At 40.0% G+C, this 72,089-nt stretch overlaps 1 pseudogene; it reads right to left on the minus strand.

The window, feature by feature from the left end:
• Positions 1-72,002: 72,002 nt before the first annotated feature.
• Positions 72,003-72,089, minus strand: part of LOC147418060 (monothiol glutaredoxin-S11-like) — a 596-nt pseudogene continuing 509 nt past the window's right edge.

Raw genomic sequence — 72,089 nt, forward strand, 5'->3', positions numbered from 1 at the left:
ATATATAACTTTATAGGTTGGACAAGTGGTGGACCTTAACACCCAATTATTATTAATATAATGACATAGAGTGGACAAGTGGTGAATCTTGCGACCAAACCTACTAGGAAAAGTGGGTTGGACAAGTGGTGGACCTTGAATGCAAACCCCCCATGTACAAAATATTACTCATGCTACTAGGAATAATTTGGTATTAAGGTCCATGTTTCAATGGAGCCTAGCTTGGAAAAGTGGTGGACCTTTGTTTCTCTCTATGTTTCAATAGAATTAGCTTGGACAAGTGGTGAACCTTGGAACAAAACCCCCATGTAAATCATGTCATGGGCATTACAAGTGGTGAGAAAAAATACCATTGAACGTATAACCTTATAGGCTGGACAAGTGGTGGACCTTAGCACCCAATTCCTCTTATTATAATGACATAGAGTGGAAAAGTGGTGAATTGTGAGACCAAACCTACTAGGGATAATAGGGTGGACAAATGGTTGACCTTGAATGTAAATCACCCATGTACAAAATATCATGGGTTTTGTGTATTTCAATGGAGCCTAGCATCTAGGAGACATGGTGGAACTTACTTATGTCCATGTTTTAATGGAGCCTATCTAGGAGAAATGGTGGAGGTTCCTTCTCTCCATGTTTCAATGGAGCCTAGCTTGGACAAGTCGTGGACCTTTGTTTCTCTCTATGTTTAAATATGGTTAGCTTGGACAAGTGGTGGATCTTGGAATGAAACTCCCATGTAAAACATATCATGGGCATTTCAAGTGGCGAGAAAGGATACCATTTAAGATATAACCTTATAGGTTGGACAAGTGGTGGACCTTAACACAATATAATGACATAGAGTGTACAAGTGGTGAATCTTGAAACCAAACCACTCATGCTACTAGGGATAATAGGTTAAACAAGTGGTGGGCCTTGAAATAAAACCCCCTAGAGTGTTTCAATGGAGCCTAGCTTGGAAACATGGTAAATCTTGCTTCTCTCCATGTTTCAATGCAGCCTATCTTGGATAAATGGTGGAGCATCATTCTTTCCATGTTTCAATGGAGCCTAGCTTGGACAAGTGGTGGACCTTTATTTCTCTCTATGTTTGAATAGAGTTATCTTGGAAAAGTGGTGGACCTTGGAACAAAACCCCCATGTAAAACATATCATGGGCATTACAAGTGGTGAGAAAAAATACCATTTAATATATAACCTTATAGGTTGGACAAGTGGTGGACCTTAACAGCCAATTATTCTTAATATAATGAAATAGAGTGGATAAGTGGTGAACTTGTGACCAAACCTACTAGGGAAATAGGTTCGACAAGTGGTGGACCTTGAATGTAAACCCCCCATGTACAAAATATCACTCATGCTACTAGAAATAATTTGGTATTAAGGTCCATGTTTCAATGCACCCTAGCTTGGAAAAGCGGTGGACCTTTGTTTCTCTCTATGTTTCAATAGATTTAGCTTGGACAAGTGGTGGACCTTTGAACAAAACCCCCATGTAAATCATGTCATGGGCATTACAAGTGGTGAGAAAAAATACCATTCAAGCTATAACATTATAGGTTGGACAAGTGGTGGACCTTAACACCCAATTCCTCTTAATATAATGACATAGAGTGGACAAGTGGTGAATCATGAGACCAAACCTACTAGGGATAATAGGTTGGACAAGTGGTGAACCTTGAATGTAAACCCCCCATGTACAAAATATTATGGGTATTGGGTATTTCAATGGAGCCTAGCAACTTGGAGACATGGTGGAGCTTATTTCTCTCCATGTTTCAATGGAGCCTATCTAGGAGAAACAGTGGAGGTTCCTTCTCTCCATGTTTCAATGAGCCTAGCTTGGACAAGTGGTGGACCTTTCTTTCTCTATATGTTTTAATAGAGTTAGCTTGGACAAGTGGTGGACCTTGGAATGAAACCCCCATGTAAAACATATCATGGGCATTTCAAGTGGTGAGAAAGGATACCATTTAAAATATAACCTTATAGGTTGGACAAGTGGTGGACCTTAACACATAGTTCTTCTTAATATAATGACATAGAGTGTACAAGTGGTGAATCTTGAGACCAAACCACTCGTGCTACTAGGGATAATAGGTTGGACAAGTGGTGGACCTTGAATGTAAACCCCTCATGTACAAAATTATGGGTTTAGGGTATTTCAATGGAGCCTAGCTTGGAGACATGGTGGAGATTGCTTCTCTCAATGTTTCAATGGAACCTATCTTGGAGAAATGGTGGATCATCCTTCTCTCCATGTTTCAATGGAGCCTACCTTGGACAAGTGGTGGACCTTTGCTTCTCTCTATGTTTCAATAGAGTTAGCTTGGACAAGTGGTGGGTCTTGGAACAAAACCCCTTTGTAAAACATAGCATGGACATTACAAGTGATAAGAAAAAATATCATTCAAGATATAACCTTACAGGTTAGAAAAGTGGTGATGGACCTTAACAAGTGGTGAAGGATACCATTTAAGATATACCCTTATAGGTTGGACAAGTGGTGGACCTTAACACCCAGTTATTCTTAATATAATGACATAGAGTTGATAAGTGGTGAATCTTAAGACCAAACCACTCATTCTACTAGGTATAATACGTTAGAAAAGTGGTAGACCTTGAATGTAAACACCCCATGTACAAAATATCATGGTTTTAGGGTGTTTCAATGGAGCCTAGAATCTTGGAGACATGGTAGATCTTGATTTTTTCCATGTTTGAATGGCACCTATCTTGGAAAAATGATGGAGGTTACTTCTCTCCATGCTTCAATGGAGCCTAGCTTTGACAAGTGGTGAACCTTTGCTTCTCTCTATGTTTGAATAGAGTTAGCTTGGACAAGTGGTGGACCTTTGCTTCTCTCTATGTTTGAATAGAGTTAGCTTGGACAAGTGGTGGACCTTGGAATGAAACCCCCATGTAAAACATATCATGGGCATTTCAAGTGGTGAGAAAGGATACCATTTAAGATATAACCTTATAGGTTGTACAAGTGGTGGACCTTAATACTTAGTTCTTCCTAATATAATGACATAGAGTGTACAAGTGGTGTATCTAGAGACCAAACCACTCGTGCTACTAGGGATAATAGGTTAGACAAGTGGTGGGCCTTGAAATAAAACCCCCCATGTACAAAATAAAATGGGTTTAGGGCATTTAAATGGATCTTAGCTTGGAGACATGGTGGATATTTCTTCTCTCCATGTTTCAATGAAGCCTATCTTGGAGAAATGGTGGAGCATCCTTCTCTCCATGTTTCAATATAGCTTAGCTTGGACAAGTGGTGGATCTTTGGTTCTCTCTATGTTTCAATAGAGTTAGCTTGGACAAGTGGTGGACATTGAAACAAAACTCCCATGTAAAACATATCATGGGTAGTTCAAGTTGTGAGAAAAAAAACCATTTAAAATATAACCTTATAGGTTGGACAAGTGGTGGACCTTAACACCCAATCCTTTTTAATACAATGACATAGAGTGGACAAGTGGTGAATCTTGAGACCAAAGCTATCAAGCTACTAGGGATACTAGGTTGGACAAGTGGTGGATCTTGAATGTACATCCCCTATGTACAAAATATCATGGGTTTAGGGTGTTTCAATGGAGTATAGCATATTGGAGACATGGTGGAGCTTGCTTCGCTCCATGTTTCAAGTGGTGGACCTTCAATTATTTTCCCATACCTAGTTTAGACAACCCATACACTTTGCAACTCTAAAGGTTGGACGAGTGGTGGAGCTTTGTTTATTTCCATGTTTTAATGGATCCTAGCTTGGACAAGTGGTGGACCTTGGAAAAAAGTTTCCCCTGTACAACATAGCTGAGTTTTTTCATGTTTTAATGGAAGAGAGATTTGACAAATGGTGGAGCTTGCTTATCTCCATGTGGATTTTAGAACTAGCTTGAACAAGTGGTGGAGCTTTGCTTTTCTACTCTTCATAATACAATGATGTATAGGTTGGTTACATGGTGAATCTTAAGGCCAAACCTCCCATCTTACTAGAGATGATAGGTTGGACAAGTGTTCAACCTTCTATCATTTCTCCATGCCTATAATTAGACAATTAGTAGAACTAGCATCTTTCTATGTTGTCTAGAGCTGAGCTTGGACAAGTAGTGGACCTTGCTACTCTCTTCCCTTGGTTTATTAGTTTGAAGACTCATTATATATACTTTCTTAGATCTATATAATTACTCATTAGTTAGGTTACAAGTAGGTATGTAATTTGTTAGCCTCAAGGGACTTTGAATATTGAATAGTAAGAAAGTCAAGTGCTGGTTTGAAGATCTTTTGCTTATCTAAACTAGACTCTAACTTAATAATAAGTCTCTTAAGTTCCATGAATTTTCCTATCTAGGCTCCAAAAGAGTCTTAATTGGTTTGTGCTAGATTCTAACTTCCTTGATGGGGTAGAATCCTAGAAAAATGAGGCACTATAAGTTTTACCTTAGCTCAAATGGATTTTCACTTAAACTAGACTGCAATTTGGCACTCTAGTATCTTTGTCTTGATGAAGTTTAACACTAGATACATAGTAGTGATATTTAAGCTTCATGTCTCTTCACTTGATCGAGATATGAGACCATACTTTCAAGGTCACCACTTGTCTTACCTAAAGACCAATGTGAGACATGGGAGCAAGAAAGCCATCCGATATTGTTTTAAGGACTATTACATAGACAATCAATAACTTAAGTAAAGCAAAAAGACTTGGATCTTTCACAATTAATAACTTAAGTAAAGCCAAAAAGACTTGGATCTTTGACAGGTTTTTTTAAACTAAAAAAGCACAATCTCATGCTAACAAAACTATAAATCACAATTGAAAGTTTTGAACGAGAAAAAGATCAGCAATCTTATAAGAAGGATGCTTTTCATTTCATTTGATGATTACAAACTAAAAGAAAGTCTCTCAAGAAATTGATAAACAAAAAATGTAGGTGACTGCTTCATTATTTTGAGCAAACATATCAAAATCTCTATTGATTGAGCTCCATCTAGTAGTATCCTTTGTAAGATCCTGCAGGAAGGAATAAAAAGAAAGATTTGTTAGATACCATGCACATGAGTGTTCAAGTATGTGTATCAAGAATATATGACATGTCACTAGTACCTTAGGGTTGCTTTCTATCCAGCCTTAGAAGATTGTTCTCATCTTTCACCTTATTTATATAAGCCTTTGTTGTGGTTGCCTTCAAAACTCCTTTTGTGTTACAACCCAATTGCCTAGCTAAAGTGGTCAATTGTGATGCCTTCATGCTTTCAATGGGTGTACGCTCCTTTGCTAAGATCTCTTGTATTTGGGCTCTTCTCATTTCATTGCGGTGGCTTGTGTCACTTGCATTTTCAATGATAGTTTCATCCATGTCACCTTTTGCATGTGGTATTCTTCTTGTAAAGAACACCTTAGCTGACCAAACATCATTTTTCTGCTTCCAATACTCCATGATTTATTTGTATTCACTATCATTTGTCACTATAGGTTGTCCATAATGATTAGAAGCAATTAAATCACGCACATCCCTTCTCTCATCAAGCTAAATCAAGTATGGCAGTAGCTCCTCCAAGAGCATATTGTCAACCATCTTCTCAGCATCAAATTGTGGTGGAAAAATGCAATTGTTTGCTGGTGAAATACATCCCTTGTAAGGAGAGTCATCAATAAGCATTGTTCTTTGTGGATCACATTCAAACCCCATGGCAATTTTGGCTAGAGGCTTGAACATTGCCTCAACGTTTGGATTGTCGGGTCTAAACAATTTTTGAGTTTGAGCGGTGTAGCAAACATCTTGCGACCAAATTGCAAAGAAAGGCAATGTATCCTCAGCTAAGTTGTTTAGTGCTGCAAGGATTTGATACACATTATTCCTAGTAGTTGTTGACCAAATTGCAACATTAAACCTCTGTAAAATAGTCTTCAAGAATTGGATGCAACCTGGCCTGAGTATAATATATCTTTTTGAATCCATTTGCACTGAGTTGTGGTGTGAGGATGGTTGAGGGGAACGTTTCAACAATAGACCATTTAAATCCAATATAATTGTAAGCATGGATTTCTCAACATCTACGCTACATGACGTAGTACCAATTGGCAATAGCTCGTGAGTGGACTTTTCAGTCTCTTTTGATGTATGTTGCATTTTTGAAGCATCGATTTCTTGGTTCTCATTATTGGAAGCTTGCTCAAGTTGCACAACACTAGACTCTAGTATAGAAATATCATCCATCTTGGGCACTTTAGAAACCATAGAATCTATGGATTCTATAGTTGTTGACTGAACCATAGGAGCATTATCCATCCCAGTTTGTGAATCTAAGAAAACACACACACAAATGGTATCTCAAAACCACTAGAATTTTATTCACCATATTTATATGTAGAACTCCTAGTAAGAAATTTATTTAAGGTAAAGTCGTTGTTAGAATCCTTGCAACCATTTTCAGCATTCGTACACCAAACACCACTTGTCTAAAATACAATCTACTAACTCAACATTTTCCATCCTACACTTTATTAAAGATGAGTACTTAAAGTGAAAACTAAAAGCCACCCTTGTTGAGGAAACATGGATACAAGGTCCACCAAATGTCCAACCTAGACTACAAGCAAACAATTAGAGATTTGGCTTAGATTTGGATTCAAAGGCCACCACTTATTCAAGTAAGATAACTCCACTTGTTTAAGACAGTAATGTTTGAAGCCCCACCACTTGTCCAACCTAGACATTGATTAAATTTTGGTAAGATTTATCACAAATCTAGAGTAGAATCAAGATTCTATGGCCAAGGTAGTCAAATAAGTTAGAACAACACACAAAGCATAAGAGCACTTTAGATTCTCGTTGAGCATAAACTAAACAATAATCAAATGTTATATTCACTTGATATTTCATCCATGAAAAATGAAAATGATGCATGTACTTGAGATTTCCATCCATGTACAATACTTTACAATGTCAAGTAAAGTTATAGTCAGCAAACAACTCTTCTCCTGCTTCAACTTGACAAATAGTCTCAATGCATACATGGCCATATTCTTCGGACTTGATGTGTGAAGAGGTGCATTTATGCCAAGGTGGCAAATTTGGATCAAATGTATAGCGTACGTTGGGACAGACATTTGTACTGTGAGAACTATTTATATAGCCCGACACGTTTCCTTCTTCTACACAACCAATAATGTATGATTGATCTTCCTCTTCTTCTATGTTTGGATCCTCTAGAAGAGAATATTTATAAGCTCTTGGAAAAATTTTGCATATCTTTTTCCAGTCTTGAAATCTATACTTATGCCCTCCATAGTTTAGAATAGTCAAACCACTTTCCAGGGTAGTATGCACAAATAGCCCATAACCAGCTCCTTCAATACATGAAAGTCGCACTTCAAAATCCACACCGTTAATATGAAAAATTACATCTTTGGGAATAGGAAACTTGGTGTCCCAAAAGGATCTTCATGCCAATCATAGTGTGAAATACATCTAGTTTTTATATCACTTAACTCCTTTGTGTCTGCAAAAAGAAGAAAATATTATGCATAAAATAATGACAATATCAAAGAAAGATATCATTATTTTATAGTCCAATAGGTCTATTGTATGGAAGACTTAGAGTGCCTCTTACATGGTGCCTCCAAGGTTTCCAAAAAATAAAATCATTGGAAAAAAAAGGCCACTGTGTCTCCAATCTATTGCCCATTTGAAGCATAGAGAGAACCAAGGTCCACCACTTGTCCAAGCTAGACATGGAGCATTGACACAAGATCCAACACTTATCCAAGAACCCTATAGTATATGTGGTAACATGGGATGCATTGATGCAACAAAAGTAGTCTAGCCTCCTCATCCATCTCTTTTTTCTTGTAGCCTAGAGGGATTAGTTTCAAGGTCTATCACTAGTCAAAAACTACACATAGAACATTGATACAAGGTTCCACCACATGTGAAACCTATCATCTCTAGTAGCATGGATGGTTTGATATCAAGGTTCACTGCGTGTCCTACCTATACTCTATTGTAGCATAGAGATTCTGGTTTGGTGGTACTACACTTGTCCAAACTTGGCTTGTTGTTGATATCTGGAGGTAATCAAGGGTCCTCCACTTGTCCAAGTTAGGCATATAAAACAATTGCAAGGTCCACCATGTGTACAACATATGATTGATTATAGCATGCATGGTCCTTATTTCATGGCAATACCATCTTCTCTCCAACATGTGTCCAACCTCGGCTCCATTGAAGCATGGAGAGAAGCAAGGTCCACCACTTATCAAAGCTATTATTTTCTCCCAGTGCTTTCAAAACCCATAATACGTTGTACATGGGGGGGGGATTCTTGTTTCAAGGTCCACCACTTGGCTAAGATTGGATCCATTGAAACATAAAGAGAAGCAAGCTCTACCATTTGTCCAAGCTAGGAGCCATTGAAACATGAAAACCCCATTATGTTGTATACGGGGGGTGTTTTTTCAAGGTCTACCACTTGTCTAAGCTATGGTCCATTGGAACATGGAGAGAAGCAAAGCTCCACCACTTTTCTAAGCTAGGATCCATTGAAACATGGAGAGAAGCAAGCTCCATTGTTTGTCTAAGCTAGGCTCCATTGGAACAAGGAGAAAACAAGCTCCACCACTTGCCTATTATTGCATAGAGATTCTGGTTTTGAAGGTCCACCACTTGTCCAACCTTGCCTTCATGTATGGAGATAATCAAGAGTGCAATGCTTCTCTAAGCTAGGGACATAAAAGAGTTTCAAGGTCCACTACATATACGATCTATGATGGGTTTGTAGCATGGGAGGTTTCATTTTAAGGTTGACCACTTCTCCAGCTCCGCTTGTCCAACCTCAGATCCATTGAAGAATGGAGAATAAAGGTGTACCAACTCTCCAAAATAGGCAAGACAATCTCTATAAAACCCATGAATTGTTAATATATGCTATGCTGTGGAGTTTTGTTTGAAGTTCCACTCCTTATCCAAGCTACAATCCATTGAAGCATGGAACTAAGTAAGATATATCTCTAGTCCAAGATAGGATCCATTGAAACATAGAGAGAATCAAGGTCCACCACTTGTCCAAGCTATGCATGGGTAATTGATATAAGGACCACGTACGTTTCACCTATACTATGCTCTATCATGGATGGTTTCATATCCACCAATTTTCCAACCTATTTAGTAGGTTGTATTATGGGGTTTGGTTTCAAGGTACTTCACTTGTCTAAGGTGGGTTCCATTGAACCATGGAGAGAAACATGTCTACCACTTGTCCGAAATATGCTCCTTTAAAACATAAAAACAAGGTCCACCACTTGTCCAAGCTAATGTTTCTCTCCATTGAAGCATGGAGAGAAACAAGGTCTACCACCTGTCCAAAATATGCTCCATTGAAACATAAAAGCAAGGTTCACCACTTGTCCAAGCTAATATAACAAATGGGTGTTGGTTACAAGGTGTACCACACTTGTCTAAACTAGTCTCCATGCAAGGTCCACCACATGTCTAAGCTATATGATCTTGGTTTGAAGGTCTACCACACCTCTTGAAATTAGGATCCATGTAAGGTCCACCTTTTGTCAAGCTATGCCTTTAGTGAGTACTAAAACTAAGTAAATTGCAGTACTTAAATACCTTTCCAAGCTCATTAAGATTTTGGTCTCTAAGGCCACCACCACATGTCTAATCTATGCTCTAATTGATTACTTATGCTAGTTCTCAAAGTCCAAACATAAGCTCCCTTCTAGCAAGGTTAGTTTAAATTTAGGCTCCAACACCTCTCTAAGCTAGGTTCAATTTATGAAGCATCACCATTTAACCATGCTACGATCTAATGTAGGGGGTATTGATAAAAGGTCCAAAACGTATTGAGTTCAAGCTCTTAAGTAATTAAGTCTTTGTGAGTATTAAATGTTATAGTTTTAGTCTAAAGATCCACCATTCAAAAACTCAAGTAATTTATTATTTACATTCAAACCTTGAATGCTTGAGATAAAAAATACAAACTCAATCAATACTATATAAAGCAAAATCTAACATTAAGAGTATCAAATCAGTAACAAGAAACACTAACATGCACAAGAAACTCAAAACATACGTGTCTCCATTTCCAAAAAGTCCTCCATTGATAGAGGATGTTGTTGTTGTTCTTCTTCTTCTCTTTGTGGAGAGCACTCCTCTGTAACAGGCACAATGTCATCTGATTGCGAAGTGGATTGTTGAAGTCCAGCCCATTTTTCTATATATTCATGAGACTTAGCAAAGTCTAGCAGCATGGTCTCCACGTTTTTTGCCTCCTCCACACTATCAATTAAGCATATAACTTCTTTTTTCTATTGTATTCCTTCCTGTGCAACCAAGGAGCCATCACCAAAAACATCAACAAGCTTGCGGTCTTCAAAACAATATGTACGAATGTAGTGCTTGACCAAAGCTCTTTTTTGGCCTCCAAATATTGCAAATCTGACATATCGTTATCTGCTACTTGAAGAAGAGAACAATCAATTGGCATGGGATGTTCCTCTGATCTTCTTCTCAGGTCTTCAAATGCATTGCCTTGTCCCAAGAAGGCAATAACTGTTAGGAATTGAATTGCTCCTTTGCAAGGAGCTGATGGAAAGTGATGCAATGCACCACAACAATGGTAGCTCAGATTATCTCCCATGGCGTGAAAGGCACATTGCAATTTTGTGAAGTTAGTGAAATCCACAAATGCAAGAAAGACAAATCCAGGATCTGTTGACCCTCCAGCAATAGCCAAGATCCCATCCAAAGCATTGTTAAATGTCTCCTCACTCCACTTCAAATTGCCTCCAACGTTTTTTGTCATATCTAAAACACATAAGCCAATAGGCACTTTATTATTGAAGTGGCGCATCAAGTAGAGATTGCCTTCCATTTGTAGGCTCACCACATAGATTGACCATGGCAAATCTCTAGGCTCAGTTTTCTCCTTTGAAGGTGAATTGCCCATTGCATGTATTTTATTGCTCCATTTGGAAAAGCCATTTTCTTTGTTCCACGCGTCAAACTAGATTTGATCCATTCCTCGCATAGCATTAAAATTGTTTTATAAACAACATCATTGATGTTATACATTTTGACCACCTCCTCCCAGTCTTTACATGGTGAAGACTCATTCAAATTGTTGAAGCCTTCAAGAAGTGCATCTTGAATCAATTTGTCTTGCTTCAACTACTGATTCGATCATACATGTCAGTTGCATCACCATCCTTTGCACTCTTTGACAGTAAAATCTTCTCATCTCTAATCTCTTCTTGAATAGTCTTTACCTCTGATTCCTCAAGGCCACAAAGGTATCTAAATACAGTTGTTGGGGGTTTCTTATTCTCCTCTTCTAGCTTTTCAATGATTTCTATCCAGCAATCATAAACTAAATCAGAGTACGTGACCATGTGTGCCTGTTTAGCAATCCAACTTGCTGCTGCACTCATTCTTGCCAATCGAAGAAAAGCCTAAAAAGAAATAGAGAAATAATTAAACTATTGAGCAAGATTTGTTAATTAAACACTATCAAAAAGACAAAGAAAATAACTTACATCCCATCCGGCACGAGATGCATGTACCTCTGCAATTCCACTTGCTGCCTTTGGTGGTCGTCTTGAGAAGATCCATTGACTCCGTAAATGTCTCAATATTTGGCTGTAAGGTTGCTTGACATACAATGCCTGAGCCTCCTCATTTGCAATGGCAGATATAGCAGTTGCAACAAATGGAGGAGCATTCACAACAATGCGAGCCTTTCTAAATTTATACACGCTAATCAGTCTTTCAAATATCTCTTTGTTGTTTTGTTCATTGTGAAGCAAAACTTTTGCAGCATAGATTGAATGCTTCCCATCAAGAATCCAATAATGATAATCTTTAATTTTTTGCTCCTCTACCTCTTCTACTGCCAAAGGAGTCCCCTTCTTTGATTTTGCATTTCGAACAGGCATCAAATATGCACATGCTGCAGGCTTGGTCGTACTCCATGAAAATCCAAATAGCACACTTTCAGCGTGTTTTTTATCCATAATACGTGCATTATAGTGATCAGGAGCAAGCCAACAATTTTGAATAGGGATATCAAATTCCCTATATTGGAAAGGAAAATAATTTATGTACTTATTCATTCCACCTGTATCTTTGTCTTGTCCTTTCATGGCCTCAGCTTCTAAAACATCTAGATCCACAATTCTCATCTTTGACATTGAACCCTCTGTTGATGAGGATGCCAAAGATGCCTTGTCTACATCCAAAATGGAACTAGTTCGCTTAGCTGCTACTTTTTGCATTTTTGCTTACTTCTTTGTGGATGGTGGTCGTGCAGCTTTCACCTTTTTTCATTGTAGTGTGGCAATGATGGAGCTTTGAAGTTGATCTGCTGTGATGTTTGGATTTGATTCTGCAAACTTCCATCCTCAAGAAAACATTGTCTCTTCTTTGTTTCTAGACATGCGCTCCAATGCATATGCTCCTGGAGATAGTTGAAATTCTAGATTCATTGGAACTAGAATGTCAATGCATTCCACCTCCGGATGACTATCAACTACAGAGACAGATGCTTCCACAACTTGTCCAACATCTTCAAACAAGCCGTCATTCTCCTTTTTGGCAATAAATAGATGCACCTTATGAAATTGTGCACCCTCTATACCATGTATGTCCAAATACCATTTCCTAACATCATTGCAAGTATAGTCAACTAAGACAGCAACCCTTGCAACCTGTTTTTTTGGAGCCATCTTTCCTGAAACAAAAAAAACCAAATGTTATTTTAGCATATACTTTTTTGTAATGAATTAAGTTTGTGTGAATACAAGGTCCACCACCTGTTCACGTTAGATCTAAGCAAGTATACATAGTAATCATTCAAGCTAGTAAACTAAGGGAAGGGAGAAGTAAGGTCCACCACTTGTCCAAGCTCAACTCTAGACAACATGGAGAAATTCGAGGTCTACTAATTGTCTAATATAGGCTAACTATATTGAAACATAGAGAGAAGCAAAGGTACACCACTTATCCAATCTAGGGTCCATTGTAACATGGAGAGAAGGATGCTCCACCATTTGTCCAAAATAGGCTCCATTGAAACATGAAGAGAAGCAATATGCACCATGTCTTCGAGATGCTAGGCTCCATTGAAATACCTTAAACCCACGATATTTTGTATATGGGGGGTTTACATTCAAGGTCCACCACTTGTCCAACCTATTAACGCTAGTAGCATGAGTGGTTTGGTCTCAAGATTCACCACTTTTTCACTCTATGTCATTATATTAAGAATATATGGGTGTTAAGGTCCACCACTTGTCCAACCTATAAGGCTATATCTTGAAGGTTATTCTTTCTCACCACTTGGAGTGACCATGATAGGTTTTACATGGGGGTTTGGTTCCAAGGTCCACCACTTGTCCAAGATAACTCTATTGAAACATAGAGAGAACCAAAGGTCCACCACTTGTCCAAGCTAGGGTCCATTGAAACATGGAGAGAAGGATGCTCCACCATTTGTCCAAGATACGCTCCATTGAAACATGAAGAGAAGAAAGCTACACCATGTCTCCAAGATGCTAATCTCCATTGAAATACCTTAAACCCATGATATTTCGTACATGGGGGGTTTACATTCAAGGTCCACCACTTGTCCAACCTATTATCTCTAGTAGCATGAGTGGTTTGGTCTCAAGATTCACCACTTTTCCACTCTATGTCATTATATTAAGAATATATGGGTGCTAAGGTCCACCACTTGTCCAACCTATAAGGCTATATCTTAAACATTATTCTTTCTCACCACTTGGAGTTACCATGATAGGTTTTACATGGGAGTTTGGTTACAAGGCCCACCACTTGTCCAAGCTAAATCTATTGAAACATAGAGAGAAGCAAAGGTCCACCACTTGTCCAAGCTAGGCTCCATTGAAACATGGAGAGAAGGATGCTCCACCATTTGTCAAAGATAGGCTCCATTGAAACATGAAGAGAAGCAAGCTGCACCATGTCTCCAAGATGCTAGGCTCCATTGAAATACCTTAAACCCATGATATTTCGTACATGGGGGGTATACATTCAACGTCCACCACTTGTCCAACCTATTATCCTTAGTATCATGAGTGGTTTGGTCTCAAGATTCACCACTTTTCCACTCTATGTTGTTATATTAAGAAGATCTAGGTTTTAAGGTCGACCACTTGTCCAACCTATAAGGCTAGATCTTAAAGGGTAATATTTCTCACCACTTGGAATGACCATGATATGTTTTACATGGGGGTTTGGTTCCAAGGTCCACCACTTGTCCAAGCTAACTCTATGGAAACATAGAGAGAAGCAAAGGTCCACCACTTGTCCAAGCTAGGCTCCATTGAGACATTTAGAAAAGGATGATCCCCCATTGGTGGAAGATAGGCTCCATCGAAAAATGAAGAGAAGCAAGCTGCACCATGTCTCCAAGATGCTAGGCTTCATCGAAATACCTTAAACCCAGGATATTTTGTACATGGGGGGTTTACATTCAAGGGCCGATACTTGTCCAAGCTATTATCGCTAGTAGCATGAGTGGCTTTGTCTCAAGATTCACCACTTTTCCACTCTATGTCATTATATTAAGAATATGTGGGTGTTAAGGTCCACCACTTGTCCAACCTATAAGTCTATATCTTAAAGGTTATTCTTTCTTACCACTTGGAGTGACCATGATAGGTTTTATATGGGGGTTTGGTTTCAAGCTCCACCACTTGTCCAAGCTAACTCTATTGAAACAGAGAGAGGAGAAAAGGTCCACCACTTGTCCAAGCTAGGCTCCATTGAAACATGGAGAGAAGGATGCTCCACCAATTGTCCAAGATACGCTCCATTGAAACATGACGAGAAGCAAGGTGCACCATGTCTCCAAGATGCTAGGCTTCAGCGAAAAACATTAAACCCACGATATGTCGTAGATGAGGGGTTTACATTCAAGGTCCAACACTTGTCCAAGCTATTATTGGTAGTAGCCTGAGTGGTTTGGTCTCAAGATTCACCACTTTTACACTCTATGTCATTATATTAAGAATATGTGGGTGTTAAGGTCCACCACTTGTCCAACCTATAAGGCTACATCTTAAAGGTTATTCTTTCGTACCACTTGGAGTGACCATGATAGGTTTTACATGGGGGTTTGGTTCCAAGGTCCATCACTTGTCCAAGCTAATTCTATTGAATCATAGAGAGAAGCAAAGGTCCACCACTTGTCTAAGCTAGGCTCCATTGAAACATGGAGAGAAGGATGCTCCACCATTTGTCGAAGCTAACTCTATAGAAACATGGGGGGTTTACGTTCAAGGTCCACCACTTTTCAAAGCTATTACCGCTAGTAGAATGAGTGGTTTTGTCTCAAGATTCACCACTTTCTCACTCTATGTCATTATGTTAAGAATATTTGGGTGTTAAGGTCCACCACTTGTCCAACCTATAAGACTATATCTTAAAGGTTATTCTTTCTCACGACTTGGAGTGACCATGATAGGTTTTACATTGGGGTTTGGTTCCAAGGTCCACCACTTGTCCAAGCTAACTCTATTGAAACATAGAGAGAAGCAAAGGTCCACCACTTGTCCAAGCTAGGGTCCATTGAAACATGGAGAGAAGGATGCTCCACCATTTGTCCAAGATAGGCTGCATTGAAACAAGAAGAGAAGCAAGGTGCACCATGTCTCCAAGATGCTAGGATCCATCTAAATACCTTAAACCCACCATATTTCATAGATGGGGGGTTTACATTCAAGGTCCACCACTTGTCCAACCTATAAGTCTATATCTTAAAGGTTATTCTTTCTTACCACTTGGAGTGACCATGATAGGTTTTATATGGATGTTTGGTTCCAAGCTCCACATCTTGTCCAAGCTAACTCTATTGAAACAGAGAGAGAAGCAAAGGTCCACCAGTTGTCCAAGCTAGGCTCCATTGAAACATGGAGAGAAGGATGCTCCACCATTTGTCCAAGATAGGCTCCATTGAAACATGACGAGAAGCAAGCTGCACCATGTCTCCAAGATGCTAGGCTCCATCGAAAAACATTAAACCCATGATATGTCGTAGATGAAAGGGTTTACATTCAAGGTCCAACACTTGTCCAAGCTATTATTGGCTGTAGCCTGAGTGGTTTGGTCTCAAGATTCACTACATTTCCACTCTATGTCATTATATTAAGAATATGTGGGTGTTAAGGTCCACCACTTGTACAACCTATAAGGCTACATCTTAAACGTTATTCTTTTTTACCACTTGGAGTGACCATGATAGGTTTTACATGGGGGTTTGGTTTCAAGTTCCACCACTTGTCCAAGCTAACTCTATTGAATTATAGAGAGAAGCAAAGGTCCACCACTTGTCTAAGCTAGGCTCCATTGAAACATGGAGAGAAGGATGCTCCATCATTTCTCGAAGCTAACTCTATTGAAACATGGTGGGTTTACGTTTAGGGTCCACCACTTGTCCAAGCTATTACCGCTAGTAGCATGAGTCGTTTTGTCTCAAGATTCACCACTTTATCACTCTATGTCATTATATTAAGGATATCTGGGTGTTAAGGTCCACCACTTGTCCAACCTATAAGGCTATATCTTAAAGGTTATTCTTTCTCACGACTTGGAGTGACCATGATAGGTTTTACATGGGGGTTTGGTTCCAAGGTCCACCACTTGTCCAAGCTAACTCTATTGAAACATAGAGAGAAGCAAAGGTCCACCACTTGTGCAAGCTAGCGTCCATTGAAACATGGAGAGAAGGATGCTCCACCATTTATCCAAGATAGGCTCCATTGAAACATGAAGAGAAGCAAGGTGCACCATGTCTCCAAGATGCTAGGCTCCATCTAAATACCTTAAACCCACGATATTTTGTAGATGGGGGGTTTACATTCAAGGTCCACCACTTGTCCAACCTATTATCGCTAGTAGCATGAGTAGTCTGCTCTCAAGATTCACCACTTTTCCACTCTATGCCATTATATTAAGAATATCTGGGTGTTAAGGTCCACCACTTGTCCAACCTATAAGGATATATCATTAAGGTTATTCTTTCTCACCACCTCGAGTGAACATGATAGGTTTTACATGGGGGTTTGGTTCCAAGGTCCACCACTTGTCCAAGCTAACTCTATTGAAACCTAGAGAGAAAGAAAGGTCCATTACTTGTCCAAGCGAGGCTCCATTGAAACATGGAGAGAACGATGCTCCACCATTTGTTGAAGCTAAGTCTATTGAAACATGGGGGGTTTACGTTCAAGTTCCACCACTTGTCCAAGCTATTATCGCTAGTAGCATGAGTGGTTTTGTCTCAAGATTCACCACTTTTTCACTCTATGTCATTATATTAAGAATATTTGGGTGTTAAGTTCCACCACTTGTCCAACCTATAAGGCTATATTTTAAAGGTTATTCTTTCTCACCACTTGGAGTGACCATGAGAGGTTTTACATGGGGGTTTGAGTTCCAAGGTCCACCACTTGTCCAAGCTAACTCTATGGAAACATAGAGAGAAGCAAAGGTCCACCACTTGTCCAAGCTAGGCTCCATTGAGACATTTAGAAAAGGATGATCCCCCATTGGTGGAAGATAGGCTCCATCGAAAAATGAAGAGACGCAAGCTGCACCATGTCTCCAAGATGCTATGCTTCATCGAAATACCTTAAACCCAGGATATTTTGTACATGGGGGGTTTACATTCAAGGGCCGATACTTGTCCAAGCTATTATCGCTAGTAGCATGAGTGGCTTTGTCTCAAGATTCACCACTTTTCCACTCTATGTCATTATATTGAGAATATGTGGGTGTTAAGGTCCACCACTTGTCCAACCTATAAGTCTATATCTTAAAGGTTATTCTTTCTTACCACTTGGAGTGACCATGATAGGTTTTATATGGGGGTTTGGTTTCAAGCTCCACCACTTGTCCAAGCTAACTCTATTGAAACAGAGAGAGGAGCAAAGGTCCACCACTTGTCCAAGCTAAGCTCCATTGAAACATGGAGAGAAGGATGCTCCACCAATTTTCCAAGACAGGCTCCATAGAAACATAATGAGAAGCAAGCTGCACCATGTCTCCAAGATGCTAGGCTCCATCGAAAAACATTAAACTCACGATATGTCGTAGATGAGGGGTTTACATTCAAGGTCCAACACTTGTCCAAGCTATTATTGGTAGTAGCCTGAGTGGTTTGGTCTCAAGATTCACCACTTTTACACTCTATGTCATTATATTAAGAATATGTGGGTGTTAAGGTCCACCACTTGTCCAACCTATATGGCTACATCTTAAAGGTTATTCTCTTCTTACCACTTGGAGTGACCATGATAGGTTTTACATGGGGGTTTGGTTCAAAGGTGCACCACTTGTCCAAGCTAACTCTATTGAAACATAGAGAGAAACAAAGGTCCACCACTTGTCCAAGCTAGGCTCCATTGAAACATGGAGAGAAGGATGGTCCACCATTTGTTCAAGATAGGCTCCATTGAAATATGACAAGAAGCAAGCTACACCATGTCTCCAAGATGCTAGGCTCCATTGACATACATTAAACCCACGATATTTCGTAGATGAGGGGTTTACATTCAAGGTTCACCACTTGTCCAAGCTATTATTGCTAGTATCCTGCGTGGTTTGGTCTCAAGATTCACCACTGTTATTAAGAATATGTGGGTGCTAAGGTCCACCACTTGTCCAACCTATAAGGCTACATCTTCAAGGTTATTCTTTCTTACCACTTGGAGTGACCGTGATAAGTTTTACATGGGGGTTTGGTTCCAAGGTCCACCACTTGTCCAAGCTAACTCTATTGAAACATAGAGAGAAACAAAGGTCTACCACTTGTCCAAGCTAGGGTCCATTGAAACATGGAGAGAAGGATGCTCCACCATTTGTCGAAGATAGGCTCCATTGAAACATGACGAGAAGCAAGCTGCACCATGTCTCCAAGATGCTACGCTCCATCGAAATACATTAAACCCACGATATTTCGTAGATGAGGGGTTTACATTCAAGGTCCACCACTTGTCTAAGCTATTATTGCTAGTAGCCTGAGTGGTTTGGTCTCAAGATTCACTATGTTTATTAAGAATATGTGGGTGTTAAGGGCCACCACTTGTCCAACCTATAAGGCTACATCTTAAAGGTTATTCTTTCTTCCCACTTGGAGTGACCATGATAGGTTTTACATGGGGGTTTGGTTCCAAGTTCCACCACTTGTCCAAGCTAACTCTATTGAAACATAGAGAGAAACAAAGGTCCACCACGTGTCCAAGCTAGGCTCCATTGAAACATGGAGAGAACGATGCTCCACCATTTGTCGAAGCTAAGTCTATTGAAACATGGGGGGTTTACGTTCAAGGTCGACCACTTGTCCAAGCTATTATCGCTAGTAGCATGAGTGGTTTTATCTCAAGATTCACCACTTTTTCACTGTATGTCATTATATTAAGAATATTTGGGTATTAAGTTCCACCACTTGTCCAACCTATAAGGATATATCTTAAAGGTTATTCTTTCTCACCACTTGGAGTGACTATGATAGGTTTTACATGGGGGTTTGGTTCCAAGGTCCACCACTTGTCCAAGCTAACTCTATTGAATCATAGAGATCATCAAAGGTCCACCACTTGTCCAAGCTAGGCTCCATTAAAACATGGAGAGAAGGATGCTCCACTATTTGTCCAAGATAGACTCCATTGAAACATGAAGAGAAGCAAGTTGCACCATGTCTCCAAGATGCTAGGCTTCATCGAAATACTTTAAACCCACGATATTTTGTACATGGGGGGTTTACATTCAAGTACCACCACTTGTCCAAGCTATTATCGCTAGTAGCATGAGTGGTTTTGTCTCAAGATTCACCACTTTTTCACTCTATGTCATTATATTAAGAATATGTGGGTGTTAAGGTCCACCACTTGTCCAACCTATAGGTCTATATCTTAAAGGTTATTCTCTCTTACCACTTGGAGTGACCATGATAGGTTTTACATGGGGATTTGGTTCCAAGGTCCACCACTTGTCCAAGCTAACTCTATTGAAACATAGAGAGAAGCAAAGGTCCACCGCTTGTCCAAGCTAGGCTCCATTGAAACATGGAGAGAAGGATGGTCCACCATTTGTCCAAGATAGGCTCCATTGAAACATGACGAGAATCAAGCTGCACCATGTCTCCAAGATGCTAGGCTTCAAAGAAAAACATTAAACCCACGATATGTCGTAGATGAGGGGTTTACATTCAAGGTCCAACACTTGTCCAAGCTATTATTCGTAGTAGCCTGAGTGGTTTGGTCTCAAGATTGACCACTTTTCCACTCTATGCCATTATATTAAGAATATCTGGGTGTTAAGGTCCACCACTTGTCCAACCTATAAGGATATATCATTAAGGTTATTCTTTCTCACCACTTGGAGTGACCATGATAGGTTTTACATGGGGGTTTGGTTCCAAGGTCCACCACTTGTCCAAGCTAACTCTATTGAAACATAGAGAGAAACAAATGTCCACCACTTGTCCAAGCTAAGCTCCATTGAAACATGGAGAGAACGATGCTCCACCATTTGTCGAAGCTAAGTCTATTGAAACATGGGGGGTTTACGTTCAAGGTCCACCAGTTGTCCAAGCTATTATCTCTAGTAGCATGAGTGGTTTTGTCTCAAGATTCACCACTTTTTCACTCTATGTCATTATATTAAGAATATTTGGGTGTTAAGGTCCACCACTTGTCCAACCTATAAAGCTATATCTTAAAGGTTATTCTTTCTCATCACTTGGAGTGACCATGATAGGTTTTACATGGGGGTTTGGTTCCAAGGTCCACCACTTGAATCATAGAGAGAAGCAAAGGTCCACCACTTGTCCAAGCTAGGCTCCATTGAAACATGGAGAGAAGGATGCTCCACCATTTGTCCAAGATAGGCTCCATTGAAACATGAAGAGAAGCAAGCTGCACCATGTCTCCAAGATGCTAGGCTCCATCAAAATACCTTAAACCCACGATATTTCATAGATGGGTGGATTACTTTCAAGGTCCATCACTTGTCCAAGCTTTTATCGCTAGTAGCATGGTTTGGTCTCAAGATTCACCAGCTTTCCACTCTATGTCATTACATTAAGAATATCTTGGTGTTAAGGTCCACCACTTGTCCAACCTATAAGGCTATATCTTAAATGATATTTTTTCTCACCACTTGGAATGTGCATGATATGTTTTACATGGGGTTTTGCTCCAAGGTCCACCACTTGTCCAAGCTAGATCTATTACATATATATTATACATACAATATTCAACTAGATTCCCTACCTATCATGTCCAGTAGCATGGATGCTGTAGCTTTAAGGTCCACCACTTGTCCAACCTATACTCTCCTATGTAAGGGAGATCTCGCTATAAATTCAAAACCTTCCTGCCTAAATTTAAAATTCAAAATCTGATTGCCTAAATTTAAAATATCCCTCCCAAATTTTAAATATCCCGCCTAAATTTTAAAATATCCCGCCCAAATTTTAAAATTCAAACTTTTTTATAAAAATTTAAATTTTACCACTTAAATTTAAAATATTCCACGCGAAATTGATTTTAAATTCAAGTTTACCACAAAAAGATATCATTATACCACCTAAATTCAAATATGCAAACCTCAAATCATTATATTGTACATAAATTCAAACAAATTCAAATTAACAAGCCTAAACTGATATTAGTTTGCATAGATATGAATTTATCACACCTAAATTATGTCACCATGTTAGAGAGAGTGGTTAGAGAATTTGAACAAGGTCCACCACTTGTCCAACCTAGATACCAAGAAGGATTGAGTGTACAAGGTATTATTTGGAGGTCCTTATAGTCTACTGGTCTCAAGGTGCACCACTTGTGGTAAGGGTCACCAAAAAGTGTATATATTCATCCAAAGAAATACACGTATTTTTGGTCTACATGTCCTAGTTTCAACCATTTATGTCCATTAGGTGTATCACTAAACAACACTACTATTTTTGAGAAACAGAAGTTACAATCATATCTACAAATGGATTAGAGGAAAATCAGCTCAGCATACATCCAGAACTCGCTACAAGAATTGACTTTAACAGATCATGCAAGCAAGTCCTCCATTCAAGTTTACTAGTATTACAATGTGTTAGTTATTTGTGATATTTATGTATGTATATATACTATGTGTGCATATCGTAATTAAGTGTAATTGTGTATCTGCATTATGTATGAGTATTACAATGAAATAACACAAATATACATACATACACATAGATAACACAGACGCACACATACATGAGCATGTATTTTCAAGAGAGAGATAGCACGATACAGAGATAGATAGATAGAGAGAGAGAGAAATACCTGTTTTCTAGAGAGAGGAAAGAGAGAAAGATAACAGATTTCACTGTGTTTATGTATGTGGAAGAGAGGAAGACGATGTATGGGAATATGTGCACGTATTTTCAAGAGAGAGACAACAAGATAACAGATTTCACTGTGGTTATGTATGTGGAAGTGAGGAAGTCGATGTGTGGGAATATGTGCAGTATTTTCAAGAGAGAGACAACAAGATAACAGATTTCACTGTGGTTATGTATGTGGAAGAGAGGAAGACGATGTGTAGGAATATGTGTATGTGTGCGGGGATATTTTTAAACTACGTATCTTTGTCTTTTGACGAGAGAGTGTGTGTGCAAGAAGAGTTACAGAGAACCATCTTCTCTATATGGAGAAAGACAAAGAGTGAGAGAGAGAGAAATACCTGTTTTTTCTCTATTCGTGAGGTGTGCAATGTCTCCTGAGAAGAAGCTATGCCCGATCCTGCCCTTCTGGAAAGCGTTGCGTACGCTGCTGTTTCTTTATCTTGTGCGCGAACTTTCAATCCTGTGCGCTCCACCTGTGTGTTGTGTACGATGCCGGGCTTGCTCCTCTACGTGCGCGTATACTCCAACTGTGTGCGATCCGTGTGCGCTTTCTGTGTGTTTGCTGCTCGCCTGCTTTCTCTGTGTGCGTTGCTCGTGCGCTCTCTCTGTGCCTAATCTTGATAGGGTTTATTAGAATGCCACGTATGCTACAAGTCCATGTTTTATCATAGGATTTAAAAAAAAAAAAGCAATATAAAACATTAACCAATTCACATAGCCAAAATTTGCATATTATGTCACCTTTTGCCTCGTGGAAAACCTAGACTTGTTTTCACATACTCAGGCACTTCAAGCCATAATAAATTTTCATTACTCTTCGGCAACCCTTTTGTTCAAGTCTTTGAAAAAACGTTGCTTAAGGCCACCCTAAACCATTTTCATTTAGGGGTGTCTAAAACTAGCTTTTTGGCAATTCGAGAAGAAAATGGTCAAAGTTTTATACTTAGTTTTAACCACTTGACCAATTCAAATATTGGAAAGCAAGTTCTTGTAATACTTTTCTTTGGACATCACACATTAAAACTAGGTCCCTCACTTGTCCAAGCTATGCTCTAATACAATAAAGGGCTTTTGGTTTCAATATGCACCACTTTCCCAACCTTGATTCCATTAAAGAAGCTAGCTCTACTTAGACATTTAATAGCAAGGTCCTATAGCAGTTCACATTGAACATTTTCCATGGCAGCTAGGTCCACCACTTATCTAAGCTATGCTCTAATACAGTAAGGGGGTTTTGGTTTCAAGATCCACCACTTGTCCAAACTTGATTTGGGAAGCAAGGTCCTATAATAGTTTGCTTTGGACATTCACCATTACAACTAAGTCCACGACTTCTCCAAGCTATGTTCTAATACACTAAGGACGTTTTGGTTTGAAGGAGAACCACTTGTACAACTTTGTTTTTGTAAGTAAGGTCTTTACATAGTTCACCTTGGACCTTGGACATTGGATACTACAACTAAGCCCACCACTTGTCCAAGCTATCCTCTATATATAGCCAAAGGGTTTGGGTTTCAAGATTCACCACTTTTCCAACCTTTCTTTCATTAAAGAAAGGAGGGGCATTATAACTAGGTCCACCAATTGTCCAAGATATGCTCTGATGTAGAAAGGGGATTTTGGTTTCAATAATCCACCATGTGTTCAACCTTGCAAGACTCAAGGGATACTTGGACATTGGAAAGCATAGTCCTATAGTAGTTGATAGGTGGCAGTGGGTATAACAACTAGGTCCAACCTATGCTCTCATATAGCAAAGAGGCTTTGGTTTCAAGGTCCACCACTTGTCCAACCTTTCTTCCATTAAAGAAATGAGGGGCTACGTAAACATTGGCAAGCAAGGTAGAAAGGTCCTAAGGTATTTCACCTTGGATATTGGGCATTATAACTAGGTCCACCACTTGTCCAAGCTATGGTCTGATATAGAAAGGGGATTTTCGTTTCAAGGTCCACCACGTGTTCAACCTTGCAAGACTCAAGGGATACTTGGACATTGGAAAGCATAGTCCTATAGTAGTTGATAGGTGGCAGTGGGTATTACAACTAGGTCCAACCTATGCTCTCATATAGCAAAGAGGCTTTAGTTTCAAGGTCCACCACTTGTCCAACCTTGCTTCCATTAAAGAAATGAGGGGCTACGTAAACATTGGCAAGCAAGGTAGAAAGGTCCTAAGGTGTTTCACCTTGGATATTGGGCATTATAACTAGGTCCACCACTTGTCCAAGCTATGGTCTGATATAGAAAGGGGATTTTCGTTTCAAGGTCCACCACGTGTTCAACCTTGAAAGACTCAAGGGATACTTGGACATTGGAAAGCATAGTCCTATAGTAGTTGATAGGTGGCAGTGGGTATTACAACTAGGTCCAACCTATGCTCTCATATATCAAAGAGGCTTTGGTTTCAAGGTCCACCACTTGTCCAACCTTACTTCCATTAAATAAATGAGGGGCTACGTAAACATTGGCAAGCAAGGTAGCAAGGTCCTAAGGTATTTCACCTTGGATATTGGGCATTATAACTAGGTCCACCACTTGTCCAAGCTATGCTCTGATATAGAAAGGGGATTTTCGTTTCAAGGTCCATCACGTGCTCAACCTTGAAAGCCTCAAGGGATACTTGGACATTGGAAAGCATAGTCCTATAGTAGTTGATAGGTGGCAGTGGGTATTACAACTAGGTCCACCACTTGTCCAACCTATGCTCTAATATAGCAAGGATGCTTTGGTTTCAAGATCCACCATAATTTCCAACCTTGCTTCCATTAATATAGCAAGGAGGATTTGGTCTCAAGGTTCACCACTTGTCCAACCTATGCAAACCTTTTCCATGTTGTAGCATGATTTTTTGTTTGAAGAGTATTTTTCTATAACTATGGATTTAACAATGTAATCTTTTTCACTTACAGGATGGACTTTGAATCTGGTGAGAAAGTACACATGATACTTGACAATGAAATTGTTGGTATTGGCTGTGTGTGTAGAACAGATCCAGATTCCACTTGTGGTGGTACAAAGATAGGGCAAGGAAATGTCTCCATACTAGTGGAGGAATGCTTGAAGGATGTGGTCCTACCTTTTCCTACAATGGATACTTCATCTCTCCAAGGCTCATTATGGAGTGTTGTTCGATGGTCAAAGCTTCTTTTGCAATCTTTTGTATTAAATGGGAACTTAATTGATCCACATGAAAGCTACAATGGTGATGAAGAACATGATCATTCTGATCCTCTAGTTACAGATGCAATACCTATGACAAGCCCAGAATTTGAAGCAATGATTCGAGAGTCTTGGAGAAATCAGAGGGTCCTTTTAAAAGATGACACAATGATGCAAACCATGAATGAAGGGACCATCTTATATGTATTTCCACATGATTATGTCAACTTTCAGGAACTTGGTCCTGATTGTGTGGGTGTGGGTATTGAAAGACAAAATGCAAGCATTGATGATGTGGTTGAAGTGGGTAGCATCACTTTGCTAAAGTGGCCCATCAAGCAGACAACAATGTTGAATGGGAGTCCATTACAACGATTTGTTCCTGTTGATGGCATGCATGCTACATATGAGGATGTATCCAACGATGATAATGTTGGAAAAAAACTTGATGGGAGTAATGTTGTCGAGTTTTCAAGGAAGAGACGATACACTTTCATGAACAGGACTCAAAAATCAAAAGCAGCACCAGCTTCGACTTTTTACCTTTCAAACAAATCAATTCAAAGGGTATCATGCATTGATTGTTGTGCACAAAAATGTTGCCAGTTTGCAGATCGTGATATGGTGACAAGGTTACAACAACAGTTTTGGGGAGAGTCTCAAAAATCACGCACTAATTATGTTTATGATGTTCTTTCTATATGTTATCAGAAAGATGAGAAGTCACGATACCAATTCAGGCTAAATGGCTCTATTGTTTGTTGTAGAGCATGGTATGAGCTACATGGAATACCAAAGACATCATTTTATCGATACAAGGAGAACTTTGAAAATGGTGTGTGCCAATATGTACATGGGAACACATGTACATTGAGAAGGGGACTTCAACATACTAGTTTAGCAAGAGCACTACTAAATGAGTTTGTGGAAAACAACTCTGAGAAGATGCCACATAGAAGTAGAACACTTCTAGATGGCTCAAGAGAGACTCAATTGGTGATTCCATCAACATACAAACAAGTGGATATTTTATGTGAAATCAACACGACACTTGACCAAATGGGCTATGAGAAGAAGCTATCCCAATCTTATTTTGGTAGAATTTGGAACAAAGAGTATCCACATGTCACTTTAACAAAGACGAGTGAGTTCTCTAAGTGCAATATTTGTAGCTCAATCAAGGCAAGGTTAGAAGCTAAACCTTCTCTTGAAGAGAGAGCTCTTCTCTTGAGGGAGAGAGAAGTTCACATGGCACAACAAAAGAGTTGCAGAAGCCTATATTATGCATGGCGCACGTATTCAGAAACTCAACCACAAAAATATGTATGCATAATCCATGATAAGATGGATCAAAAGAAGACTGCCATTCCTAGATTACGCATTGTTCCCAAGGGTGTGGATGCGGGATATAATCTGCAGGTGGCATTGATTGGCATGATCACTCATGGACATGGAGAAGGTCATTACGGACACTTTGTCTTGAATGGTTTGTGGCCAGCTGATCCAAATCTTACAATTGGCTCAATTGCTAATTGTTTACATAACCTAGAGAGGATAGATAAGCATCCTCTTGGTGATCTAGTAACAAATGGACTTCCAAGGAGCAATATTTCACTACAACATGCTTTGAACTCAAGGGATGCTTTGGACTACCATAACTTGAGTGATGGAAAAGAGCCCATTGTGCAGTCGTCAGAAATTGCAGAAGAGGAATTGGGGTCAACATTTCGCAGATTGCCAGAGAACTTGTTGCTACAATTGGATAATTGTGCAGGGGAAAACAAAAATCGATACTTATTTGCCTATTTGTCAATGCTTGTTGCAAGGGATGTTTTCAAAACCATCCAGCTGGGATTTTTAATGGTTGGGCATACACATGAGGACATAGACGCCATGTTTAGTAGGTTTTCAGAGAAGCTGAGAGTTACACAAACCTATACTTTGCCACATTTGATGGATACATTACGAAACAGCTCATCTTCATCTCCAGGTCCATTTTTTCTCACAAAGATCCCCGATTTCAAGCAATATTGTGATGGCTATCTTTGTGATGGACAAGACATACTTGTTGGACATTCCAAACCGCTTCAGTTCAGGTTCTTTATGCAGGATGAGACACCAATGATTGAATATAAGGCACATGTAGGTGTATCAAGTTGGAGTGGAAGTATTCGCCTTTGGAAAACAGACACAGAAGGCAAGCCAATGTTACCACATGGAGATCCACCTCTAGTACAAATGGCGGAGTATGTCAAGGACCACGAAGAAGTCATTTTGGGGCTAAAGAACTATATAAAATTTTGGAAAAATTTAGGGAATGGTTCAAGTATTCCGCGATATTATAGACCCGTGATAGATTATTGGAGTAAGTTAATTGAAGATATTGGAAAAGCAATCATATCAGAGGGAGTCTTGTATGAAATGTTTTGGCCAAAAACTCAAGAATATTCTCACCTACAAAGCACTACAATGAATTTGCAACAAGGAGCAGAAAGATTCCTAGGCCTTGAAGAGTTGAACGATCATTTTTGTGGGCCTCAACGAGATAGGCCAAGGGAAGAGTTTGACCCTATGTCTGATGTGCACCAAGGTGACTTTCTTATGCTTGTTCCGAGTGACACAGAAATCTATCCAGTGTGGCTTGCAATGGCTTTATCTGACATTGATAATGAGCCTACATCACCAAACTACAGAAAACTCTTGATTCAATATTGGGCACCTTGCGCGAGAAAAAGTGGGATGACAGATACTCAAGCTTACAGCAATTGTTGGAAGGGTTATTGGGCTGTCAACTATAAGGACCCACAAGTGTGGGAAACTGTAGATGCAATTGTTTGGTCCTGGAGACCCAACAAAGAAGGACCATTTTCTAGAATAAAGATTCCAGAAAGGCATGCTCTAAAATCCAAAGAAGGCCTCACTCGTGCACATCAACCACACTTGGATCAAAGTTCAGATATGGTATCAAATGTGGAGTAGAATTATGTGGAGCTTCTATTGTGACTATACTAGTCAGTTTGTAAACAAAATCTTTTTTGTATCTTCCTTTGTTTTATGTAATTTATAGTTATTATTCAAATCCATGTGTTGTACATCCTTTTGACTTTTGGTGTTTATCAACACCACAATCCTATGAGATTTTCACTTTATTTACTAACCACACACCTCAATTTTTCCCACTTTAAGTGGAAAATTCCCAAATTACATGAATTTAGTCGATTTGGAGATTCCCATAATGTGAGATTTTTACCAAAATACCTAATATGGTCTTCCATAGCTTCTACTGTAATCCGTCTCACTTCCTCCTACAATATTTATTTATCCGATCTCTCCTGAAACAACTACATCCGAACCTTCTGCATTTCCCACTCCGAGATAGCACTGCATTTATGCTCCATTTTCTCAGCTTCCATCACCCTCAGAGCTGCATCTTGCTTCTGCATGAAGTCATTTAGTTGAGTCAAACTTCTAGCTGCCTCTTCCACAAAAAAAATTCCCTTATGCTCATAGCTGTCAGTGCTCCTTGCTTTTACTTTGAAACTGTCCAAAGCAGTCTTCTCAACTCCTCCACCCATTCCTTTCATGAACAACGTTACCTTCTTGCCCTTGAACTCCGATTTCTTCGATTCTGACTTCATTGTAAAACTGTTCGGCTTTGAATCCGATTCTTCCAAACCCTTCCAAGACACTTTGAAAGGTGATTTACCTTTTTCAATGATTGGAGAGACCAATAACAACATTAGAAAAAGTTTGGACTCAAAAAAGGACTTTTTGGCGTTAGAGAGAGAATGTTGTTTGACCAATAGAGTTTGAGTCACCACAACGGTAGCTCCAATTTATTTGATTTTTACCTCAAATTTGTGCATTTTCAAAAAAGAGTTTTTTCTGTTAAAAAGATCTCAATAAGAAGATACGACGCGATTTGTGCAAATTATTTTCCTGCCATGGGCGACTAATGCCGAATGTTCCATAACTCACATTCAATGAGGCACACCTTTTGATGAACACTTTTCAAGCTACTACTTCTTGTGTAAACTAGTGAGCCTCTTTTCTTTTATCGTTTTTGCGTAGTGTCACTTCGCAGCTAATAGAAGCAGAGATGGAAGGAAGACGACCACGACGACCATCCACCTCTATTAAATCTGTGGAACTATTCAACAGCTTTGACTTAGACCATGGTCACTGGATGTCTACCACAGTCACCATTGGTAGTTGGGTTCTGCTTCAAACAAGAAGAAGAAAACGGATGTCAAATGAATTCATCAATGGCTACAAAGGACATGTGAAAGATTTTCGCTTGTCTCAAACGGGAAACATAGTGAAAGAGGTGCTCATTGAGCATGCATATATGCACTCTGAACTACGACTACAACAGTCACCTTTGGGGTTTTCTACTCATAGACCAAACTGTGTGACTACTATATTGCTTAAAAGTCTTTAAAGATCCTTCAAGTTATTTTGTTGACTATTTCTTGTGACCATTCTCTTATCTTTTGTTTTTGCAGATATTTATCCTTCTAACAAAGAAGACTGGCAACCAGTTGAGTGCATAATTGGTATTTTTGATGCTTTTCATGCTTCGGTGGGAGAACTTATGTACAGAACTAGTGCGAGAAGAGCTCTCGTAGAGAGGGGAGTTTTCTTTTACGACTACTTTTACAATGTGTCCATGGATTTGGCACTTTGAAACCTTTCCCTCTTCCCCAACAAGATTCCCCAAAGTGGAGAGTTCCAACTTCAGAAACCTCTAAGTGTTTTAAACTCAAGCTTCATCAAGAAATTTTGAAGTGTTTGCGACCAAACATTGCAAGCAGGCAAGTACGAGTCAGTCTATTTATGCCATTACATGTCTTTATAGATTTCTTCCACGATGAGGAGGTTAGAGAAACAAAAACCATGTTCATCTGCAAATCCCAAACTTGCCTTGATTTTTTGGAAGATAATTGGGATGTCAGTGATTTTGAAGGCATTTTGTGCAAAGTTGACAAGCGCTCAGTTGTGTGCAAGTGTATGATAGCATCACAGAATTTTATAGTTTCTTTCTACTACATGAGGTGGCATCGATTGAATGGTCAATTGGTAGCTATGGATCAAGATTTAAGTGACGATGCTTTTAATCCCTTGATGTCCATCGAGATATGGTTTTCAAATTATTTGCTTACAGTTGTTGTGGTTAGATCAAATGTCACTTTAATACAGGTTTGAGAGGATCTGTTAAATGAGTCCAATCTCAATTTGCCTTCAAAATTTGTTTTCAAGTGTAACATGTGAAAGGTACTAAGCTACATGTATTACTTTTATATGTTGATGTCTCTATCGTGCTCATGTATCCCAATGTCTTATCACGTACGTTGCATTGCACGTACCTCACAGACAAGAAAAAACGACTCTTTGTGCACAGACAGACTTGAAATAGTGAACTAATTTTACACAATGATTCAAATACTATTCTCAAAGATTACTCGACAAAGGCAGCTCTCTACATTACCAAACACCGTTGGATCCTCACTCTCCCATTTTTTTGGAAAACTGTACTCAACATTTTGTAAACTTTGAACCATAATCAAAACAAAAGTCAAATTTCGATCCACTGCTTGTAATCAATTTGTCAAAATTACATTTCATAATCTCTTTCTAATCTTGTGCATGCGGTGATGTGGGGGCTGTTGGTTGAGGTTGAGGAGAGGTGGTGGCTTGGGGGTTTGGGGGCTCTGGAGCTGCTTCATGAGTAGGAGAGCTGCTGGGTGGGGGGTTTGGGGGCTCTGGAGCTGCTTCATGAGCAGGATAGGTGTTGGGTGGGGGGTTTGAGGGTTCTGGAGCTGTTTCTTCAGGATGAGAGTTGGTGAGAGCTTGGGTTGGGGAGGCATCTAGGGAGATATTGATATGTGCTTGTGTTGGTGTGGCAAACACGGGGTATCTTGTCGGCGGAGGCCTAGGCGTGGGCCTTGGTGCTGGCGGGATAAAAGCATCATGTGCTCTGTCTGGATGCATGGTCGCGCAATTGATCAAATTTTCAATCATTCTGTTTATAAACAAAGAAATATCAGCCTTTGAATAATCTGCCAAATTTCTTACCTTTGTTAAGAACATCATGTTTATTAACATAGCTACTAACTTATTAAGATACAAATCTGTAAACGAGTGTCAAATGCTTACACTTCTACGACTTCCATCAAGCATGACCCCTAACAAAATTTTTGCATTGAATAGACCCTCCACCCACAAGAGTAGGCATCGTCCTGCTTAGGGACTTTGCAACTAATAATCGTAAGATTCTCATATATCTGCTCTTGCGTTAAAGCTTCAAGAGCAGACACAAGCTTCCGAACAGATCTGCACAAAATACAATTAAATTTCATAAGCGACTTTTAACAAAATTCTATGCGATGTCGAACAAAATACAAAACCTCTTACCTACGTACTTCACCATGAAATCCATGGGATGAATTAGCAAGGTAGCACCGGTTTCGTTGAAGGAGTAAGAGAACAAGACTCCAATGAGATCTGTTACAAATAAACATAAGCAAAACATATGTCATCACAATAAATTAGAGTTCAAGATAAAATAATTTCACTATTGAAAACATTGCGTACCCTTCATGATAAGCCAGAACAAAAATTTTGCCGTATCCATGTTCACTGACTCCACCAGTCAACTACTTCCACTAAAGATGTATCCTCGGCCGTCAAAACGACCGAGAGGTTCGATTCAAGGACGGAAACATCATCTTGCATATTCCAAGGCAAATTTGAAACTACAAAACTGTAAAGAAATTCGTGTCATACAAAATTGAATATATTAAAAGAATTTATTGTGAAAAAAAGAATAGCACACACCAAAGCAAGCAATTGATGATAGAGTCTGTGAGTTCCCTCATCCGGTTCTGTAAAATTGCAATCTCGTGGGGGTGATAAGGAAAATACAGAATGCGTCCCCACACAGGAAGGCCAACATGGAAATAGGGAAACAGCAATGACAAATCATCAGCGTTGGCGTCGCTGATGGCATCTGCCATTTGTTCCTCCATCATCTCAAGGCGTAACTGCTCCAATCTCTCACTATCGTCTTCTGTTGTGTCCCACTCGGTGTTGAGACGGGGGCTGTATCAATGCATTTGTGTAGACACTTCATGAACTTTGACCTTGTCAATAGGTGGTATTCTAAGAATATTATACATCTTTTGGTCTGAAATACCAGCAGGCGGTATTGTTTTGTCATACCTGAACCTGAGAAGGCAAAGTGTGTTGATGTCTCGCGGCATCAATGTTGTCCTATGGGCATGGGCCGAGAGAATGTAGCCGTCCTGGAAAATATCTTTAAAAAAATCCTCGGCAGCCTCGTGCAAGCACCCCATTGCACTTCGAGACAACCAGAAATTCAGGTTGTGTTGCTCGCAAATCTCGCGAACAGCTCTCTAGAATGGCAATTTAGGTATTGCCAATGAAATATGCTTTTGGAGCTTACGAAGTTCGAGTAGAACGCTCCTATTCTGCTCGTATCTTCTTCTTCGCATTGTTGTGCGTAACTGCGGCATGGTCTTGCCCAGAATCACATGCAATGTTGACGGTTGCACAGTAGATGAGCTAGCCTGGCCCTGCGGAACAGACTGGCCACGATAAACCTTCCTTTCTGTTTGCTTTTTGCGGGCGATGACCTGAACGAGGAGAATGCGAGGAAATATGGAAATTTGGATGTGGGTAAAAAGGCAGAGTGACTAGTCGGACACTTTGGAAAAATGGTGAAAAAAAAGGGGGGGGTGTTTATATTAGCGGAATAAGTATAATGAGAAAAGGCAGATGCATTAATCATGACATCGCGAGGTATGATGGGAAGGTGCGAGCATAATGATTACGCCACATGGCACGATGAGGAAAGAAGCGCCCCAACGGGTTGCCCTAGCAGCAATAGTATGTTGCGGCACAACGCGAGGAGGCGGACCAGAATACTCTGCACTAGTCGTATCACGTTATGACGCGACAACAAGCTGTCGTGCCAGAACGCGATAGCGGTGCTTTTGTGGAGCGGCCGCACCCAATTCGCGTTATGGCGCGACCGTTCCACGGCGGCTAACACGTGGTGTAATCATCACGACGACTGCATGATGCACGCATGGCACGACAAAAAAGGCGTCGTGGCACAACGCGAGGAGGCGGACCGCAGTACTCTTGATTGGCCATATTGCGTTATGACGCGACAACAAGTTGTCGCGCCAAAACGCGATAGCGGTGCTTTTCTAGTGTGGCGGCACCGGTTTCGCGCTGTGGCGCGAGGGTTTCACGGTGGACACATGGCGTAATCATCACGGCGACTGCATGATGCACGCCGGCCCCATGATGCATGTCAATCGATGTCATCATTGTCCTCGGGAGTCCTATAAATATGACTTTCTCCCCCATTTGCCCTTTGTTTGGATGTTGTGCTCTCTAGTATATCTTCGCTTTTGAATTTCCGTTATGGACCCCTTCAATGTTGAAGAGGAGGAGGAAGTGCCTTGCTCTGAGGATGCCCCCCAAGACAAACTATCTCATTTTCTATACCGCATTGGGCTTCAGCAGTGCGAGACAGAGATCAGGCCGATGAGGCATGGGAGATTTAGGATAGTTGGTGGTCTATGATGATACCTTTATTCCTCGCCCTCGTGGATGAGGCATGGGAGATTTAGGGAAGAATTCCTCTCTCGGCCAATACTTAAAGAATCTTAAGTATCCGAGTTTTTTGGTATTCCATTCGTCCTTCTCCAATGACAATGCGGAGCTACCCTTGATGACGTTGAAGACACTTTCAAGATATTTAGGAGGGGCCATCATCAGGTGGAACGCAGATAAAATAATGCTTTTAGAAAAAAAGGCCGCATTGTATATGTTTGGGCAAGGGCCAGGAATATATGGTTTGCGTAGTCGCTATTTTTTGACCCAAGCAGCATATGGTTTGGCATGCGGAATCACTGACCCTGTGCAATTACTAGAGTATGACAAGAATGCTATGTTTCGCAATAAACAACCAATTGCGCATCTGCCTACTAAAGAAATGTCTCTTGTGGCTGTGGAGGTGGAGACAAATGTACTGTCGACAAACGAACCTGCAGGACTAGGTTGCAAAAGACCAAGGCAAGAAGAAGACGATAACACACAGCATGCAAAAAGGCAAGAATATTTTGTAACTTTTCCTAATGAAGATGAAGAATAGAGAAGCTCCAATGTATATTGTCGATGCCAAAAAATAGTACATTTTCTATCAAATCAATGAGTACATTATGTTTCTCACTTTTGTGACTGGTTGTCTTCTCTTGGCACAAAAAATTATATTGTGTTACAATGCGCTATCTTTAGGAAGTCTCAAACAACTTGGGTCGGAGTTGTCCAAGTTTTTCCAATGCGTTCTTTTTGAAGCCGCCACTCTGCATGTCGCGATGCCGCAGAAGATGCCTCCCATATTTCCTTCTTCCATCGTTTTCTTGCTTATCCCATTGCTTGGCCAATCTGACTGTCTTTGAAAAATTCCTTTCGGTGTATTCTATGCATAAGTTTTCTATAAGTCCATTGATGTAGTTCCTCCAAAGTGTTGGCTTTGTTTGCACCACCTCCATGACGAGTGTGGCTGAAATAGCCAGTACGGGCTTGGTAGTGAGTTTTCTCCATACCTTGTGTAGACCATATAGCCAAGTTACCATACTGCCTAGCAAACCAAGGCATGTGGTTGCATATGATATGCTGCAAAAAAAAACCAGCCTATTGTTTATATGTAAATATATAATCATAATTTTATCAATTAAAGTAATATACCATGTAATGAGTTATGTGTTGATTTGTCCATGCAGCTATGAAAGACCTGTGGAAGGTCTCCAGAGCGTCTTGAAACAATGTATAGTCAGTATCTCTATAAGTATTGAGATCACAAAACTTGAATATGGAATCCAAACTTTTCCACACGTTCGCTTTGCGAGTCCTTGCTGCACCATTGTCTACGTGGTCAACCACTGCATTGTGCAGGTTTCTCCACCAGTTGTATCTCAATGTCAACCTTTCCTGAGCACTTTGGCTTTTGCGTTGTCTGCCACTTGTTGGCATCGACAAGAAGAGACGGTCTTTCACACCGCCAATAGACAACTTCTTTGGCACATCTCGACCATTCTTAGACCTCTTCTCGTCCTGCTCTATTTTCACATGTACTCCATGCAATCCCATATCTGAGAAAATTGTTTCCAATGATAATATAGCCCTTTGTTTTGCTGATGCTCGCCGAGTGGTCCAAGAAAAACAAATGTACAGAAACATAAGTTTCTCAATGACTCTGCAGAGTGCATGCATCGTGCAAATATGTACTCTGGATAGTGGAATATCCAACACTGGGTGGAAGTTAAGGTCCTGCAAGTGCCTGTCCGGTGCTCTCCTCCAATTTCTTTTGTCAAGATCAATGACTCCTCCCATGAAATACAAACAAGGGCTTTTACTTGTTGCTCCTTTTGAGATGTTGTACATACACTTTAGGGTTTTGAGATCTCCAGCCATATGCCACTCTGCTGTGTATGAACCCATGCCTAATACATCGAGTGTCTTTCCATTTCTCTGTTCGCTTATGACTTCAAGATTACTTGTTTGATGGAAAACCCAGTTAAGAATATCAAAATTCTCTGCAGGCACGTGAAATGGGAAAACCAAACCAATCAAATGAAACATGTCTAACCATTTTTTAAAGCAAAAACTTGTTGATATCAAACCCTTAATGTGGCTAATAAGAAAATATTGTTTTCGGATTGCATGCTAAGGTTTCTAGGGTCGTCTGAAGCAATGCTTTCATCTAATGCTCTATTCATAAGTGATATTGTGACACGCTCAACGTTTGTCTCTTTCACTAGCTCGCACTCATCCAGTTTAAGCACAAACTTCAAAACTCCATTGCATTCCTCTTGAGAGACCTCGAACAATTGAACAATATATGTCTGCAAAGCTACTAAATCATAAAATATATTATTGTATTTGTCATAGACCACTTCCTCTGCTGCTCGCGATCTATACATTGCTTCAATGTGCAAAGGAGTGCCCAATGTCCGAAGCACTTCTTGGTTGACCTCCAGTCTTGTCTTTCGAATGGAGAAAGGATTTGGCAGCAACGTGTGCTTGAGATTGAACTTCTTACTTTGTTGCTGCATAGTTCTGTAAACAGAAATTAAGTAAATGGACTATTTTTAAGTTTTCAAATGCTACACATATCCAATATACCTAAAAATTGCAGGCATTTGATTTGACAGGTGAAGACAATTGATTCAAACACCAGACATACCTAAAAATTGCAGAATAGCCTTTGTTGGATATTCCGGCTTCATCCAGAATTGACTGAACATCACGTGTTTGGAGTTGATTCTATTTCAAAAGAGTGTCAAGTTGCTTAGCAACAATCTTGCAGTAGCGCTTATCGTCCAAAAGTACGATGACATCTTTGCGTTTTAGTATGAGACCATAAGGAATTGAAGAAGTTGGTGTGTTGCTGTCAATATTTGACTGAGGATGTAACAACGATCTAAGCATAAATATGAACAGTAAGATATAAAACTACAAATATAAAGATGAATTAAACCTACTTGAATGATAATCTTACTTGATTGCTTTAACCCTCTTCTTCAAACCCCCAGAACCAACCTTCAGTTGTTCAATGTCTCGTAAGCGTCGTTCTCTTAACCGAGGACCCAAGAAAATATTTTTTTCTCTGAGATCCTGCGTGAGCTGCGTGATGCTTTCGTCCTTGCATTTCAGTTGTTGAGCGCACTCTGTCACAGTTTGCTTCAAGCAAAAGTTTTCTTTGTGTGCAAGGTCTCTCTCAAGCTTAAGAATATCACTTTTTGCCGCCAAATGCTTGGTGTAGCCATATAAACCAGAATAACCGTCTCCTACATAGTTTAGCAATGACGTTATGTTTTTGAACGGTGGAGTTGAGTTGGTGATAGGATGCTCAGGATATATCCTGCCATCCACCCAAAGATCGACGCTTTATTTACCTTGAAATCTGAAGTTCTCTTTTGAGGCTTCGGAAAGGATGCCTCGCTTATTCTTCTTGTGGAGGGGCTCGTATTCTCTGGACAGTTTGATATGCATATGATACACATCATTTTGACTCCTCGTCTGAGTTCTGTGTGAAGATGATAATGACATTGAGATGACTTGGCAAATGAGAAAGCTCAAAACAGAGGAGAGCGCAAGAGTGGAGCAAATGGAAGAGAGCTCAAGGGAGGAGATTGCGCGTAGGCACTGTGAGCGGGATGAAAACACACATAGCGCCTCTATAACGACCCGACACACACTCTTGGGAAGATACACACACACACTATGGGGCATCACTTGGCTTACACAACACACTTGGCCGAGACAGGGAACACACCTCTGGAGTGACAGGAGAGAGACTATCCACTTGCCCACTCCACACAAACACACACACACACACACACACAAAAAAAACTCAGCTCAAAAGAGGAGAATTTTTGATGTTTAGATACAATTCAGCTTGGGACAACACCAATGGCGCAAATAGCTCACACAATATGGGTAAAAGAAGCCAAATACAATCACAAACTGGAGCAGAAAATTCGCGCATAGGAGAAACTTACACAGCCAAAACAACAGAAAAAGAGGGAGGAATTTGGAAAAATGGACAACGCCATCGCGTTCAGAACGGCCCAAAACCCCAGTCTACAATGTCAAAGTGCCCAAATCCGACCTCGGATGAGCAGTTTACGGCCAAAACAGGCTCCAAAAACCCCAAAAACACACCTGCGGCTGTTCCTTCTCTCTTCTCCACGTTTTTTCTCATCTTCTCTCTGTTTTTTCAGTTCCCACACTTAGCTTTATTATTTGGGCACCCTTGGCCTTTTAGATGGCCTCAAACGGACCCCGAACAGGCCAAAAACTGACCTCGCAGTGCATAGTTGTCACCTTTTTGCATCATTCGCACACCTGGCACTCAACTTTTTCCAATAATTCATCCCACCACCACGTGAAGTGGCCCCAAAATATGTTCCTCATGATGACCTTTCTGCATACTTATCACAAGAAAACATCCACGTTGTGTTCGTACTCATCCACGTGCAAATATTGACCCCGTTCAGTCTCCTGACGCCACTAGATGCCATCTGACGCACCTGCTTACCTCATGTCGTCGGCCCGCGGATAGCTTCCTCAAGAAGTTTTACGCGCTACCAACTCCTCCTTATTGTAGAAAAAACACACTGGTACTGGTAATATTGAAAATCGATGCATTATGTACACCTTGTCCTTCATGTACACATGTGGGCCCCACGTAACCACCTGGCTCTGGAAAATGGGCAATTCCTTATTTGATGCACCATGCATGTATATGTACATATCCGCAATCCCTTGCTCCAAAAAACTCCTAGCAGCGAAGAGCAAGAGAGACGCGAAAATGAGAAGAAGAATAAAATTCAATGCACCTCGTTGAGCGTCAAATCTTAGTTTTGAAAAATCCAAAAGATTGAGACAATCGGCGTTCAATTCAGAACCGTCGTATGTTATCATTGTCTGAACACTTTTTGAGAGTTTTAATAAACGTACCCCCCAAATCTGATATGTTTTTTTGAAAGTGCATATCAAAAATGAAATTAGGGATTTTTTATTATCTCTCTCTAAGCTGACCTTGCATTTCTTACAAGGCCCATTTTTGAGTCCAAACTTTTCCTAATGTTTCCTTCTCTTGCTTCCATATGCTATGCCCTCTGCTTTAGCCACATCTACCACTGGTGTCTTCAAACCTGTTGCTACTGTTGGAACCTTCAAAACATACTCGAAAATTGCAGCCAAATAAGGTGCTACTCTGCCCACTGCTGGTGTCCGACGTCGGTCTCTTTTTCCGGTTAACTGCATCCGATCATAAAGAACTGGCGCCCAATCCACTTTAATGCCTCTTTCCGCCTGAAACAAAGGAGCAAAATCCTCCTTGGACATGTAGGCAGTCTTCTGGAGGATACATACTTTTTCCAAATACCAAAACAAATTTGAAGCTATGTTTCCACCCACATTCTTCACCATGTAGTATGCCTTCGTGCCTACAGGATTTCCGAATTCCCCTTTCATCTGGGAATTGGTCTGCTTCGTCTTGGCCAGCACAGCTAGACAGGGAACCTTGAAAACTTCGGACACCAACTTTGGTGTCAAACGCACATGCGGAGTAATCATTCCATCACTTTCCTTTATCATGCTCCACTGTTGCTCGGCAAATTCGTTTTCTTCCCATGTATCCCATGGTAGACATGCAAATTCATACAGACTGATACGCTTTAACCATACCTAGGTTTCCGCTTCATCAGGGTCGAAAGCTGCCACCGCCATCTCCACGATGCCCTCATCACTCAGAGATTTGGCCTCATCGCTTTCCACCTCTATTGGCTCTTCCTGTTGCCGCACTTTAAACAACTCCTCCATCGCCGTCTTCATGGACCTGGTATTCGGCATCACTTCTGTTGCATCCTCTTGCGTACACGCCATGAGTTTTCCCTTAATATTCTCTCAAAACATGTCGCCCTTCTCACCCAACTTAACACTCACTAAACTGCCAGACTCACACACTTGGATGTGATCCTCACCTCCTCTCACCACCTTACTCTTATGATGATGAAAATTCTCCTCGATTTGAGCACGCCATGTAGGATTCGGCAAAAATTTATGTTTCCTTAAGTGAGTCACATCAGCACTAAGAGAATTTTCTGCCTTAAAATGAGAATCCCCACTTATGAGTATCTCTGTACCCTTTTGTTCAATTCCACTCCTCCAACTTTCTACTTTCAAGACTTCAAATCCGACAATCCGATTTCCGATTTCCATTCCGCAATCCGGATTCCGAATCCCAAAACCCTTGACAAATTTTGAAATGCTAGAAGAAATTGGCAATTCTACCTCTGAACATTCCACTGCAACTCCCAGAACACCAAATGTCAAGAGTTTACTGCCAATATCCTCAGCCCTATTGACCATCCACTTGGGAACCTCAGGCACTTTCCCATAAAATTTCTTTAATCTGAATCCATTCACTGGTTTCACAATCTTTGTTCCAAAGACATCTTTCAGCAAAAATGTTCCTTGACCCTGTTCTGATTCAATCTAATAAGGTCCCAAATATCTCAGCTTCAGCTTTCCTAGATGTGGTCCCAATTTAGAATTGTATAACATCACCCATTCCCCTTTCTGAAAAATTGTGAATTTCACCTGCCTGGACATCCATGCTTGTCTCCTCTTCTGCCCAATTTCCACCAAATAGGCACTCTGAATTCTATCCTCTTCCAGTTTAAGCAGTTCCTTCTGTTTATAAGGAATTGATTCCTTCGGACTTAACTTATGCTGAACTGACAATCTGAAACTTGGAATTACATATTCCATTGGCACCACAACTTCAATCCCAAAGACCAATTTGAAAGGTGTCATTCCAGTTGCCACCTTAAAAGATATTCTAAAAGCCCATAGTGCTGAATCCAACTTGTCATCCCAATCCGATTTGTTTTCTGACACAATCTTCTTCAAAATTCTCACCAACACTTTATTAGAGCTTTCTGCATGCCCATTTGCTTGATGATGATATGGGGTAGATTTCTTATGCAAAATCATATGTCTGGATGTCAACTCCTGAATCACAGAACTCCAAAAATGTGTTCCCTCATCCGACACCAACTCAATAGGACATCCGAATCTTGTCATAATGTTTTTATATAGAAACCTTGCTACACTTGTTGCTTTATTATCTCTCAAAGCCACTGCTTCCACCCATTTGGTAGAATAATCTGTTGCAACAAGAATGTATCTGGAACTGTCCTCTTTGCCCTTGGTTTTATTGGACCTACAAAATCCATTCCCCACTTCTAAAATGGTTCTAATGGCAATACTAGATGATCTTGCATCATTTCCCCTTGTGTAGGCTGCCCCATCTTCTGACATTGAGCACATTCCTTGGCAAAACTATATGCATCCTTCAATAACAAAGGCCACCAAAGTCCAGCTTGTAAAATTTTCCGACCTCTAATTTCCCCTGAGAAATGTCCTCCAGCTGATCCCAAATGTGCCTCCTGCAACACTGCTTTTTGATCTTCATACGGAACACATCGTCTTATAATCTGATCTGCTCCTTTTCTATATTATACTCCAGCTATAATTCGAAATGGTCTGCTCCTCAATGCAAACTTCTTCCTCTGATCCGGAGACATTGTCGAAGGTAATACTCCATCTATCAAAAACTGAACCATCTGATCATACCAATTGTCAAAAACTGTCCTTCCACTCGGAACAAATCCACATCAGCCAATTTATCCGATACTCCTGGTAATTCCTCCTTATGTTCCAATCTGCTGAGGTAATCCGCCAGTGCATGTTGAGTTCCTGGAGTATGAACAACTATGTAATCAAATTCTTGCAACATGAGCATCCACCTTGCTAATCTACATTCCAGTTTTGGCTTCTTTAGTAGAAACAATAAAGCTTGATGATCCACATGAAAAACCACTTTGTTCCCCAACAAATAATGTCAGAATTTTTCTAAAGCAAAAATCATTCCCAATGCTTCCCTTTCCGTAACTGTGTAATTCTTCTCCGATGCTCTCAACATTCTACTAGCATAATAAACTGGTCTGAACCATCCCTTAATCTTCTCCTGCATTAAAACAGCTCCTACTGCCATGTCGGAAGCATCAACATACACATGAAACGGCAATTCCCAATTTGGTGGTTGAAGTATAGGTGAAGTTACCAACATCTTTTTAATAATTTGAAAAGCCTTCTCTTGAGATTCTTCCCAAACAAATTCCACTTTCTTCTTAGTCAAATGACTAAGTGGTGCGCTCACATACGCCAAATACCATAAATACCTACCATGCCATTTGATGTGTCCAACAAACCGTATCACTGCCTTCAAATTTTTCGGAGCTACAGCTTTTTGAATGGCACTGATCTTGTCCCCATCAATCGACTGTATTCCTTCTTGAGAGATGATATGTCCCAAAAAATTTCCCTTCTGTATTGCTATTGCACACTTCTCAGGATTAAGTGACATCCAAAACATCCTGCATCTTTCAAAACACTTCCTCAAATATTCCAAATGCCTAACTTTTTCCCCAAAAACTGAAAAATCATCCATAAAAATCCTCATGAAATCTGTCAAATGTGGCTCAAAGGTTTTAAAAGCTGCCTTAGAAAATGATGGTGGTCCATTCTTCAATCCAAAGCTCATTATTGTATATCCAAAAGCTCCCCATTCTGTGATAAAAGCAATTTTTTCAATATCCTCCTCAGCCATTGGTATTTGATCGTACCGTGAAAATCTGTCAAGAAAAGTGTACATCTCATGTCCCGCTACATCATCCAAAACTAAATCAATAAAAGGCAATGGAAATGGATCTGCAACTATTGCTGCATTCAATTTTCTGTAATCCACACAAACCCTTAACTTCCCTGACTTCTTGGGTACCACTACAATTGGTGACAACCATTCCGCCTGATCCACTCGCACTATAAACCCTGTATTCAACAATTTATCCAATTCCTCTTTCACCTGCTTGGCATAATTTGAATTCATCCTGTATCTTTGCTAAATCACTAGAACAGCATCCATTTTCAAATTTATATGATGCTTATATACTTGAGGATCCATGCCTTTCAAATCAGAATAATCCCATACAAAGACATCAATATATTCCAACAGTAATTCCTTCAAATCCTCCTTGGAGCCTTCTTCCAGATGAACACTAACTCTTACCATCTTCGGATGATCCTGCGTTCCCAAATTCAGATCCTGTAAATCATCCTCCTTTACTCCAGAAACTTTATGTATCATCTTATCATATAGAGCTTCCGCTCTCTGAATTGCCTCCTTTGGCTCCAATTTTGAATCTTCAATCACAGTTTCCTCTTCGATTTTCTTCTCTTTTAAATTTTCCTGCTCCCCACCATGTGTATTCCCCTCCAACTGATCAATTCCCAAACTATTCTCTTTTTCTACATATTTTTCAATGATCCGCTCCACATCTACCTCAAATACTAGAACAATTGTTGGATTTGCTGCCAGAAAATATGCTTCTTCATCATCCTCCAATCCTTCAGACATGTTAATTTCTTGTGCCAACATTGGCTTTGTCTCTTCTGATGATTCCTTCTTCGGCCCCATTGGTAATGTGACTTCTCTCCTTCCTTTCTTAACCATCACTTCATTCTTTCCCCAATCCTCTTTCAGCTTAGCCGTGCGAAACCATGGCCTCCCCAACAACATAGAATAGATTTTTTTGAATCCTTCATCCTGATGACTACAAAATTTACCATAAATTGCAATCCATGAATAATAATTCCTTGCCTCCTTAACATCCCCACTGGTTGAACTCTGCTCTGATCAACCATACACACTTGAAATGAGCTACTTTCAACCTAACATCTTGCATCCTTAGAAATTCCAATTCCAAAAGTATGTTGATCCCTGATCCACCATCCAATAGTACATCTGAAAATTTACGATTATTAAATTGCAATGACAGTGTTGGTACTGAAAAATCCACATCCTGCGGGCTAATCTGACAACTCTGAACTGTCTTCTGCACTCCTTCATACTCGGAACAGTCTTTGTCCTTCGCATCATTGTATATAGTCTATCTTTGAAAATTGGAACTAATGACAATAACACATCCAGTGTAAAATGTATAGAGGAATTAGTTAACTCCTCAAAAAAAGCATCCATCCTTTCTCTTTCCTTCTCCTCCTTTTTTACTCCTTTCTCCTTCATTCTAAGCTTGCTCTACTGTTGATCCTTATCCATCAAATCTTCAACTACTTCATCCCGAATCTCCTTCTACTCCTCCCAATCCATGTTAGGAAATAAGACGTAGCTAAATAGATAATTGAGTAGATTACTTAATGGAGAGAGACAGATTTATATACACGAAATTATAGAGTAGAGAGAGAGAGAGAGAGTACACACGATATACGTGGTTCACCCAATGTGGGCTACGTCCACGGGAAAGCAGCCACTCAATGGCTTTAGTACTTCAAAACAAGAAGTAGTTTACAAAGGGATTATACCCTTAATGGAGCTCCCGCCTTGCTTCACTCTCACCACCTCACACTCACCTTGTTGCATCAACTTCACACTATGAAATGTGTGTAGAAATGGCCTCCTTTTATAGGCCAAAAGGGCTGCCCTCTCTTATGAGAGACAGCCATGTGTAGCCGCCCTTGTGCGAATAAGTCCAAATCGGACCCTCCAATCTGCCCATGTGTGGCCGCCCTTGAGAAGACAAGTCCGCTTTTGAATTCGGCCACTGGCCATTGAATTCGGCCACCGGCCACCGGCCATTGACTTCCGACCACCGGCCATCGGCCATTGACTACCAGCCACCGGCCAACCGATCGGTTGTTTTCCGACCACTTTTCGGCCGCCGTCCGGCCATAATATTCCGACGAAAAAGAATATTCCGGCGAAAAAAAAGTCTCGGGGGCCTCCGCCCCCGAGGCCTTTAAAGTTTCCCCTGATTCTTGTCCGTGAAAATTTTGGTTTCCGGTGAGTGATTTTCCTTCACGCACGATGGCTTCTCCTCATAATGGGGGCCTTACAAATGTGCGCTTTTACCATAGAAAATTACAAGGGTAAATCAGGCTCCATACTTAACAATCGAGTGGAGGTTTCAACCTTGCTTTGGACCTTGTTGTCCCTAATACATCTACTTCCTCTTGCAAACATTTAGAACAATCACATTCCGGCTGACAATCCATAGCAACTTCATTCACCCCTTGATCCTGAAACTATTCTACTACTATCAAACTGCTTCCAGGCTCTTTGTTTGCTTCAGCTGAATGCACTGGTGGTGCTGGCAACTGCGGCACTGGCCCTCTTGGCTGTTGTTGATTCCCCCCTTCATAATTCCAAACTAGCTAATTCCATCCTTGTGGTTATGGCTACCAATTCTGCCACCGCTGCTGCTGATCCCAATTTTCCCCCATGGGGGTCTTGAATTCTGCCATCCTCCAAATCTCGGTCCTCCACCTGAATTGAAATTTCCTCTAAATGGTGGGCCCCTTTGTGGTCTCCACCCTGAATACGATTGTTGCCTTTGCCATCCTTGATTATTGAACATCCCCTGCCTTCCTCCTGTCTCTGGAAACACCCCATGAGTTTGAGGTCCTTGTTGCCGTAACTTCTGCTGAATCCTTTCTGGTACGACACCTCTGAAATTCGGATTAAACCAACATTCCTTTGTCCAATGCCCATCCTTAACACAAATTTCACAATGAGGGGTTTTTGATTCCACAGCTTTCTGCACTCCCAACTTCTTCAATTTCTTTGCTACCAATTTTTCCAATCTATCCTCTTTCTCTTTAGACTTTTTCTTCGACTTCTTCTTGCCTTTCTTCTTTTTATCCTCATCTTCATCTCAATTCGAATCCTCACTCGAATCCTCTTCACTATTTGAATCTTTTTCCGTATCAGTTTTCGAATCCGAATCGTTGTGCGAATCGAAATTATCTGACCTCTTCTTTTTCTTTGACCTACCTTTCTTCTTTTCTTTAGACGACCTCTTGGCTGCTTTCCCATGAGAGACCCCAAACCTTTTCTCTGCTCTTTGAGCTGTTTCCACTAATGCTTGTAATCCACCTACAACATCAACTCCAGCAACAACATTCTTCAATTCCTTCCTTAATCCATTCAAAAAATATCCAGCAAGCATTTCATCAGTTGGCCTTTCTTGAGCAGACAACCTTCTCACATATTGGTTAAACTTTTTTGCATAATCCTCAACAAACATTTTCCTTTGTTTAGCTTTCCTAAGCTTGGTCAACACATCATGTGGAGTCTTTTCCTTCTTGAACCTATTCAAAAATTCTGCTTTCAATCCATCATAATCAGCAAAATGACCTGCTGGAAAATTACTGAATCACCGCATAGCCTTCCCATCCAAAGTAGCCTCAAACTAGTGCATCTTAGCTTGGGCATCGTACACTCCGGAAAATCCTCTGGCCTGCCATCTTGTCTCGTATTGAGATATGTGGCAATCGGGGTCTTCTTTCGACTTTCCCAAAAAGGTCTGGAATGTGACACGCATATCTTGCCTAGCCGCCGCCATATTTGTAGGTCCACCTGTTTGTACAGGATTTCCTGCACTGGTACTTCCCAACGGATCAAAAATCAATCTCCTTCGTGTCACTAATGCATGTTGAATAACTGCAACCGCAAACAGCCGCGGAAATATATCATGTTCTTCATTCGGTACTTCATCTTCCTATCTATCACTCAGAGAATCCTCTGCGCCATCCAAATCCTCCACAGTATCATCTGAATCTTCCCCTATAGAAACTCGGTGCATCCCAGGATAATCCAAAATTCCCTGCAGTTCGTAACGCTGACCATCTCGCCCATACAACTGCTGAAACTGCCTAGCAATTGACCTTGTCCAATATGGGAATATATCCTCCTCCGTTTCCTCCAAAGTGCAACCAACTACCCATGCCAACTCACACGATTCTGAACATCCTCCCTCCATTGCTAGAGCACTCGCTCCTACAAGAGAAACTTGAATCCATCCATGCTACATCACACATACACCGTGATCGCCAAGTGTTTAAGGCATACAAATTTAGAATAGAGAAATCGTAGAAATCAGAAGGGAACTGGAACTGGAACAGAATACAGAAATTGACAACATACTAAATCCGCCATAACTTCCACCTTCACATTCCCAAGAAGATACTGAACTTTAGTTACATATTTCGATAAGACTAAATGGGCAACGCCCTTTCTCAAGACACCTCTTGGAATCCTAAAAGTACAAAGGTTAACATTCCAACTTCCATTAAGTAAAACATCCCAAAATTCCTAGGCTTAACAGTCTGGTGTGGATAATCTCCGCAATCTGGCTAGCCATTTCTTCAATCTTCTTAGTCCAGGATCCCTTCTTTGACTTATCCTTGGACCTCTTGTTAGAGCTACTTTCAGAGATTCTGGACACTTCACTGGAATCAGCGTTCTCAGTAGAAGAACTACTGCTACTGGATCTTCTCTTTTTATGGCTATTTTACTTCTTGGCCTGCTGTTCCAGCTTCAGTGCCCATTGTACCAGATCATTGAATTTCTTGGTTGGTGTTGGTACCTCCTTCTCCCTAAGCTTCTTGCTTCGAAAACCATTCAAAAACCATGCACGCAGCCGCTTCTCTGATGGCGGTTCCTGCAACAACTGACTTGTCAGCTCCTTGATTTTCTCCACATAGCTTCGGACTGATAGATTCCACTGCTTGATCTTACCAGTTCATAAAGAATATCTTCATCACCTCTGTTGTTGGAATAATCTAGTCTGAAGGCTTTAAGTAGTTTGTTATAGGATCTAAGCTGACAAGCGGGGTAATGGTAGTACCACTTTCTCGATGCCTCCTTCAAGGTTTGTGGAAAGTATTCCCACCAATCATCCTCATCAATATTCTTCAGCTTTGCATACTGCTCAAAAGCCTGTATGTGAACATCTGGATCATCCTTTTTACCCCGTTTGAATACTGGAAAGGAAATTTTCAGGGAAGATGTGTAATCATTCCGATTACCACTGGTCCTCGCGCTTCTCTTCTTAGATTTTGAACGGTGCTTGGGAGTCTTCTTACAGTTGTCAGTATCTGCATCCCAATCAATATCTGTTTCTGTCTCTATGTCAGTGTCCTCTCTGACCTATCTACTAGAAGTGCGACGACTGCCTTTACTACCTTTGGTACCCTCATCCCCCAGCCTCGACCGAGAAATTTTGGCCTTCCGTGCTTCCCTCTCTGCCCGTCTGTGTCTAGAGTGACTAGAATGCTGAGAGTCCTACGTCTCATCATCTTGACTATGCTCCTCATGAGCCTCAATGTCAGTTACCCTCTCTTGCTTAGGGTCAGATTCTCTTCCCGACTCCACAGGAATAGGATCAACACGGATGGTGGATTTTCGGCCACGACTGGTTTGGGTGCCATTGCTGTAGCCGAGAACTTCCAACTAGGAGAAGAGTGTTTTAGTCAATGAGCTTCAGCTCTAGCCACCGTGATCGCAAAAATGGAATAAGAGCTGATCTCTTGAGATAGCTAATTCCAATGTTAGAATATTTCATCTACTGGTGATGTATTAGTTCAAACAGTAGACTGGACAAAGGAACAGAAACTGACTGGAATACACCTACTGGAATAAGAATCAGACTATGTACTGAGAATGATATTTAGATTCAGATTCAGATTACTGAGTATAGAGTAAGTATAAGTGGAATATACTGCTGTAATTGGAATTACAGATGAAGGATTACAATGAGTATGATGTGGCTTATGAACAAAAGGATAGACAGAGTACAGCCGACAACAACTGTCAATGATTGACAACTCGAGTACAATTGCCAACAAATGCCATGAAAATGCTAACCCAATTACAATGTAATGGCCCTATTTATATGCCTTGGGTTTACCATGGTAATTACCGTAGTAATTACTGACTGATTCACTGTCCGTCTCACGAGAGCATTCCCACCTAGTGAAACTGTCTCAGCCGTCTACAGTCTGACTTGATGAATCTTGTTCAAATTAAGTTTTGACTTGACTCAAACGCTTAAAACATATCACAAAAAGACTGAGTATTTAAAAAAGTACAACAAGTGTTCATTTTAGGTTAAAATCATTTTTTGCATTTGGCTCAAAATGGATCAAGGTTGATACCAGAGACTCTATGCATATGTACAAACATCTTTTGTGAAGGCTCATAGAGTTTGGATCACAAAACAAACCATGTTTAAATTAAGTTTTTACTTGACTCAAAGGCTTAAAACAGGTCATAAAAGAGTATACTGTTAAAAAATTGTTAAAAGGGTTCATTTTAGGTCAAAAGTAAATAATCATATTTTTCGCATTTGGCTCAAAATGGATCAAGATTGATACCAAAGACTCTATGTATGATTACAAATATCTTTTGTGAAGGCTCATAGAGTTTGGATCACAAAACAAACCAAAAACTTGGCAAAAATTGAAATCCATAGTTAGCATATGTCAAAATTGTGCTAGTTAGCATTGTCCGGGACATGAAAAAGCATGACAGGTTAACATGCTTTCACCCATGCATGATTACAAACGTCTTTTGAGAAGGCTCATAGAGTTTGGATAACAAAACAGACCAAAAACTTTGCAAAACTAAAATTCTGTACTTATTGTCGAGAAATTGTGTCTGACTTGATGAATCTTGTTCAAGTTAAGTTTTGACTTGACTCAAAAGCTTAAGACAGGTCATGAAAAGACTATCCATTGAAAAAATTGCAAAGAGTGTTCATTTTAGGTCAAAAGTTAATAATCGTATTTTGTACATTTGGCTCAAAATGGATCAAGGTTGATATCAAAGACTCTATGTATGATTAAAAATATCTTTTGTGAAGGCTCATAGAGTTTGCATCACAAAACATACCAAAAACCTGGCAAAAACTCAAATCTATACTAACTGTCGACAAATTGTGTGTAACTTGATGAATCTTGTTCAAATTCAGTTTTGAATTGGCTCAAAGGTTTAAAACATGTCATAAAAAGACTAGGTATTGAAAAAAGTGAAAAAAGTGTTCATTCTAGGTCAAAAGTAAATAATTATATTTTTTGCATTTGGCTCAAAATGGATCAAGGTTGATACCAGAGACTCTATGCATGTGTACAAACATCTTTTGTGAAGGCTCATAGAGTTTGGATCACAAAACAAACCAAAAACTAAAGTCCGTACTAATTGTCAAGAAATTGTGTCTCACATGATGAATCTTGTTCAAATTAAGTTTTGACTTGACTGGAAGGCTAAAAACAATCATAAAAAGACTGTCTAGTGAAAAAATTGCGTAAAATGTTCGTTTTAGGTCAAAAGTAAATAATCGTACTTTTTGTATTTAGCTCAAAATGGATCAAGGTTGATACCAAAGACTCTATACAGGATTACAAACAACTTTTGTGAAGGCTCATAGAGTTTGGATCACAAAACAATCCAAAAACTTGGAAAAAACTGAAATCCGTACTAATTGTCGAGAAATTGTGTCTGACATGATGAATCTTGTTTAAATTAAGTTTTGACTTGACTCAAAGGATTAAAACATGTCACAAAAGGACTGAGTATTGAAAAAAGTGCAAAAAATGTTCATTTTAGGTCAAAAGTAAATAATCGAATTTTTTGCATTTGGCTCAAAACAGATCAAGGTTGGTACCAAAGACTCAAAGCATGATTAGAAACATCTTTTGTGAAAGCTCATAGAGTTTGGATCAAAAAACTTGGCCAAAACTGAAATCCGTACTAATTGTCGAGAAATTGTGTGTGACTTGATGAATCTTGTTCAAATAAAGTTTTAACTTGACTCAAAGGCTTAAAATAGGTCATGAAAAGACTGTCCAGTGAAAAAATTCCAAAAAAGTGTTCATTTTAGGTCAAAAGTAAATAATCACATTTTTTACATTTGGCTCAAAATGGATCAAGGTTGATACCAAAGACTCTATGCATGATTACAACATCTTTTATGAAGGCTCATAGAGTTTGGATCACAAAACATACCAAAAACTTGGCAGAAACTGAAATCCGTACTAATTATCGAGAATAAGTGCAAAAAGTGTTCTTTTTAGGTCAAAAGTAAAAAATCGTATTTTTTGTATTTAGCTCAAAATGGATCAAGGTTGATACAAGAGACTCTATGCATGTGTACAAACATCTTTTGTGAAGGCTCATAGAGTTTGGATCATAAAATAAACTAAAAACTTGGCAAAAACTAAAATCCGTACTAATTGTCAGTAATTGTTTCTCACTTGATGAATCTTGTTCAAATTAAGTTTTGACTCAAAGGCTTAAAACAAGTCATAAAAAGACTGTCCAGTGAAAAGATTACAAAAAGTGTTCATTTTAGGTCACAAGTAAATAATCCTATTGTTTGTATTTGGCTCAAAATGGATCAAGATTGATACCAAAGACTATATGCATGATTACAAACATCTTTTGTGAAGGCTCATAGAGTTTGGATCACAAAACATACCAAAAACTTGGCAAAAAATGAAATCCGTACTAAGTGTCGAGAAATTGTGTCTGACTTTATGAATCTTATTCAAATTAGGTTTTGACTTGACTCAAACGCTTAAAACAGGTCTTTAAAACACTGTCGAGTGAAAACTTTACAAAAAGTGTTCATTTAAGGTCAAAAGTAAATAATTGTATTTTTTGCATTTGGCTTAAAATGGATCAGGGTTGATACTGTGAGGTCCCCAACCCTGAGAATATTAGGGCGACTTGATAGATGGCCTTCCTTTATTCTCCTTTTCTATTGATGACACCCTACTCCATTCCCAGAAAATAAAGATATGAGCAACAGAAGAGAGTAAGTCCTCTATCCATCGTTTACATGGTTATAAGGGCCGTACGTCACAAGCCAGGCTGATAAGTCTAGGATTCTAATGAATGCAGTTTCCTAGCAAAAGATAAAATCTCATTGACATATTTAGAATCCATAAACAATGCCTTTTTTTCACGTTTAAGAGGCACGACTGCCATCCATAAACCATAAACATGATATGAGACTTAGCCTAAACTACCTAGTAATCTTGTGAAAAGTACCCAACTAATTGAGTCCATAGCTTTCAGGAGCACGTAGATTTGGGACATCTCGACTCTTGACACGATGAGTTTCTAATTTCGCTTCTCTTAATAAGAGAGAGTGGAGAGTTTCTTAACTAATTGAGACCACCCATCCTTGACTGGCAACCTGAGCCAGTCCCCACTTTCCACCCCACACTCACACTTTTTATCTTATTTTTTAATTACTACCACATTGTTCTACATATACAAAGAGTATTCCTTAATTAATTCGAGACACATATTCTTTTATACAACGCTCCAAACAATACCAAAACAATTCAAATAAGGCCTATTGAAGACAACCCTATAATTCAACAAAAATAACTTTTCCAATTTCTCATGAGTTGTCGCTACCAGCGGACTTTCTCTTCTAACCAACAAAGCCTTTGCAAAGGATTTATTCGCGAATCGTGAATTGAGCAACCTTCCCATCTCACTAACCGCAAGGCATCTTGCTGACCGCTAGGCATCCTACTACCCATGAGGCATTCCGCTATCTGCAAGGCATCTCGCTAACCACGAGGCATCTTGCTAATCGCCAGGCATCCCGCTACCCGCGAGGCATCCCGCTAACCGCAAGGAATAAAACAGAGCTGATAACCTCAGCTTAATCTTCACTAACCGCGGAATCATCTCGCTACCCCACCGCGAGGAACAAAAGATATCCTTTCAACAATTCTTCTCTTTAAATGATTCTTCAAACATGATCAACCAATTCTTCATATCAATCGATATCAATTTAACAATAAAATTTTATTAAGCAATAACAATTCAACAAACAATGACAATTTCTCAAGTAGTTCTTTCACTAATCTATAGAAACATATGCTTGTTTCTTGTGATAAAATCACGTTCTTGGACGGTTTAAGGGATTCCCTATGCTTGACTTCCCAGGTCAACATGAATAACAATGCATAATTATAAATTTGACTTACCGGACTAGCGACATGTTCGATTACCTTCCGTATTTGAGGTTGGACGATTTCACCTTCTTTCGGAGTCGATGCCTCCGCTTGAGTTATGCTTGGAGTAGATGATATCTTCCTTTGCACCTTCCGTGAAGATGAAACAACATGAGCATCCTTCAAGATTCGGGTCGCTCACTTTGGGGCCATCATAACGAGGTAGAGAAAAGGGAAAGACAGAAAGAGAATTCAAGAATCCGAAGGGCAATGCAACGATGGTAGATAATACTTGGAGATGGAGATGGCTTGAAGGTAAGAGGTTGAAAGAGAGAGCTTGAGGGAGAGAAGGTAACTCCGACTCAAAGCAAGAGAGCTTCTACTTCTGAGAGTGTGTGTCTGTGTGAAGGGAGAGGATTCTTTATATAGGCTCTCAAGGTCAGCTAAGAATAGAGGAAAGCAAACAAATAAGTTCGCATATGTAAAAAAATAAATTATATATATATATATAGTATTTTTTCATGTTTTTCACAAACATGGATTCCGATGCGCGATTTCGGTTCTCCAATTTTAAAAGAAGCTTGGCTTCCAAAACAAGAACTCTAAACTTAACTCCCTCCTCATTTTTTTCTAAAAATACTCCTCCTTTTCTAAAATTGCTCTCTCTTTCCTAAAAGGTCAACTCTTATCTTTAGTTACAGTCTTGAGGTTTAAGTTTCTCATCAACCTATTGCTTTCAAGTGAATAAGAGTCATAATTTAATTTAGTAGTTTTTGAGTCCGATTTTCAATCCAATCGTTTCATTAGAATGCTCTTTGACTTAATAAAATGCAAACCTTAAATATTTGCAAAGTAAATGAAATACTTTTATTGAAAAATATTGGGTACATTACAAATACCAAAGACTCTATGCATGATTACAAACATCTTTTGTGAATGCTCATAGAGTTTGGATCACAAAACAAACAAAAAACTTGGTAAAAACTGAAATCCGTATTAATTGTCAAGAAATTTTGTCTCACTCCATGAATCTTGTTCAAACTAAGTTTTGACTTGACTCAGAGGCTTAAAACATGTCACAAAAGAACCGAGTATTGAAGAAAGTACAAAAAATGTTCATTTTAGGTCAAAAGTAAATAATCGCATTTTTTGCATTTGGCTCAAAATGGATCAAGGTTGATACCAAAGACTCTATGCATTATTACAATCATCTTTTGTGAAGGCTCATAGAGTTTGGATCACAAAACAGACCAAAAACTTGGCAAAAACTGAAATCCGTACTAATTGTGGAGAAATTGTGTCTGACTTGATGAATCTTGTTCGTGATAGCAAGGGAATATAATTCTCTCTCTCTCTCTCTCTCTCTCTCTCTCTCTCTCTCTCTCTCTCTCTCTCTCTCTCTCTCTCTCTTTGTGGGTGCACTTACATGTACAACAAGTACATTAAAAGTGAAATTTGTAAGCCTAGAAAGAGGTAAAGGAAGTTGGTTACTCGTCCATGCTCCCTTGACGTCGACTACTATTTCTAGCCTGCAAGACTTGGCCTATATATCCCAGTAAAAAAAAACATGCCAATTATTATCAACAAAGGTCCATCATGTCAACTTGTAAATTCTTTGCACTTCTATAAGGTTCTAACATGCAATGCTTTTTGCTCACTGTTGGTATGCCTTTTTTTGCCCCATTTAATGCAAGGCAAGAATTTTAAGAGCAGGCAAGCATTGGTTGATGAGGAAAGGGATTGAAGATGAAAGGTAATAAGATCTTATCTATCTATGGTGGAACTATTCCATTGGGCCAAAGACTAGAGCAACATTTTTGGACACACCTAAACATGTGAGGTCCTCTCACTTTGTCAGAAGAGAATGTAAATCTTGAGCGCATACAAAATAATATTGGAGAGCAGTTTGATGCTATTGATCATGAGGGTTCTCATTTCTTCAAGGTTTCTATGTCTACTTCTCTTTTACAAGTGACATCACTTCCAAGACGTCACCAATGTTTATCAAAGAGGACCTTCGAGACAACATCCATCACTAGGCAAAGTGTTGCTGATATCATTAGATACCTCCCATTGCATACCAATATTATCATCGTGCTTAGTCAAGCTCAAGAAGTAATGCAAGTTTGTGGGATTCCATTATGGTATGATGGATATCTTTCTTTTGAAATGACACCACAATGTGATAAGCATATATGATATGGAACAATGATTTGATGGATATTCGTGAAGTTTGTGCATCAGGCTGCACTCACAAAGGTGAATCCTTTGTAGGTACTCGAGTGGCCAGACCTGCTAGAAGTTTATTAGCTCTAACCCTTTTGGCATTTTTGACACATCCATAATAAACTACTTTACATGTACTTCTGTGACTTGGGATTGTGTTAGGTCCTCAACATGTAAGGAGGTTTGATATTTTGAAGCCTCAGCTACTTTGTGGAAATTTTAGATACACGACCCTTTTGTGTTGAGATGCTCGTTGAATCCAGCATGACATGATTATTTTCTTTTATATAACTTGCTCCTGCATCCATTTTTCAAAGGGTATTGCTTATATTTGCTCAAAAAATGGCTTTGCTCGGTTTCCTTTGCTCATTGATTAGAAATCCCCGGTCAAATGCTAGCCTTTTGATGTCAATACACAAGCCGTCCAATAGAATTTATATCAATCAAGGTCGCCCAAATGGGCACCATGTAAGCCCTATTGCCCAAGGGCCATAGGATCTTTGATTATAATAGAGGGAGTCCTATGGACCTTGACCCCACAAATTGGTACCCCATGGCCCTAGGGCCATGTAATCTCTCATTGGAATAGAAGGAAACATATGGCCCTAGGGCCGACGATGGCCTTAGGGTGTCAATGTTTAAACTTTGTCAGAGCATTTATACCATCCAAGATCACCTGCATGGGCACCATGGAAATCTATAAACAAAATATATGGCCCTTGAATTTGTATATTGGCACCCTATGTCCCTAGGGACATAAGATCTCATTACAATAGAGGGATACCTATGGCCCTTGATCCTATACATTGGCACCCTATGTCCTTAGGGCCAAATGATCTCTCATTACAATAGAGGGAAACATATTCCCTCAGGGTCAAAGGGTGACCTTAGGGTGTTAATGGATAAGCTGTTCAGGAGAATTTAAAATAATCAAGGGCACCCAAATGGGCACCAAATTTGTCCTATGACCCTAGGGTCATAGGACATTGAAACCATATGGCCTTATGGCCATAGGCGATCTGTTATATTACACTAGAGGGAAACCTATGGCCTGAGGGCCATATGCATTGGCACCCTATATCCTTAGGTCCATATGATCTCTCATTAGAATAGAGTGAAATGAAACATATGTCCCTGGGGTCAAATGATATCCCTTGCGTGTCAATATATAATCCCTTAAAGAGAATTTATATCATTCAAGGGCACCCAAATGGGAACCATGGTAGCCCTATGGCCCAAAGCCTATAGGCTCTTTCATTACAATAGAGGGCAATCTATTGCCCTTGAGCCTTTAAATTGGTATTCTATGGCCCTACAACCATGTGATCTCTCATTAGAAAAGAGGGAAACATATGGATCTAGGGACAAAGGGTGGACAGAAGGGTATCAATGTATAACCTTGCAAGGCATTTATACCACTTAGGGTCACCCACATGGGCACCATGGCAGTCATATGTCCCTTGGGCCATATGATCTAGTTATAATAGAGGGAAATCTATGGCCCTTGACCTTGTACATTAGCACCCTATGATGCTAAGGCCATTGGATCTCATTACAATAGAGGCAAACATGTGTTCCTTGAGTCTATACATTGGCATCTTATGGCCTTAGGGAAAAATGATCTCTCTAGTATAAATGGCAATGCATGTCCCTAGGGTCAAACGGTGGCAATACAGTGTTAATGTATGAGCTCTCCAAGAGCATTTATACCAATCAAGGGCACCCACATGGTCACCATGACTATCCTATGGCCCTCGGTCCATAGGGTCTCATTATAGTAGAGGGAAACCTATGGCCATTAAACCTAGTATCTCATTACAATATAGGGAAACATATGGCCCTAGAGCCATAGGGCATTGGCACCCTATGGCCTTAGGGCCATATGATCTCTTTTTAAACCGAAGGGTAGCATATGACCCTAGGTACATAGTACATTGGAACCCTATAGCCCTAGGGCCATATGATCGCTTATTACACTAGAGAGAAACATTTGGTTCTAGGGTCAAAGGATGACTTGGGTGTGAATGTAGAAGCTCTCAAAAAACATCTAGGCCCTTCAATGGCACTTACATTGGCACCATGGAGACCCTATGGCCTTTAGACATTAAGATATATCATTTCAATAAAGGGAAATCTATTTCTCACTGGAATAGAGGGACACAACCTATGGCCCTAAGTCCATAGGATCTCACATCATACTAAAGGGCACATGTGTCAATGTAGAAGCTCTCAAAGAGCCTTTGGGCCCTTCAGCTTATACATTGGTACCCTATGGCCCTAACACCATAGGATCTTACATCATACTAGAGAGGAACCCATGCCCTTAAGGGTAGAGGATTTCCTAGGGGTCAATGTATAAGCTCTCATTTGGGCCATTACATAGTATCCCTATGTTCCTAGGACCATAGGATATCTATTTGCAATAGAGAGAAACATATGTCCCTTGAGCTTATGCATTGGCACCCTCTTGACCTAGGTCCATAGAGGGAAACAACCATGGCCCTTGATCTTATACATTGGCACCTTATGTCCCTAAGTCCATAGGATCTCACATCATACTAAAGAGCACTCTATTGTGCACCATGGAAGTCCTATGGCCCTAGGGAAATAGGATCTATCTTTACAATAGAGGGAAACCTATAATATATTTCTAGTATGTGCTATACTATATAACCAAGGTAATATCCATCTTGACAGAATATATGTTGTTATTTTTACAAAAAATGACACCTAAGAGAATGTCAAAGTCAGTTGATGCAACATGAACAACACCAAGTTCTTGGTATCTAGATTTTTACTTACCAAATGGTGGAAGTGTTGAGAGGGTCCATTTATTCTTTTAAGATAAAGAGCAATCGCCCTTCAAAGACTGTAGGGTTGTTAGGGTGCTAAAGAAAGATTGTTCACATCTTGATATGTCTCCATGTCTTGGAGTAAAGCTATTGAAAGGAGATTCCTACTTATTGGAGCCTGTGGTCTTTGCTCAAGGCTTGGTGAAGCTTACAGGTGATGGACTATCAATTTCAAAAGCAGGGTGGGTAGGTCTTATAGAGAAAACTCCAAGTGAGAACTTTATCTAGACATATATATTGAGGGATTTAAGAAAGTCACTCAATATGTGGGTAAATTGAGCACAAAAATAAGAATAAGAAGCGGAAGAATGACGATATAGGTAGAGTAAGTTAGGCTAAGACTCTCAAGAAGAGTGAGAATCCTTCACTTGGAGAAACATTACAGATGTGTCCTAAGAAGATCTTTGAATTATACCCTTAGAGACTCAACAAGCAGGACATGCGAGTGTACCTGTAGTCCCCACAATTGAAACCCCCTCTATGGAAGCAGTCATGGATTCAACCTCCTTAGCTCTGTTGAACTCTATTGTTCAACCAAAAGAGAAAGATCTTGATAAATAAGTTGCAAAAACTTCTAAGAGTGGGCTGGATGGATATGTTGGAGTTGCATACTATTTTAAATTTGGAGTGCAATTTGCCCAATTAATCCTAGTTGACCAATGCATCCTTGCATCAAAAGCCTACAAATGCAGAACCTTGTCAAATATGTATGTAAAATACCTTTTGAAGCAGTTTACAAGGCACTCTAGACTAGTCTCCAATCCACCAGACCTGATGCCGTACAATTCAATTACAAAAATGCCTCTCCAAACAATTGAAGTACATGTGACTTTTGACCATACCTCATGTCATTTCCATAAGTGACCTGTTTTTTCTCTCAGCAACACCATTTTGCTGGTGTATAAGGCACTATACATTGGTGTTTTATCCCACGACTAGCCAGAAATGCATTGAATTCATGAGACATATATCCCCCCCCCCCCCCCCCCCCAATCGGAATGGAGGGTGCCCATAGTACATTTCGAGACATTTTCAGCCATAGCTAGAAATTGGTTAAAGCACATAAAAACTTCAAACTTCGCTTTAAACGGAAATACCCATGCATGACTGGAGTAATCATCAATGAAAGTCATGAAGTAAAGGTAATTTCCCAAGGACGGAGGTTGCATGGGTCCACAAACATGACTATGCACAAGCTGCAACCTGCATGTGGCCCGAACTGAACCATCCTTTGGAGACTTAGAACGCTGCATCTTACCCAAAATACAGCCTTCACAAACATGTTTGATAGGTGCTTCAAGAGGCGGCAAAGAAGCAACCATATCAAATTTTTGCAAACGCTGCAAACGCTGCAAACTGGCAAAATTCACATGACCAAAATGTGCATGCCAAAGGTTTGCATCTGAAATAGCCCTTGAATCTGTAACTGCATTTGTAAAATTTTGTCCACACTTGTCATACAAAGTGAGCTTATACAACCCACTGCACAAAAGCCCAGATGCAATGATTTCATCACCAAAACTGAGATCACGAAGTGTACATTTGTCATCCATAAATTTTGACTACAAGTTCAAGTCTAGCAAGTGCAGGTACAGACAAAAGATTCTTCATGATCCCAGGTACATAAAGTGCATCAACAAGTGTGAAAGAACTGCCATTAGTAGCAGTAAGCACAATCTTTCCAACTCCCTGAACCGGATAAGAGGCATTGTTGGCACAAGTGACTGAATTCCCATGAGGGACAGACTCGAGAGAGGTGAACAATTCACGATGTGAGGTAATGTGCTTTGTAGCACCACTGTCAAAATACCACACATGTGAATCTGCAGCAACAACTGAGAAGCATTCATCATGGACAGCAGGATTGTAAGTGCACTCTGCACTAAAATCCCATTCTGCATCAACATCAGCATCATAGTCTCCTTTTATAGAAAACTCAACAAGGGCTGCATTTGTAGTGGAGCCAGCATTTGCAGTGGAGCCACCCTCTTTCTTCTTAGCCTCTTTGGCCTTCAACTTAGGACACTGCTTGATAAAGTGATCATTAGCTTTACGATAATGGCAGTGCATCCTTATCACCAGAATTAACAGACAAAGTGCTGCCAGCAGAAGCATTGGGAATAGAAGTTTTTCCACTCACAGCAGAACCATAATAAGTGGCTGCATTAATGTTACCACCCTTTCTTTGAGAAGCAATAAAAGCCTGTTCAACTGTATGCTATCTAGTCTTGTTTTTTTCTGGAAAGTTACTCTTGCAACAGCAATGTGCATAATGCATCAAACTTGACAACTTTAAGATTTCCTTGGGTCATAACTCTCCAAGTACTAGCAAAAGTCTGGTAAGAATCTGGTAAGGCATCAAGAACAGTCTGCACAAGGGAATTGTCTGAAATGACTTCACCCACAGAAATAAGTTGCTCATTGATATCTTTGACACCAACAAGGAAAGTGTCCATATCATTTTCCTCAGGCATAATCTTCAACTCCAACTCTTTACGCAGCAAAGCAATTTTAGCCTCATTGTGGATTGCATAAAGACCTGCTAGAATATCCCAAGCCTCTTTTGTAGATTTTGCTGAACAAATGTGAGGAACAATGGTGTGCTTCACAAACAACACAATCAATGCATGAGACTACACATCCTTTACATCCCAAGGAGCTTGCTCTACCGTAGGTAAAACAACTCTAACAGCAGCAATCCTTGTAGCAAGACCTGCAACATCCTCAACATCGCCTACATCCTCAGAACCAGGACGTACATCAATGCCCTGCACAATATTCCAGATGCCCTTTGACACAAGAACGTGTTGCATCATATAAGCCCACATAGGGTAATTTTCCCCATCCAACTTGTCCTCAACAGCAAACATCTTGAAGACATCTGCGTTGTTGTCAGCCATGGTAAGTATTGCACTTGATGTAAAAACTGCACGAAAATAAGAGAAACCGAGCGGGAACAACACGTGCTATATAGCACAAAACATAGAAGACTATAAGGCACCTGTTATGCAAAACGGCACTGACAAAAATTCTACACAAAATGACGAAATAGCCTGTGCAGTAATGCTTGTAGTGGAAATGGAGGCCAAAATGAGTCTGAATCAAAAATATGAGCAGAATGAGCTCTACGAGTAAACCCAAAATATATTTTGACATGCAAATGCTCGCCAAACCTCACTGTAATCGAAGAAAGTGAGCAGGTATGTGCGAGAGCAGCTCGCGACTAAGCGCAGGAGGATGCAACCTACTCTAGTACCAATTGTTGAAATTAGGGTTTCAAGGAAATGCACACAGCTGGGAGAAGACGAAGGAAGATCAAGGCACACAATAGAGAGTGTATTACTTAGCATGCAATGGAAAGATAGATAGCCCTAGAGTGATGGGCTTATATACAATGCATTTTTGAAAAAAACCTCCTAAAGAGGGAAAAAATGCCCCAATGGTCCTAGTGTGTTCACACACATCACTACCACATGTATATGGTAACAGCTTCAAAATTTATCAAACAAGAGAGGAAAGTTGAGGTTGAGGCTAGAGCAGAGGACTTGGTAGCTACTTGAGACGATGAGATTCTAGTGATCAAGATAGATTACAAGCTTTTAAAACAATGGGAATCACTGTCTGGGGTAATTCTGGATAGGGGAGCTAGAGTAGATATCCTCGAAGGTAGAAACTGGGGATACCTAAGATGAAGCCAACAATTCCATTCAAAATTAGAATGGTTGATCACAAAGTAGTCCAAGCTACCGCGTTGATTGAAAATATGCAAATCAAAGTGGGAAAGGAAAAGTTTTAGACCATTTTTATGGTATTGGATGTGCAAGGGGCCTATGTGATGTTGTTAGGATGACCTTGGCTCATAACGACTGGAGTGATTCATGATTATGCTAGCTAGACCTTGACTATTTAGAGCCCTAATAGAAGACTTCAGATCAAGACGAATAATGCCAGAAACTAGAAGAAGGCTCTAAGACCTGAGGAGTTGTGTAAGAAGTATGGGACCAAAAAGGTTGAAAGAATGCTCGCCTCTCTGAACATTTTTCCGTTAGCATAGATTGATCTAAGTGTTGTGCTGATGGATAAAGAGCAAGCTAAAAGATAGTGGCAAAAATATACAGAGCAGTTTACTAAAAACAAAATTGGAGTACGACCAACTTAGATAGACTCGGCCGTCTGCCAGAACAATCAACATCAACAAAATTCGATCTCAAAACAGAAGAAGAAACTAGCTCAGTAAACTCTGATGATGGGAATCCAGTGGCATTGACACCAAAAATTTAGAATGATCTTCTGGAAATTGGTAATCCTTTTAATAATTATACTGCTAGTATTTGAACTAAGAAAGAAACAGAGTCTATGAGATCCAAATTGGCTACTCCAGGATGATCAAGAGGTTGAGGAATGGATTATCGGCTCAGAAAAAAACCCTAGAGTGATACCAAGCACTTGAAATTAAAGATCAAAAGAAAAGGAAAAGGCATTCTTCCACAAATACAAGGACGTGTTTGTATGGAAACATACTAACCTAAAAGGACATTGCATTCCACTGAAACTGGATGCGAGACTAGTTTGGCTACAAAGGTATATAATGAACCCTAGCTAAGCTAACAAGGCAAAGGAGGAGATTGATAATCTTCTCAAATCAGAGTTCATCACAAAGGTAGAAAATAGGAATTGGCTAGTTCCTATAGTAGTAGTCCCCAAGAAGAATGGGAAGTTGAGAGTCTATGCGGACTATAGAAAACTGAATTCCCATACCATTAAGGATCCTCTTTCATTATCATTCATGAACATGATGCTGGATGAGATTGCAAGAGGCCACAAAATGTATAGCTTTATGGACAGCTATAGTGGGTACAATTAACTAAAGATTGCACCTGAAGATAGGTCCAAAACTACATTTATCACTGAATGGGGATCATTTATGTATCTGGTGATTCCATTCGGGCTTTGTAATGCTTGTGCAAAGTTTTAGAGGTGCATGATGGAAATTTTCAATCAATTAGTGTATAAGTTTTTGTCCATCTTTGTTGATGATTTCACAGTTTTCTTCATTGAAGAAATGCACTTATAATTTTTTGAAATGGTGTTTGAAAGGTGCCAAGAGAAAAGGATATGTCTAAATCCCTTCAAGTCAGTATTCATGGTCTGGAAGGGAAAACTTTTGGGACATATAGTGTCCAGGAATGGTTTTGAAATGGACAATGATAAGATCAAGTGCATTTATTAGGCTAGAGTGCCCTTTTCCCTTTTCTGAGAGCGTTAGGTAATTAGAAATGCAACTAAATTCTTATTGGACCCCTTTGTCTTCTGGCCAATAGGAAGCAGGCAAGCCATTGGGATGCCGAATGCTCATTGGACCCCTTGGGAGATTGTCTAATAGTCTTCTAGAGAGATTAATTCTTATTGGTTCTTTAATCAAGTGTTTTTAAATGAAAGAAAATAGATTTACTCTAGCCTAATTCTCATTGGTCCACCTCTATGGCCATCCAATAGGATTTGAGTACACCTTGGGGGCAACTAGGCTAGGGAACTGACATGTGTCCACTATGCCCTTTGTGTAAAGGGGCTTGCATGAGTGAGTGTGTGTGTGTGTGTGTGTGTGTGTGTGTGTGTGTGTGTGTGTGTGTGTGTGTGTGTGTGTGTGTGTGTGTGTGTGTGTGTGTGTGTGTGTGTGTGTTTCTCTCTCATCCCCTACCTTTAGGGCTCGCCCCCTCCTATGTAGGAGCTTGCAAGGACTTTTATGCACACTCACAAAGCATCCAATTTCACTAAACTTGACCACTTGGACTTACATTTGAATTTTGGAACCTTAGTATTTTGGAAGTCTTAATGGGCTGAACCTTAGGTCTTTGAAGCCCATTGTTGCACATTGCTGTTTTGTAGATGGCCCCCTTTTTTGATCCGTGTTTTCCCTCCTTTGGATCCCTACTATGGTCGATCTGCCAGCGTAACCAATACTCTAGATTTTTCTTCCCAGGCACTTTCCCATATTAAATTATCAGTTTAACATGAGAGAATCATTTAGGAGAATTAGATATTAGTTATTATGACATTACCTCTCTCTTGAAATCATAGTCGTCCTTGACTATGGGGTATAGAAGATAAAGCCTATTTATTAGAGGATCCCTATCCCTAGGACATCGTTCAAGAATGTATGACTAATCCATTTGGCGCTTAAGAGCCTAAGGCTGCTACAAGCATGTCTGTGCATTAGTCCTATCAATCTTCTATAGTAGAGAGACAAGCTCTACTTGGTGTTTGGGAGACGTCGTCTTCGCAAACTTGATTCTAAGCATACATACTACTTCACATTTGTGCACAATAAAGAAAAAAAAAGTCTTATAGGACAAGAACTTTGTTCATTTTAAACATTTGTACATTTTCTTACTCTAGGGAAACATTGTATGCATTGACAAGGTTTAGGTTATCCTTTAATTGTATGCCTTGCATCCATCTAGCATCTTCAAAAGGATCATTTTTAAACTTAATAAGATACCGTCGGATAGTCTTACCACCTCTTAATAACTTGTCTTCATGTCAGAGAATGGACTCAAGCTGCCGCACCTCTTCTTGATCCTCGATCTCCGGTGGGTCTTTAGTAGTTGGTTCTTGAGGTGGCTCTCCTTTGTAAGGCTTTAGTAGGCTCACATGAGAAGCATTGTGTATGAGCCAATGACTGGGCAACTTGAGTTGATAGGCCATCTCATTAATTGGTCTAAGAATCTGGAAGGGACCATAGTACCTTTTTGCTAAATTAGCATAGTACTTTTGGTGTCCCGTAGGATTCTTGCCCGTCTTGTGCCTTAATCGAGCCTTGGAAAATTTAAGGAAGACCCAATAATTTTCTTTAAAGGTTTGGGCTCTTCTGTGCTTATCAGCAGCAGCAGCCTTTTGCCTTTGTTGTAAGATAGAGATAGCATCCTTAATCTTTTGGAAATATTCTAGTAGGTCTCAACTATACTCATCTACAGTGAAGATCTTCCCGTGTACCTTGAGTAGCAGGGGACTTTTTTATCTTCCCTCAATTGCCTCAAAAGGTGCTTTTCCCATGGAAGTATGTATAGTGTTATGTAGGCATACTCCACTAAAGGTAAGTACTTCTCCCTTTGGGACCTTTGATCTACTTCTGTTACATAGGCTTTTAGTAGATCAAGAATTGTTAGGTTAGCTATTTTACTTTGGCCATCATTTTGGGGGTGATATGCCGAAGAGAAGTTCAGCCTTGTCCCTAAATTCTCAAAGAGACCCTTCCAGAAGTTACTGGTCATTCTAGGATCTCTATTTGACACTATGGACATTGGCAAGCCATGGTACTTGGAGATTTGTGATATGAAGAGGGTTGCCATTTGATGGGCTTTGTTAGTCTTTTTGACAGGTATAAAATGAGATTGTTTGCTGAACCTGTCTACTATCATCCATATTCCCATATTCCTACGGATAGACTTAGGCAATCCAAAGACAATCCATGGATATGCTCTCCCATGGTGAATTAGGGATTGGCAAAGGTTGAAGCAATTCAGGTTGCTTCCCTCTATCAAACTTTGTCTTTTGGCATACCACACATTTAGAAACATACTCTTGTATGTTTGCTTTCATGGTAGGCCAATAAAAATATGTTTCAATCCCTTTTAGGGTAGACTGAATCCCGCTATGCCCCGCATAAGGAGGAGCATGATATTCATACACTACTTTCTCACGTAGTGACTTGGTAACGCATAGTCTATTGCCATAGAGAATATAATCATCTTGTAAAGTAAATGGTTCCTCTTTCTTCCCTAGTGCAAGGGCTGAAATCACATCTCTAAGATTGGGATCAGTAGCATACTCATCTATTATAGAAGATAGATCATTGTGAGTTGCTATGGAAACCGCATTCACTCTCGGCCATCTTGAGAGTGCATCGGCTACTTGATTATGCTCGCGAGCAATGTGAGAAATATGAAAATGAAATTGCGAAAGGAAATTTTCCCACCTCATTTGTTTGTCGGAGAGCTTGGTCTGCGTCATGAAGTACTTAAGACTTTGGTGATCCGTCCGCAAAAGGAAAGGAGTCCCCAATATATAGTGTTTCCATGAATCTAAGGCATGTAAGAAAAACTCACCTTTATTGGGGACTCCTTTCCATATATTGGCAACATTGAATCTCTTGTAAGAAAAACTCGCCTTTCTTTTTATTAACATAAAGTTTATTCTCTCTTAAGACTTGAAATATTATGTGGAGGTGTTGCTTGTGTTCGTCTAGTGAATTAGAGTTGATGATAATATCATCAAAGAACACTCCAATAAAGGTTTGGTGAGGTCTGAACAGTTTTTCCATCAAGCGGTTGAATGTGGCTGGTGCATTGGTCAAGCCAAAAGTCATGACAATATATTTGTAAAGACCAAACATAGTGCAAAATGCAGTCTTTACAATGTCTTGATCAACTATCCTTATTTGATGATAGCCACTTTTTAGGTCAATCCTACTCAGAGTAGGTGGACCCTTGTAGCTTATCAAATAGGTATTCTACCCGTGGAAAGGGAAACCTATTATTGATAGTGATCCTATTTAGTGCTCTATAGTCGACACACATATGATATGTGCCATCTTTCTTTGGCACAAAAAACACGAGTGAGCAAAATGGAGATGAACTAGGCCTAACCAATCCCTTTTCAACTAACTCGTGTGCTTGCTGCATAATATCCTCTTGTTGAGCTTGAGAAAGTCTATAAGGAGGTTTATTATTATAGGTGGTGAACTTCATGGAATAAGTTCAATTGCATGGTCATCATTGCCTCGTTTACGAGGTAGTTCACAAGGGATGTCTTCAATAAAAACATATTGAAACCCCTTGAGAAAATTGGACAACTTATATTTTCTTTTGCTAAAGCATTAGGTTCATTTTGAGAATATTTAACAAAAATTATGTACACGGAAATAGAGATCTTTATTGACTTATTGAAATCTTGCGTATGAACAATGGGTATGGTGTTACCCAACTCCTTAGCATCTATGTACATATCTTTTTTCCTGAACCTGAAGTAGAGTTTCCTTTCAGGTAATTTAACATTGGTAGCCATGCGATCAAACCATGGTGCCCCTAGGATTACATCCCTATTCTTGAGAAGAGAGATAAAAAAGTCCTCTTGGTCCACATAGCTTTGGACATGGAGCCTCAATTTCTCGATTAAGTGAGTGACTGAAGCTTCTCCCATTGAAATCACCATGGGCGTGTAGGACATCTCCCATCTCATACGCTTGGATGCTTAGCATGGTGGCCAACTCTGTGGATATGAAATTGTGAGTAGAACGAGGGTCAAAGAGAATAAAAGCATCATGTTCTCTTACCTTTCCCCAAGCATGGCATAGAGGAGATCCTTTTTCATGAGCTTCCTCTTCTTGGATTTCAACCAAGGTAGCTCTAGGAGCTCATGGCGGGTGTTCTTTTGGGGACAGCTGCGGTACGCATGCTGTTTCTTGCCGCATTTGAAACAACGGTTATCCTTGCGATAACGCTCAAGCTCTTCAGGAGAGAGTTTGTTTTTGCCTTTGTAAACTCCCTTCTCCTTAGCTTTGTTGTTATTTTAATTGCCCATAGGAGAATTTTGAAAATTGTCCTTCCCCTTAGGGACCCTTGTTTTCCATGGGCTTAAGATTTCTCTTAACCCGTGATTGGAAATTGATTCAACAAGCCACCATAGCATGGTGTATAACCGCAGATATGGTGCGTGGCCTTTGGGAGTTGACATACTCCGCCATTTCTTCAGTTAAGCCTGCACAAAATTGTTGTTTTTGCTCTCCAAAATCCATCTTCATGAAGATAGTGGCTTTGAGATGTAAGTCCTAAAACTTGTCTACATATTTGTGAATGGGTTCATATTTGTGAATGGGTTCATAGCGAGAGAGCTTCAAGCTTCACCATTCAGTGAGTACTTTGTCTTTGGCATCGGTGGCCAAAAATTGCTTCATAATGGAAGCTCTTAAAGATTTCCATGTTTGTGGAGCTTCAGGCTAGACCACCATTTCCTGGGAGACTTTTGAAAGTGCATAGCTACATGGCTTAGCTTAGAGGACTCCATGAAGCCCTCATCTCCAAACGCCACATTGAATTGTTGGATGAAATCCAAGACTTTGTCCGTAGAACCAAAGGTGCCATCATAGGTAAGTAAAGAGATGCTCTTTCCGCCCTCTTTGAATTCTTGAGCTTGGACGATCTCTTCCATGCGGCATAGGATTTCCTATGGCCTCTTTTTTTTATGGTTCAAAAGTTGCACCATCACTTTCTCTAGAAGAGAATAACTTGAGGAAGATGGAGAAGAGGGTGACCTCTTTCTCGCCTTTTTCTTGCCTTGGTATTTCTTGTTGGCACCATCACTTTATTCATAAGAGGAAGAGGATGAAGAAGATGGAGAAGAGGGTGTACTCTTTCTCGCCTTTTTCTTCTCTTGCTTTTTGTCATCCTTTTTTGAATTATGATGTGGAGAAGTGTGCAATGGTCTTCTCCGTTTAGGAGGTGATGGAGAGTGTTTTGCCCATCGTCTTCGTGGAGCCATCTCCATCGAGGTGGCAAGAGACTCACTTCTTTCTCGCTCCTTTGGTGGGGGCTCTTGAGTTCTCCTTTGGGAAGGAGATGCATCATCAAGAAGAAAATTTTTGAGCCCTTCGTATGGATCCTCTTCTTCTTCCCGAATTAGAGAGAGGCCTCTTTAGGAAGTCTCACAAGGAGACTTCCTAGGTACTCTCTCTTCATGGTGCGGAGTTTGGAGAATCCCATGAGCACAAAGCTATCATTTCACTTCACTTTGGAGGGATGGATTGCCCATGTCTTGTTGAAGCCTAGAAACAAGGTAGTTAAGAAGCATAGGGTCATCATTAGTAGCCTGCTCATTAGTAAAATCAAAGTTTTCAACATTAATTTCACTCTCTTTACTATTGTCAACCATTCTAACAACTTTTAGGTGTAAACTTTTTTTAAGTGTACTCTGGCACTTCAAGCCCTAGTTGCTACTCCTCTTTACCCCTTTACAAGATCACTCAAGCTACTGTACCCGTGGCTCGAATGCCATTAATTGCAAGGAGTAGAAGAGAGGGTCTTTCAACACCAAAACAGCATCGGCTCTTGTCAAGCTTCTAATAGCTCAATAGTGGTTAAGCCCCGTAGGACTCCACTATTAAGACCATAGGTCTCGACGATGATGCCCTGTTATCTACACAAGGGAGGTGCACTGCAAGGCTAAAAAATCCTATTCTACTTACTCAATTGCAATTAATAATACCAACCATTTATAGCTTGCTTGAGGACCTCCCTTCTTGAGCAAGAAAAGAGAAACCTTGTGCTTGGATACCAATATAAAATTTAATGTCCTAGTAACTTGTGTGTAGCGGAAAATAGCATAGACATAGTGAGCATTTAACTAGAATAGATTTCCTAATGAGCATAGCAAGAGTGCTTGGATGGAGAGAGCAACAAAAAGCATAACAACTAGCTAGATAGGCATGAACAATACTTCATAAGAGAGAGAAATTAAGTTATTGACAACAGTTGAGGACCGGACTTATATGGAGCCGGTCCCCCTCCAAAAGGCTTTGTATTATAGGTTTCCCCCATCAAGGGAGACATTTTACAATACAATTCTTTGTGTTCCTTCAATAACTAGCTAATTCTATGAAGTGGGAGCTTCAAGAAATAGCAAACACTTTAAAACATGACATTAATTCCCTCACGGTCTCAGACCCAAGACCTCACACACCTTCGAAGATGGTGAGAGCTAGTGGGGTATGAGAGTAGATTGGGAGTCTTACCACGCACCGAGCGAGTTTTTCCAAGCAAAGACAAACCCGAGCAAGTGTTTGTACATAATATAGTAAATTTTATCATCAACATAATATTTATTGTTTGTTATATATTGATGCACCTACAACAAAAAGAGTCTTCACTGGCTAAACTTGGAGGATTTTAGTGTACTAGTTAAAAATCCAAAAAAAATTGATAAGATATTCAATGTTCTTTTTTCCATTGGTTCCTACAAAAGGTTTTGCTGAACACTTTAATAGGATCCTCTCACTCTCTCTCTTTTTTAGTTAAGAGGATAGAGGATCCTTGGAACACCATTACTTTTCAAGTCATAACCAAAACTCCTATTAACTATTTTAGTATTCAAACTTCCACTCATGGCCTAGATCTTTCGATCATTCGAATTGTCTTGCTAGAAAGTGAATATTTACAACGTGACTCCATCAATGCTGATGACTAGCATGTCGTACGGATATGGCACATAAAAAAGAAGCCAAACTACAAACTCTAATAATGGCTCGACTTAAAACACCATTTAGCAGACATCATGGGCATTTTTTTCCCCAACGCAACAGTTTAAGTCTTCTCGTGAAAATTGGCTTAGACAAAGCAGACAGCTCCAGCAAACCAGACTTTTAACATGGTTAATAATCGAGCCACTTGCAAGACAGTGTGACAAGCCCTATAATTCTCCATTGCATGTACATCATTCCTTGAAATTGCATTGGTATGATCAACAAACTTTTGGAGGCACATTCGCTTCATAGAGCCAGGTATGTCTATGGCAGTGAGTTTGCCCTACTGCATAAAATCTTTAACATACCAATCCAAGTTATCGGATGAGATAGCATAGAGAAAAGGAGAAAGTGGGCACCCTTGTCTTATGGATTTATGCAATGAAGTAACATCTGTAAGAGTACCATTAATTGAAAATTCTAGTTGACACATTCCCAAAAAGGAATGTGAAAAAGTGTCCATCCAAACCCATATCATATAGACTTTGAAGTATGAACTCCCATTCCATTCTATCATAGGCCTTATCATACGCTCTATGGCCAATTGTTTGTGAGAAGATCTTTTAGAAGAGAGTTTTTTGCAATTTTGCAGTGGAGTGATCAGCATCATATCTAATAAGCAATGAATTATTATGCTCTTTGAATGTTGTACATTGGTGCTAGTACTACTACTTGTAATCAGCTGAAATATTGGCAGCTGCAAGAATATCAACATAGTAGTGCAAGCTCGTGCTCATGCCTCAAGTGAGGGCATCAGGCCTCATGGTCTCCGAGGTTTGCAAGAGGGGAGCCAGGCTGGTGGAGACCCTATAGAGGATCTGAGTTCCACCTCTGGGCTTGGGCTTGGGGTCGGGCTCAAGAGTGGTTTTGAGTTCGGCCTTGAGCACTTTCTTGCTCATCTATTCACCGACTCATGCAAAACCCAGAGCAGTCACACACTAGACCAGGGGCAAGATTCCAATTGATGGCAAGACGAAGGATCACGATCGATGGCAAGAAGACAAATTGGGATTGGGTGGGGTTGAGCGATCGAAGCTGGCACTTGCAGGTACAACACCCCATATTGTAGAAACAAGGCTGTATGATACCGCCGAGCATTGGACGGCATGTACTGAAAAGCACCTGCATGGACCAGAAGAGAGAGGTAGTGGTGATGGCGAGCAACTTTACACAGCTTGCCAGCGAGAGAGGAAAGTGCTGATGAGATGGGATGTCTGCAACATCACACACAGAAACCCTCACTTCTCCTCTCTCTCTCTCTCTCTCTCTCTCTCTCTCTCTCTCTCTCTCTCTCTTTGAGGAGTGCCAATAGCCTCCATGAATTGAAATGAGCTAAAAATTTCAACAGTATGACAAAAATCCACAACCTGCGAGTAACAAGCTGCCTCAATAAGTCGGACAATTCAAACGCTTGAGAGACCACAATTCTCAAATATTGCACAATAAACATATGACAAAAAGCCACAGTTACAAGGTCCAGTGAATTGCAAGAATTCTATAATATACTGGGTACTGTAATGTGTAAATTATGCACAAAACTCATGAAGGTTTTACCAATTATGAGAGCTCTGCCTTCAGCTCACCGCTTGCTTTTAGCTCCAGGATGATATGTCGCACCCTCCTA

This window comes from Adiantum capillus-veneris, chromosome 30 (assembly GCF_014529385.1).
Source record: "Adiantum capillus-veneris isolate H3 chromosome 30, ASM1452938v2, whole genome shotgun sequence".
NCBI classification, from domain to species: domain Eukaryota; kingdom Viridiplantae; phylum Streptophyta; class Polypodiopsida; order Polypodiales; family Pteridaceae; genus Adiantum; species Adiantum capillus-veneris.